The 72,089-nt window shown below is 36.7% G+C and overlaps 2 protein-coding genes and 1 long non-coding RNA gene across 3 annotated transcripts in view; 2 read left to right on the top strand and 1 right to left on the bottom strand.

Annotated features, from left to right (window-relative positions):
- The window catches only part of slitrk5b (SLIT and NTRK-like family, member 5b), an 8,307-nt gene extending 2,584 nt beyond the window's left edge, over window positions 1–5,723 (top strand). The window contains exon 3 of the mRNA XM_028024382.1: window positions 1–5,723. This exon is cut by the window's left edge and continues 1,493 nt beyond it. Within this exon, the coding sequence (XP_027880183.1) occupies window positions 1–1,163 (1,163 nt within the window). The 3' untranslated portion in view covers window positions 1,164–5,723.
- Window positions 5,724–30,028: 24,305 nt separating this feature from the next.
- On the bottom strand, window positions 30,029–34,635 carry fastkd5 (FAST kinase domains 5). Its single transcript, XM_028024413.1, has 2 exons — window positions 34,540–34,635; window positions 30,029–32,835 (listed from the first exon to the last, which is right to left on the bottom strand). Exon 2 carries the CDS (start codon window positions 32,821–32,823, stop codon window positions 30,400–30,402), a length of 2,424 nt encoding a protein of 807 aa, XP_027880214.1. The 5' UTR covers window positions 32,824–32,835; window positions 34,540–34,635; the 3' UTR covers window positions 30,029–30,399.
- A 2,250-nt stretch (window positions 34,636–36,885) lies between these two features.
- LOC114147685 (uncharacterized) lies at window positions 36,886–42,119 on the top strand. The gene is made up of 2 exons (XR_003596097.1): window positions 36,886–37,073; window positions 40,858–42,119. It is a non-coding gene; the product is annotated as an uncharacterized LOC114147685 (long non-coding RNA).
- The last annotated feature ends 29,970 nt before the right edge of the window (window positions 42,120–72,089 follow it).

The following is a 72,089-nucleotide window of genomic DNA, read 5'->3' on the forward strand; positions in this document are numbered from 1 at the left end:
TCCCAAAACTTCAGCTTCTTTTTTTAAACAATAATCTCTTGAAAACTTTGCCTGAGGGTACTTTTAATGGCTTGACATTAGCTAGACTAAATCTTCGTAACAACCACTTGCGGTATCTTCCTGTCAGGGGTGTACTTGATCAATTAAGAGCCCTTGTTCAAGTCGATTTATATGAGAATCCCTGGGATTGCTCTTGCAATATACTAGACCTGAAGATGTGGCTGGAGCTGCTCAGCATGGGCACAGTTGTAAACAATGTCATCTGTGGCTCCCCCAAGAAGCTGGCTGGGGAAGATATGAGATACATTAAGACAACTAATTTCTGCCCTAATAACTCTGATATACTTGCTTCTATGATTCCGCCCTCCGAGGAATCCTTTCCGGGAAGCACTATCACTATAGAAACATCTTTAGACTCCGACACTCAGCTCCACACTATTCCTTTATCTGTAATGATTCTTGCCCTTCTCCTCTTATTTATTGTGTCTGTGTTTGTGGCTGCAGGACTGTTTGTGGCTACAAAAAAGAAACGGCAGAAGAGTCAAAGTGAGCAGAATGAATCGATGAATGCTTGCATTAGCTCTCTCAACATGGAGTATGGCCTTTACAAAAAGGCATCTATTCCCAAAGTAAGAACATCAGCTGGGCATGTATATGAGTATATCCCACCTCCTACTGAAGCCACATGCAGAACTGCTGCACAAACCCCCATGGACAACAAATCAGTGGATGGATTTAGAGACTTTGACGAGTTAAGCAGCGCCTTTCTGGGTAACCTAGATGAAGAGGCAGCCAGTAATGTGATAAGCTCGGAGTACAGCGCCACCACTCCAGAGCCTCTTAACAAGCCATCCACCCCTTACCGAGACGATCCATGCTACTATAGAGATGTACTCGAACCTGACAAGAACAGATGCCACAGCAATACTTTACCTTGCAGACATGGTGTACACTCATCAAATCAGTATACCTCAGACTTTGATGCAAGCCATCAATATGTGCAACCAGAGAGAATACAACAGACAATATTGTATTGTACAACACCGAGTTCCGTTTATGTGGAACCCAACAGGAGCGAGTACTGGGAACTGAAAGCAAAGCTTCATCTTGATCCAGATTACCTCGAGGTTCTGGAAAAACGAACTACATTCACACAGTTTTAAAACACCTGTCCTCTCAATGATCAGTGTGGATGCAATTGTGTGGTACTTGAAATAAAAAAAGGACAATTTTCTCAACTCAGCAAACTGCAGTGCAAGACATTAAATGCTTTTCTGGGAATTATGCTTTACAGAGCGAGAGATACAAGAGGGCAATTATTCATTTTGAAGTGTCACTTAACACTTCAGTCCAGTGTGGTTTGCAGTTGAGTTTGAGTGTGCATATATGAACATAAAACTCCAATTCAGGGCTCTTATGACTCACCCTTTCACTGAATTCACCCTGAAGAGAATCACTGACAACAATTTGAGCCTGAGCTTTAACTCTGAAATTGGTTGCATTTCATGAGTATTAATGAGCTATGAAGACAATATATTCTTCACCTCTAAATAAGCTCATGTTATTGGACAGAGATACGCATATGGCAGCCTGTTCTGCCAATTTTCTTACTTTTTGTGTGAAACTCAAGCATTAAAGTTCACGTTAATTTTTATTGATTTATATACAATAAAATTGTAGAACAGTTATATGAAATACATTAATATTCTTCATTTTTACTACAAACATAAATTATGGATGCAGTGAATGTCTCCACTCCAGCAGATAAGTGGGAGAAATGTAATGATTGTCTGTAAGATGACAATATTACACTAGCCTCGTTTGTATACTTAGATCCCTCTGGTGATATCATCTCATTTCCCAACCAGCAAATGTTTTAGATTAAGTCAAAACTTGTTGCACTTGTGATTAGTAACCAAAACTTTGTATCAGTTCGGATGTCTTTATTTCTGTTTTCCACACTGCAAATTTGTACAAATGTAGTTTCTACAACTTTATTACACATAAATGTACATCCGTTTTAAAATTTCCTTGAGTCAACACCAAAGCAATCCAAGAACGAAAAGCATAAAAACATAAATATGCAACAAAAACGCTGTTAAATGTTTGATTTATACTACCTGTATTTCTTGTGCATCTGTGCAGCTTTGTTTCCATAACACCACATTTAATGCTTAGTGTAAAATAAAAGTTGAATCTGCTCAGTGTGACTAAGCATGAACTACAGCTGTTGACCCACAACAAGACCCCTTGTCAGTGTCAGGTTTGGCTTAATTTGGATGATGAAATTATATACGTTAGCTCAACCTCATCAAAGAAAGGACACCAGTATTTACTGTAATTACCGTAATAGAAAAAGTGGGTGGGTGAGTAAATTAATTTGAGTAAATTATCCGGACCAGCAGTTTAGTCTTTTTCAGAGTTAGAAAGAGCTGCAAAGAGATTTATTTATACGGATTTATTTAATGCCAGTTTTCAACCTATGGCACTGGGTAGAAAACTGGTTGAAACAAATTTGCATTTGCACGTTCATGTATAGAGCTGCACAGTGACCCAGTTGTCCATGGTGTTGCCTTGCAGCAAGAAATTCCTCGGTTTAAATCTCGGTCAGGACCTTACTGTGTGCTTTTTGCATCTTCTCCCTGTGCAGGTGAAGATATTCTCTTCCAAACACCAAAAATATTTGAATGGAATGAATTGGACAGTTTAAATTGCCCATCAATGTGCATGTGTATTCATGGTTGTTTGTCCTGAGTGATAATCTGCTAGATTGGTGATCTGGCCTGGTTGCACCCTGCCTCCTGAAAACCTGACACTGGTAGGCAGTTTGGAGTTGGGTCCGTTTCATGCTTTGTCTCAATATTCCTTTTATTTAGAGAACATTTATTGGCCTCAGGCATATGTGAGCATCTGTTAAACAACTATTTTTATATTATAAAAAAAAAACAACTCCTTTTTATATATATTTTATTTCCTTTTCTTTAGTAATAGAAGATGAGAAAATGCACTATTGACTCTACTGATCAATGATGATGTCACTTTTGTAAATTCACAAAAGAGAAACATGCATATAGCCACTGATTTGGTCTGATAAATGCAGACAGAAGGGTTACATTATGTTACAAATTATTTACTATGCATAGATATAGATGACACTCGGACAATCTGTTCATTTCTCAGTTGTCACCGAACCTTTATGACTATGATGCCATCTCTTCAAATGTGGCACCTTTACTTCAGTCATTTACGTCTTTATGGTGAGGGATATTATAGCCCACGTAACAACTAAGAGCTGTTTGATAGATAATCATAATAAATGACTGGTTAATCGGATAAAGTTATTTCTATGCATAAGAATTTCTTCAAAGGAACTAAGCACATCATCCAGTCTTAATCTAGTCTAATCAGGTCCTGGGGTAATAGAGTAAGCCAAGAAATATGACTTTCCCTGAGAGTTAAATACACAGTTATTTCTCAAATGCACTGAACTTGTCACCATGGCTCAGCCAATCAGAAGACATGCTGTTTCTACACTGTGTCTGCATGACAGCGAGTTTTTTATTGCAGCATGATGCTACGCAAAGAGGATGTCTTGATTTGTTGCCTTTCTTGTATCAACTTTGTCATGGATTTACTTTTTTTATGATTAGAGCAAGTGTGCTAAAATATTCACAGCTGATGCATGATATGTACCTGCACAGCTATATTTTTATGTTTGTTTGTTTTGTTTTTTTATTAGTATTCTGCTATAAAATGAAAGTGGTGAAAACAATACAAAATGCTATGTTTATTTGATTGTATCAGGTCTGAAGTTTGTTCAATTTGTGGTGTGTAATAACCTTCTTAGTTCAAAGCAGCAAAAAAAAAAAAAAAAAAATCGAGTTCAGGTAGTGTTGAGAGAAAGTCTCTTAAATTATATTAGGGATGTCCTGAGCTGATCCCAGGCCTACTGTCTCAGCAGTGCAGTCATTTGTTGCAAACTTGGTTTTGAGGTTTATAGCTTGACAAATAGAACAGCGCTTTATTGACCTGAAAAATCTTGATTTTCGAGTAGCCATGTAAAGCAGTCATCATATTCTTTCCTTGCCAGGTATGGTGGTGTATTGCAAACCCTATGTAATTCAGGCAAAAATATAACAAAATTAAGTGTATTTTTTGGAGCATCACATCCTTACACAACCTGAAAACATCTGTGGTGCTTTTGATCCAGTCTAATGTTGAGTGTGTATTAGAATTAAAGCTGTAGAATTCGCAATGTCCAGCTGCACCAGGACAAGGTACATTAGTTTTAATAGAATAGAATAGAATTACTTTATTCATCCCAGCAGGGAAATTATTTCGCAGTTACAGCAGCATAGAGACAAGACACACAACAACATTCGATATATGTGTGTGTATGGAAGGCATGTGAGAGCAATGGCATTTCCGTCCACACTGTTTTTATTATTAAAATTACATTTCTTTCTCTATCTCTCTGGATAGCATGTAACATCACCAATACTAGTTGACATGAGAGAAAAACTTGCCGATAGGGTAAAATTCCTGAAAATCTTCATTTTTCTGAGATATGTGGTGAATGCTAGTTTGCAACTTCTACTTCTTGTTCTTTACCGCTATGCGTAATGTCAACATTTGACAAATTAAACTTCACATAGCCTGGTTGGTTTTCTCCAAATGTGCAGATGGAAACATGCCTATTTCGCACTCTCTTTCTTTCTTTCTTTTTTTTAACTTTTTTGTGACATCTCAAAGGTTTGCTCAAAATTCACATGACAGTTTGTTGGAAACATAGCTTGTGTCATGTGACCTAGTCTGTGCAGTGCTCAAATATAATTATCTTAATGGCAAACAGCAGCTGAAACAGTTGTCATTAAATTTGAGACATTCAAAGCAAAGTTATTAGTTTATGAAGCAGGATAATTACTTTCGATGACAGCTGCCTGTGCCCACTGTTGGGTAGAATTACTATGAAACATATTTTTAGCCAAATCACATATTAAAGCAGAGTAAACATGCTAATATTAGCCTGGCACTTTTGTAAACTTCTCAGCATTAAAGTTTATTTAGCAAAGAAGAAGATATGAGTTTTTTTAAGACTATATTTGAATGTGCAGAGCCAAATATATCATTATAAACAAAAAAAATTTAATGATGCTTTATGAATGTCCAAACAGAAAGTTTGGACATCCCTAATTCTTGCTTATATTTGGGTTAATCTTATTTTCTACAATGCAACAGTGTAATAAAATGTGTTTACTGTATATACCAGAAATTTGTAAAGTTTTTTTTTTATTCACTACGTGGTTATTACTGACAATATGCAACTGTTTTTTGGTCCCTATTAAGACTATAAATACTACTAATCTAAACATGCTAGAATTAAATGTGACTGTTGTGTGAATATTTGCAAATGTTTAAATTACGAAGAGGAAACAGGGTCAGTCTCTGGTTCTTATTCCAACTTCTCTTGTTTGCCTGTGTTTGCTTTGTTTGATTTTCATACAAAACAGTGATTTTTCTGTGTCAGCCTCTGTAAATAGAACACATCATCAGCATTTTCATTGCAAACTTGCTTTGTCTTTGAAGGCAAAAAAAAAAAAACAACTCATGTCTCTTTATTTGGAAAAACAAAGTGCAACTAGGAATTTGTGGGATTAAAATATCTACAGTGTGCCATTTTATTTAGTAGTTAGCTAATGAATAAAAGATATGCATTCATTTGAGTTGCTGTTGTCTTCCTTAGCTCTGCAAACCATGTTGTGTGTCACACTGCATGGGAAGGACAGAATTTAATCGTTCAACAAGCCCTCTGGCGATTTCATGAACATTTCAGAGCTGAAATCCTATTAAAATATTCAAGACATTCTTTTTTCCATAGTTAAACAAAAAGAAATAATAAAACACTCTATGATGCATATTATTACTGAGATTGACTGAGAGCTTGAATAATCAATGAAGCTGTTTCACGAAGTTCAGAGAAAGGCTATTTGCAAAACTGGGTTTTATTTAATAAAGTCTCTATGGAAAAACAAGACAGAAAATTCTTAATGTAATGTACTCTGTGCTGTAATATTAAAACAATTGACCTCGTTGTAGTTGTGCAGTACAAAGACATTTGTGTGCTTACAGACACTTAAGGAAAACAAGATTTGTTTTGGGATTTTTTTTTCTGCAGATATAGCTTTCTGGAAGCTGAGTATCCATGGTAACATCCAATTATCTGACACATAAACAGAAAAAATCGTGTGCATGAGATACAATTGCCATACAGAGTTTGTAAACATTTGATACACAGACTTCTGTTATGTGTATTTTTTTTTAACTGTATTTCAGTATCTGTTGTCTGTGGTTTATCTCTCCTCATCTTCCGTTCAATTCTGACTAACACTGCTGTCCCCGGTGAAAAAAAGCATGAAAACAGTATGATGCTGCCACCAATATTTTTCAATGTGGCAGGGTGCAGTGCAGTGTTAGTTCTTCATCAGATGTAATCTTTTGTGGCGTTGCTCTCCTCTGACAAGAGCAACCTTCTTGCAGCTCTTGTAGAGATCTACTTGGTCTACTGGATGCTTCTCTGATTAACGCGCTTCATGGTACAGTCGGATCGCCGTTGTGCCATTATGATAGATTGGACAACACCATGTGAGATGTTCAAAGATTAGTATATTGTTTTCTTACCTAACCGTGGTTCAAATTTCTTAGCTTTATCACGGACTTGTTAGGCAATTGATTCCACTACATTTTATTTTAGTGTATCAGATAGGAAGTGAAGACAAACTCAAACCACCTTTTCAGACTTTTATTTTGTAAGACATTTTGAAAAGTATCTAGAATTTTACCCTTCACAATCTTGTTCTACTTTGTGATTGGAGTGAATATTAGTGAAAGGCCCCGTATACTCATTCAGGTTTTTTTTTTGGTTTTTTTCAGGTTGATAGTGTAATGTTGCTTTGATTCTTGAAGACCCCAGCTTTGCCAGGGAGAGGGAAAATTAGGGCAGATCAACATTACGTAAGCTTGAAGAGATGTGTCAGGCAGTGTGAAGACGGCATATGACTGCAAGCGCTAACCAAAGGACAAACACTAGCTTCCATTGGTCGGGCAACATGTTAGAAACACAGATGATTCAAACCTCCTTGACATTTTTGTCGTTGCGAAGAGTAGAGAAAAATCTTATCTGTAACAATCCGCGTGTGGTTTGCAGTTGTTAGTCTCAGACTCTGTCTGTCCCTGAAGATTTCTGAGTCTTCTGTTTCCCTGAGCTGTGTTTGCCGTGTTTCTCTCCCTCTCACTTTTATCTGTGTGTGTTTAAAAGTGTGTCTGAGTGCATAAATTATTGACTCAGTGTGTATTCATGCTTGCCTCAAGGACTTTGCCAAACAACATGGCATTACCTTCATCCTGTCTATTCGTCTTTCGACATTTTCTGATTTAAAAGCCCTCCCCAACTGAATGCTTTCAGTAATAATTGATGCGCTGCATTTCAGACATAAACTACCATTTATCTATGTCCAGTTTTCTTGTTAAATCATGTATGATGTTTGACGTCCACTGGATTAGGATGATTCTGGAAAAAAATCACACGTTTCTGGGCTGGGTCTTGAGGGATTCAGATTTGCAAAATTTTGTCAAGAGTATTGGCAACCACTGAAAACAGTATGTTCGAGGCAGACTAATATTTATGAAGGCTGATCCAAGCTTATGTCTGCCAACCTGAGAAAAGTGACAAAATCCCCCCATCATCCTCCCATTTATAGTACTCAAGCTGAACACAAGAGTGATATTTCACATCAAGAAGAAAAGAGAAAAGCTTAAGCAACAGGCACACTAAGATGCCATATTGTGAAGACAGTGAATTGATGTTTGTAAGAAGCTTTCCTAGCTCTGAGTAAGAATATCTGCTGGCTGTGCGCATAATAACGTCTGAGACTTGTTGCTGTTACCAAGATAAATGAATTCCTTTTATCCCAAACATTTGCCAGACATGAAAACATCCAAATCATGAGTCATTAGTTACCATTTGGAATAATCAAGAATATATATGTTTATGCATTTGTCAATACAGAGAAGTAGACGGAAGAAATGTGTTTCTACCAGTTGTATAATAGGATTTTGGTTCTTAAATGAAGATGCTGAAAGTTGCTTCTGTAGCAAAGGCACACGTGTGGTATATAATGTATATGAGGACTGTAAATTTTTTAACATGTTTTCATGGAAGCTTGATTAAATTGTATATGCTCACGTTTAAAATGCATAGTGAAGCAATGCACTTGATGTAGGTAAGGTCCTGGGTTCGATTCCCGGCCTGGGGTCTTTCTACATGGAATTTTCATGCAGACTCAATGTGTATCCATGCTTGCCTCAAGAACTTTGCCAAACAAAGCCTCAAGGACTTTGTACCGGAGAGAAGCCGGGTACTCCGGCTTCCTCCCGCAGTCCAAAAACATGACTGTCAGGTTAATTGGTTTCCCTAAATTCTCCTTAGGTGTGAGTGTGTGTGTGCATGGTTGTTTGTCTGTCTCTGTGTTGCCCTGCGACAGACTGGCAGCCTGTTCAGGGTGAACCCCTGCTTCTCGCCCGAAATGTCTCGCTGGAGATAGGCACCACCCTCCCAACCCTACTAGGGACAAGGGTGTAAGACGATGGATATTAGCCAATATATTTTGTAATTTGTTTTCACTGTAAGCATTGTTAAGCACAGGGATATTAAATGAGTAGCTGGGTTCAAATGTGATGGAAAACACAACAGATTAATCCTACTCTGTCAATCCAGAAAATATAATATAATGTAAACTGTGAGTCACCAACACAAAATAAATATTTTTGTATAATATTTAGCACCTTCCCTAGAGTTTCATCTATGTCTCAGAATCCATCCAAGAAGTTCTACTTCTTTTTTGTTGGGTCCATTGTAACCTGGCATTCTTAGATTAGCACTAGTTCCTCCTCTGGCAAAGACTGAGAGTCGAAAAACAACACTTGTTCTTGTAAAAGATTCTAGTAGTGGAGGCACATCTTTATTAAACATCTCTGAACTGGTCAGAAATTACTCTCAATATTTGCACACAGTTCAAAGTTTTATTTCATGATTTATTAAAAAAGGGATTAAAAATACTAAATAAATAGCTAAAGATACATAAACTGAAATTATTTTCCCTCAGGAAGGAATATCAGATTATTTTATTTGCTGAATGCCAGAATAATAAGTTGGATATGTTGTTTTTAACAGATGTTTTTTTTGTGTGTGTGTGTGTTAAATTAAGAAGTTTACATATTTTTTGTTCTTTACAATAGTTTGCTAGAATTCTCTTCCATTCCTCAAGATCTGAATTCAGAGACAACCTCGTAATAAACTTTGTAAAATTTATTTTATGTTGCAGTGAACTTTGAAGAACATCCACAGACTCAATTTTAATTGGAATTTTAGACACCCATTGCATCATTATATTTATGTTATTAATCTAGCATGTAGCAATTAAAATTGTTTTGCTTATCCAAACTGACCTAAAACAAAAACAAAAGGTTTGGTCTGATTAAATGTCAGAACAAAAGGTTATGTGTTTTATCAAACAGTGTAAATATGTGATTTCAGCTATAAATAAAACAGTGTTTACAGGCACTATTGTGAAAGGGTTAATAGCGCTCCCTGGTTCAAAGTAATCCGCTATGTTTTTCTCTACTCAATCGTTAGCATACTGGGCCATTCTCATGCTGCCCTGCAGAGTTGCTTATCTCATCTTAACCTCAGCCTTTCTTTCTTTTTTTATCAGCTCCTTCTTGTAGTTCTTCATCACATCAAGGGCACTGATGTGTCTTGGCCTGAAGTGTCACAAGAGTGGCTACCATTAAAAGGCAGGCTTACCGGGTATAAATTTGTTATAAAAAAAAAAAAAAGGAAGAAAAAAAACCGAGCAGGACCAGGATAGGCTAGATGGTGTGTTGCATTTGTTTAATAAAACTATTCTGGTTGTTTATGTTGTTTGCCTCAAGGTAGGTTTATTTAGAAATGCAGCACACCAGCATGAACAGTGTCTCCTGCTGATTTGAAAAAGATGTGACCTGAAAGGGCTCTGTGTTTGTTTCCTCATTCATTTAAGAGAGAGAAGAGCGGGATAGAGGAGAAAGACACAAAACCCAGAATGAAAAAGCAGCTGAGCCTTAACAATAATGCCAGACTAAAGATAAACTTTTAACTAAACAAATGTTATCACACAGCTTACGTAGAACTGTGGGTTAGTTTGGGAATTTAAGCATGAAAATACATATTATTTACAGTCAAAAACAAAACAGTACTGCTTTTTTTAAAATTTCATAATGTAAGGCTCCTTGATAAATCTGACTTGACTGTGAATGAAGTGCTCTGATGTGTGAGTGGACTGTTGCAGATTGCCCATGTGCTGTGGCAGACTGAATTTAAATGCAGCAACTGCTCGACTGTTTCCTTCTTCTCCTTCCAGACCATCTTACAAACTCAAACCGACACCTGGAACGCAGGTAGCTAATCGCTGGAGTATAAATATTCAAATGCGTGCTTTGTTCTCACGCATGTTACTAAATCAGATTTGATGCTTGTAATGATTATTCTCCTCAAATGCTTCCTTTTTTTCTGGCAAGAACAGATAAAACTTTGTTGCAAAGCAAATAGGTTTAATTACTTGAAGCTTATGTACTTCAATCCTGCATTTTGTGCAGTGGGCGAGCATTGAATCCATAATGAGACACTTAATGTGCACCACACAGTGGAATGTTTCACAGCAGATTAATGGTCTGTGGAAATAAAAAGTACTACATATACATAATTGCTGAAGTAATCATAAAGGTAAGGGACTGAAACATTTTAAGAAAATGTCATTAATAATTAATTTGCTTAGTTGTATACAGAAACATATACAATGGATTATAGTGTAATGGGGTTCCTGCTCCTTTTTAAACTGATTTTTGAACATCTTGTTTGATTGATTTTCTCTTTTGCTTGCTTTTAATTTTTCTTTTTTTATTTTGGTTTTACAAACCATTTCTATGTTAAAGGTATGTGTGATTGAATTGTAATGAAGAAAATACTTTTGTCTGATATTATTCTCTAAAATAATGAAACTAAATATTGGTAACACCAAGACTTTGTTTGATGATTTTAAAAAGTCTTTGTAAAAAAAAAAAAAAAAAACAGAACCTTTTGTTTACTAAAACGCAGTTGAAAGCAGTGTTACTCTTTGTTTTGTTGTAAATATTCAAGGTAAAACTGTCACTTTCTCTGCCTATTTTGTATATGTTATTGACAAATATTTGCTAAAATTGTTAACTACTCGTGTTTTGTTGTTGCCCGCTGTGTTATTTTCATTTAACAGCAGTGGTAAATTAATAAACCCTCAAAAATATAAAATCAGTGGACACAAAAACAAGTCGAAGGCATCTCAAAAAATTGTAAAGTTGAACTTGAAGAAAGTTTTCTAACAGATTTTAGTTCAAGGCATGGAAAGATCCCAAAGCTATCCTCAGCACTCATGACAGGCAACGGGTGTGCTGTGGTTCCTAAAAGCACTTTTCTGTTTTTCTGTCTTTCTTCCCTCTAAGTATCCTTGTGGGATTTCCAACAAGCTACAATGGATTCAGACAGATGGCAAGGTGGGGGTGCTGGGTAACGTCTTCTGGACCCGAGGGAGTCCTGCCATATTCAAGCTGTCAAACAAATGTCTTCACCCAGATTTTTATGTGTTTTAACATAATGAGATCCTGACTTTGACGGTAATGTTTCACAACTGGTCGAACATCCAAAACAACTTCAGATGCAGTTTTGCTCCCAATTTATTGGTTCTTGTTTGGAGGTTTATGAATATATTCCTGTATTAATTACATTGTTGTTCTGCTGTAGCAGCATCTCCACAGCCTTCATGGGCACCAAGGCCATTAGTAATTTCCATAATGTAAAGCAGCAAATAGGTCAGGAAAAACATTAGCATTCAAAAAGCACCACTTCAAAGAATGCTAAGCCAATGCCTCAGCATTAAATGCATTTGACCATACATATCTTTCTTCATTAACCACTGAGAAGCATTATTGGCTGAGGGTTGTGTACTGTGGGCCAGTGGCAAGCGCATCAAAAAACTCCTTTTAAGTTTCTCCTTGTGCTCTGGCTCGTTCTGCCACAACTCCTAACAAGCTAATGCCAGACAGCCTTCCACCCGAATGTGTCAGCTCCAGCATCATTAATGAAGCTCTTATTAATTTATGTAAAACAGCACTTCAGTTGTTCACTGCTGACTGGATAATTGACAAGCTATTATTGGCTGGCTGCCAAGATCTCTCCGATTTCCCATGATGTGTGTCAAACTTGTCCTGCAAGCCGCTGAAAAGCTTCAGCAATCTTGACAAGGATTGTCTGGTATTATGAAAACATAAAGCATGTCTTTAGAAAAGCTTGAGAGGTGTCATAATATAAACAACTGAACAAATAACATCCTTAAAAGGTGCCCGATTCTGTCATAAATTTTAACCTTTCTATGTTTTGACATGAGCTATGTTTGAATTATTGTTACTTATGCACATTCCTTATTGATAAAAACAAGCTTGCCAATTAGCATTACCCTCCTGATGAATGTTACTTTTGTGTCCTTAATAAGTACGTATTGGATTAATTACTTATTTCTGCATAAGTAGCATTGTGTCAGTTCTGAAATACATTAAAGTCAACAAAACATTTTGCAGAAACTGCAAATCTATTTGCTCCAACCATGAACAGTTTACAAAGATAGCTGTAGCTTATTTGATAATAATGTGGCAAAGTAAAAAAAAAAAGTCAATAGACCAGTTTTTGCCAAATGTTGCAGTGAAAAAGTACTTGTCTCTTTACAAAGTTCTCATTGCACTTAAACACCAGAATGTTGTAAAGAAAAAAAAAATATTATCAGACAAAGATTGCTTGAATTAATTCACATCAGCAGTTGTTAATTAGTTTTTTAATATTAATTTATTAATAAATGTTTACAATGCAGTTTTTTCCGTTAAAAAGTAGACAAAGAGGCAGGCCACAGCCAGGCGGCCTGGTGAAAAACAAGGAGTTTTTTTTCTACATAGATTAGGAGTGAAAAGAGGATGTTAATGCTGCTGTTTAGACATATGAGGAGATGCACAAGCCACAAAACTGGAAAGCTTGAGCTGCTTGAGCAGCCAAATAAACAGCAGACTTCTGGCAACCTAAACTGGTATGTAATTTTGGTTCTTGTGTGAAATTAGATGAGATTTATAATTAGCCTTTATTATTATTTTAATTGATCAGTTTTCCCTAAGTATGTTAATATGAACAAGCATTATATAATTGTATCACACAGATAAACAATGGCATTTAATCATGCTTCTACTCATCCCTTTAATAACTTTAAGACCTTAAAATAAAAAAGGAAATGGGGTGAGAATGTTTACTGTCCTTTGTCTTTTCTTAAATATGACTTATTAAAGGATTGGTGAACAGATCTACTCAATAAGAAACCCATTAGCTGGCCAGTTTAAAGTACAGTATCATTTTCTTATCCTGGTAATGTGGCTCTGTGTCATTCGCCCTGTTGTCCCTTCCTACTTAATGTTTGTTTGGTGGGTACAATGACAAATTATTTTCCCCTGCAAGTTTGTTTGAGGCATTTTTCATTTGCTTCACTTGGATTTGTGGTACATCTCGGAGCTAAAACCAGGCTCTTTTTATGAAGCGGAAGGAAGCTGCTCCAGGAGATGTAAGGATGGAGGCCACCAAAGATTTCTAATTGAAACACTTTCTGGAAATTGAACATATAAAATGTTTCCAGGTAAGATAACTGTCTGTCTGATATAAAAGTACAGACGAACAAAAACATCATTGCAAATTAAGCAAATGCTGTTTTATTAATTTTCACCCTATTTTTGTTAGGTTGCGCTGACTGAAAAAGGATCTATTCCAAATGTACTGTATGTGTTTAATACAAGATGCTCACTTTTGGTGCACCCCCTCTTACTTCTATGTCCAATAATATAACATAATATAACATTTTGAGGCTGGAGCTGTTTTAACATAATTAAAGTCCACAAAGGCCTGGGCCCCTGTAGGATGAGCTGTTAGCCCATCCTATAGTGTTCATCATGATAATCATAATATTTCATCTACTTTTAATGCATATACATGACCAGTATATATGCATGACCAATGAAACTGGTTTAATGTCATAGAGTAAAGAAGGCTCAAACTACATCTCACAAGCTGAAGAATAAAATATGTGGGATCTGGAAGATGTGAAAAAAAAAGGAGAGTGACGCAGATGTGTGGGATTAATAATGAACACAGGGCACCACTTCAAGTGATTCATAGAAGTGTGCAAGTTTCTGTTTGCTTCACACTCTCACCCCACAGTGAGGATAAAGGATTTCGTGCATTTAACCAATGCCTGGATGCGGTCCTTTAAGTGAACAGGTCTTTAAAAGACTTCTGTAGGAGTTGATGACAAGCCGTGGAGGTATTTCAGTCATTTATATCAAGTGTGTTGGCATTGTGTGACATTTAAAACATGCAGAAAAGGGGGCATGAGGGGACCACTTTACTGTTTTCAACATTTTTAAATTGTGTGACTTAAAGTCATTAGTGGAAGTGTCTTTTAGACAATGACTCAAAGTCTTTTGGAAATTGATGTAACTGAGGATGATTGCAGGGAAGGGTTAGGGTTAAGTTGCAGTTTTTCTCTAGCAGTCCAAGCTGTCCTTAATGAGAGCTTGTAAACCTGCCTGGTGAAAAATGACCATTGCAGAAGAGTTAGGTTGTGCCATTTATCATTTCTGTTCATTATCATTGTAGTGTTCATTACTACACAAAATCAGTCCTCTGTTTTGAAAAGTAACAACTCATGTTTACTGTTTAGCACTTTGATAGCATCAGTGTTGGTTCATTACGATTTTAACCCAAACTGAGTAACCCTAAAGACTAGTGCACAAGCAGTTTCCTAAAAACTAAATTGTGAATATGATTATTGAACATTATTATGGATAAATCTACCTCAGTAAGTTGTCATGGAGCCCAGTCAAATTTTCAGTAATGCATTTTAATTTTGCTTCTTTTTTTTAAAGTTGAATCCAGTTTTGTTTTGTTGTTGTTGTTTGTTTGTCAATTTAAATGGCCATTATAAAATCTGGAACTTGTTTCCCTTACATGCATACCTACAGTCACAGTGGAGTAACTGGATATGCAGCTTAATGGCACAGAAGGTGTTTTTAAGATGTTACTGTGGAGAGTATGTCCAAAGTATCCAGTTTCAGTGAGTTGTTTTAAAAAAAAATAATTTAGAGGAAGCACAGAGATTTCAGAGGCTGTTCAAAAGGAAACAATTTTCTGCATAAAATATGGAGTTCATTAATGCTGCAAGAGAGCAAGACTTTCAGCAGACAACAGGAAGGCTGAATGTAGGAAACCTTATCTGTTTCATTCACGCTTTAAATGTATGTTTTTGCTTTAACATGCCGGATCTGCAAAGCTTGACAGCCTTTTGGAAATCTCGCTGTTATCGTAATTTGAACGGTCTACATTCTGTGGGAGATACAAATGTAAAAAGAGAGTGCTGTTTTATAATTCTAGCAGTGTTAACCGCACTAATATACAATGCTAAAGTGACTGCTCTGTTGTTCCTACTCTAAATAATAAATCATTAATGACTGCTCACACCAAAAAGGTTTTGTTCTGGTTTAAAGCACCAAAATTTGACATTTCAGTGTTTCATACAGTAATGGTCAGAAGTAAATAGGGTTCTTTAGTCTTAACTACAGCAATCATTTAAAAAAAGGTCTGCATGACAATCTGTAAGATAAATGCATGAAAAAAATACCAATGACAAAGGCCATTAAGACACTTTCATATATATTTTAAACCACAGGAAAACTAGAAAAAAATGACAGCATAACCTATTAGCATACACAAGCAGCTGAGGAAACACAATCATGCCTCCAAACAAAGAAGAGAACATTCCCAATCCCTGATGAACGCTGGGCACAGCTGCATCTTAATCTGCACGATCAGCCAAAACTGCAGTAACGGCAACTGGCAAGCCTGGGTATGCTGAGAAATATCTCTCACATCGACAAGTTAATACACCATGATAGTTATGATGAAATCATATGGAATGGAACATGAAGTTATTTAATTGCTAATAAAAAATAAAATATTATAGTGAAAAGAGAGATGTTTACTCTCATGGAACATTTGTTACAGGTTTGTATAATTACTGTCTGAAATTAATGCTTCCAAACTGACCTCTGCATTGCCAAGATGGTGTAGTAGAGCATTGTCCTTTTGCACCAGACTTAAATGATCACTGAAAAGTTCCATTGAAATGTGAAGTGGAAGTGCTTCGGTAAGCCATATTCATGAAACATCGGGGTTTTCTGCTTTTAGTGTAAGGTAAGTTGAATACACTTTGAACCAGCAGAGTGTTAATAGAAAGCTTTGAGTCTGACTGCTAAACACCTTCTAATTTGAAAACACATTTTTATCCCGGTGCTAAAAATCTAATTTTATGTTGAAATGCATTTAGAAAAAACAAAACACAAACATTACTGACTACTTTAATTCAAAAACATAAAACTATGAAAACTTGTGGATGAATTATTCAAAGACACTATTTTAGATTTCACAATGTCTATTAATAATTCATCTGCTATCCTGAATATTTGAAAATACCTGAGCTTTTGTGGAGATTTAAGTGCATCCGTGATATATTTTGATCTAGAAATTCAACATTTCTGAGGGAAAAAGGTAGTTCCACTCAGAGGTATACAGACTTACAGACATTCATCAGTATAAATGTTACTTCAAGGTTAGGCTTACAGCTCTTTTTTCAAGGTAACATGCTTTATGCAACATTACATTATAATTTTTTCTAAAAGCGAGAATCATTTATATAAAAACCTGAATTGATTTAGCATTTTTTCCAATAATCAAATAATATTTCGAAAATTATTCCTTAGCAAGATGCAAGATGCAAAGGAAATATAATCATTAACCTTACCATTGACCATATTCTTGACAAGAGCTTGCTTAATTTGGTTGCTTTCTTGACACAAACCCTTCTCTGAAACACATTTCTTATTTTATAATAAAATAATGATAAAAAACAAAACAAAAAACAGAAAAACATAGTCCTTAAATTCTTCTCTGGGAGAGCTTGTAGCACTCCCAGAGGTTTGATGTTGCCTGATTTATCTTTTCAAAAACAACTTTTAATGGGATCATTGTCCTTGCTGGAAAACTCAATAGTGACCAAATTTCAGTCAGTTGCCTCAGTTGTGAACTTTAGATGAAGGAAAATTGGTAAGAATGATGAGGAATATTTTAGGAAACACTCAGACTCAAGCTTAGCATAAACTTGAATTTGCTATTTGAGTCTGTCTTTGTGGGAAGGCAGCATGAGAACCCCACTATGCCCTCCTATCCAGGTCCTCCACTGCTGCCTAGGATGTGAATATTTGCCTTGCAAATATAAGTTGGGGTGCATATTGATCATAATATTCAGCACTTTTTTATTTTTCCACAGGAAAAACGTCTGCTTTAATGTCTCCCTACCTCAGATACCAGATGCAGGTAAGGAATTTCCACACGAATAAAACAGTTAACTGGAAAAAAAAAAGCTTTTTGCTTAAGAGACATGCTGATGTATTATGATTAGAACAGTTGCATATAAATCGCCTTAATCAAGGTAATTCTTTGCTCATACAGCACCTGTTGTGAAAGTCACAGATGGCAGCAGCAGGTTTTGTACAAGCTCCAGTCTGCTGGCTTGTTATGAAAAAGACACCATTCAAATAGTGATGAAAGCCAGACTCTGTCAGTCAGAAAGGAAAAAAAGTAATATTTTGGAAAAAAGTAACATAAGAAAGAACAAGAAAATATAAACTTAATTTTTTTTGGGAAATGGTAAGAAGAAAACCTGGTTCACATTATAAAAATGAGTTTCAAATAAAGTGGAGTATTTGTCTTTTTTAACTTGTACAACAAAACAATGCTTCTTAAAAAAATACAACATTAAAGTGAGTCACTTGTATTTTGCAGGTCTGCAATAAACAGGAACATTTTCTATCTACACTGTGGAGAATAAATTAGATGCCATCTTGGAAAATAGCATTTTGAAAGCTGCAGCGCTTAAATGACGACAACAGGAGACGTGTGTATATAGGGTAAGAAAATTGCGTTTGTAAGTTAAAACTTTCATCTTTAAAACTTCAGCAGGCAACTTTATTAAAAAAATGGTTTTTGCATATTTCTTAAAACTCTCACTATGCTGTGGCAGCATAACATGAGACAATCCATGAAAAAAACTGAGCTCATTTGGCTGCTTCCTTGGCAGGTAACCTGTTGCTCTGAACGGTCACCTCTGTAAAATTTTGTATTCACTATAATGGTACAGCTTGGTTGATGTCTACATCACTGCCTCACTTTTGGTCATAAAACCATTTTAAGAGTCATGAGTTGGAATTTCAAGAGTAACAAACTTTGATTGTTAGCATTTCTTAACTCAAAACATCTGTGATTCATTTGCAGTGTGAAGTGGTGGAATGGGTCTCTGTTCTGCTCTGACTGCAGGTGGTTTTCTGCAGGACTGACTGCAGTGTAGTAGGAGCTCACGGCACCATTCGCTTCTCCCTCAGTCAGGACAGGTGGTGCAGAGTGATTGGTGCTTTAATTACTGTCACCAAAGTCTTCAGTAACACATCAAAAAAGAACTTGACTTATCACTAGTCTCTGTTTTGATAAACCGTCACTAGGGGTGTCTGAAAGGTGTCTAAGATGGCAATGGCACTTTCCCTTATCCTGAACGCAGCACTGCCTAACCCTAAAATCCTCCACTCATCCCCACACTTTGCCCCGCTCCACACTGTCTCTGGGCCCCACCCACTTTGATGGAACTTTTAAACATTTTCTGGGGTTGGGATTGTGCATTCACAGGCGATTTAGTTACACTTTAATGTTTCCAAACACCAGCATCAAATGGCTGGAGGTTTTCTCTGTTTTGTTTTGGTGTCACCTTTTAAAATGATGGTACAGGACACTGCATTGAGCTCTCTGTTCGACATGCAGACATTTTGCATGTGTTCAGGTATACAACATTGTGTTTGTTCTGTACACATTCATAGTGAACTGACAGACCTGTATCAAATATATTTGATGGAGTTTAACATGGACTGATTACATGGAGAAAGGTGAGACTTGCATAATCACTGCATGCCTTTGCAAATACAAATCACATTGGTGACATCTGTTTGGATACATTGGAGAGTTGATGCATGCAGGCGTCAGAGTAACAATGCTGATCACAACTGGAGCAAAGATTGCAACATCTAACCAGAATGCTTTCAAAATGTTTGTGTTTTGAATTGCAGCTTTTGTCACAAGCAATCATTCCCCACTGTGCTTAACAGCAGGCAGAGTGGGCTCAGCACAGAGGGCTTTTAAGATTCTCTGTAGTGTGCCGGTTTGAAGTTCAAGATTTTTCTGTAACTATTCCTATTTTTATCATTGGGAGACATTATGATATGGTATTTTAGGGAATCCAAAAGTCACATTATCACTCTTATTTCCATTTTGCTTGCTGTCTTTTCTTTCGCTTTTTTCAACAGGTTTCTCAATTTCAGACATGGAATTCTATATAATTTACACAGTTGAAAAGAATAAGTTGTGGAAACAGTGATGCATACTCCCTCTATTTGCTGGTGTTGACACACGGATGTTGATGTAATTATCATGTGGTGGAGTATTGTTTGAGTATTTTTCCGAAAAAGAAAAGAAGAAGCAGGAGAACAACTTCTGTCATGACAGATCCTCCATAAACATTATTACATTCCAAAATTTACTGAAACATTTGTGTATCATAGCGACAGTTGATGTGACTCATGTTCACCTGTTAGAGAACAGATCCTGAATACCAAATGTGTTAAAAGGAAAGCTTTAAAGGAAGCTAAAAGGAAGATCACACCTGCTGGGGTAATTTTTGAGATGCTAGAAACAGTAAATTTGCTGTTTCACAAAATTGGCCAAAATGCAAAGGCTGAGCAGACATCATATGAGTCTTCTTGCCAATTATGTGGTGAAACAGGAGAACAGGGAGCTGCTTTTGGGATCTTTTTCATCTTTTTTGGGTGCAAAATAATTGTCCCAGTTACAAACTTTGAAGTTTTTAGCTCTTATGGAAAACAGCATGCTTTGAAGAAACAAATCTGTGAACACTGAGACACATTTGTTTGTACATCAGCATACAGTGATACACAATTTTACAAAGCACCAATGCTTGTTGTCAATTTTTTATCACATTTGTTTGCTTGTCCTTGTCTCTTTTAGTCTTTCCTGTACTTTTGTATAACACTCTATTTTTTACACACCGTTTTTTTTCTAGGACTGAAACTAATTTCTTTGAAATCCTAACGAGGGACAATGTCTACAAATTCGTCCTGGATACACTGCAGCTCCCTTCAAACTGCAACAAAGCTTTCATGTATTCCTGGTAAACAAATGACAAATACAAATCCTGGCATTCTTACATGAATGTATTTCTGTTTAAAATGAAACAAATGTTTCACAAAAAATGTATGACAACAGTTTTTTTTAATATTATTTTAGTTTGCAGTTACACAGATGAAGTGTAGGTTTTGGAAAACAAATCTATAAAGGTAGTCCTTTGCAAAAATATTCACACCACTAACTTTTTTACATTTTTATACAATATAACTACATACATGTGTTTTTTGGGGGGTCACATATGATTAACACACAGACAAAATCAAATTAGTGAATAATTATTTTTGTGCAGGACAAAGTGGTAGTGCTAGCATGGTTAGTGCTCAGGGTCAGCAACTACCCATAAGTTCATCACCAAAAAAAAAAAAAAAAAAAAAAAAATATATATATATATATATATATATATATATATATATATATATATATATGTGGGGGGGGGGGGGGGGGGGGGTAGATGTTAGAGGGAATTGGGAAAAAGAGTGCCTCTGGAAGACAACATCTAGCGTATAATTAAGTAGTTCGGATTAAAGCAGGAACGCCGCCTAATCAGCAGCGGGATACGCTGATAAGCACTAAGCCACAAAGGCCGAAATTATTCAAAACCTCATCTGATCAGAAGGTCCCATAATGCATCAATCCTTCAGAACGAGGTCAACCGCTTTGGATTTTCATGCATACAGATCCATTAAATATGTGGTTTTACCAGCAACAGTCCCAGGCTTTTCTTGAAGCACCCACACAGAGCAGAAAGAACCATCCTTTATCCTTTAGTCTCCCAGTGAACATATGTGTGCAATATTGGACAGAGAGAAAATTGTGGTTTGAGATGGTGTTTTTTCTAGGAGCATGACATTTATTGGCAACTTAAAAAAGCTTCTATTTTTGCATCTCTCTAGAGTCTAAAGCATTTGCACTTTTGCACCTGACAGTTGTCTTTCCATCTTCAAAATGTCTCCACATTGCACACTTTAGCCATTTTCATAAATAACCTCTGATTTTACAGATCCTTTTCATGGTTTATGGACATGGTCTTTGTGTAAATCAGATTTAAATATTGCCAAAATATGGCTGTCATTCAAGAAGGATGCATTTTCTGCCAATATATTTTACAAAATTTTTGTCACTGTTCTTGTCATTGCTAAGCAAAAAAAAAAAGTGCTGCAGAGCACAATATTTAGCAATGTCAAGGCAATGTGAATGCACAGTAACATCCATTACTTATTCATTAAAAGACACTGGAACATTGGAAGGATTTTAAATTCCTCTCTCATCATCTGTCTCACCCTGCATGCTTCTAAGTGATAGGATATAGTTTGGAAGCAACTCTTGCAGCAGCAGCACAGGATATAGTGTTTTCAGACATGTTGGCGTGTGTGTGTGCATCTTTCTGCTGCTCTCTATAATTACCCCTCTTCCACATCTGAATACCTGATCCCTCACTGTTCAATGTGATATAATTAAACACAACACATTTGTTAACACATCTCTTCAAATTTGTCTGCTAGGGTTAGAGGGTATAATTACACATTGAAATATAAATTCCCATTAAGAGGAGGATGATTTGTGCAAGCTTAATCTTATGTGGACAGGTCTAATTTAGACTCTGTGCAGTAATCTGTGGCAGACAATTAAAGGATAACACTCCTCTTCATTTAATGAGGAAAAATTTAGGTTGTGCTGTTGAGGCTCTGATTCCCTATTTTACTGTATGTACAAGCTGAAGACTTAAGAACTGATGTGGTATAACATTGAATTCAGTTCAGTTCATTTGTAAAGCACCACTTCCCACAAAACATCAGATCCTATTTATATTCAGAAATATGCAGAGATTGTATTAACAAAAAATAATTTTCAATTACATACATACCGATTTATTTATTTATTTATTTTTTGCCAGGAAACTCCCATTGAGATTAAACATCTCTTTTGCAAGAGAATCCTGGCCACAGTTTTAGTACAATGCATTCAAATTCAGTTTGTATTGCCAACTGGTGAGAGATAGAGAATATTCTATCTCTATCCTGAGATAGAAGATTTCTATCTAAGGAAGTCCAGTCAACAACATCAAGCCACTGAAGTTGAAGCAATCCCTCCTCCTGAGCAAGCATGTGGTGACAGTGGAAAGGAACAACTCAATTTTAACAAGAAGGAACCTCCTGCAGAAACTAGCTCAGCATGACAATTTGTCAAGGCAGATCAGAACCTTAAGATCCAAACACAAATCCCTGTTTTACATCAGAAAATACAAATTACATGTTACTGTACTCATGAATTTATTTAAAAAGAATTACATTTAATGAGCATGACTTTTATTACGTTTTTGTTTACAATTGCCAGGAAAAATTGGAACAGTGAATCAAAATTTTTAAGTCTTATTTCAACCCTGCATTTCATTCATTATGTTTTTTTTACACATAAAACCTTTATTGAGTTATAAAAACAGATATGGAATTGGATTTTTTTGTAATTACAGCCTGTTTACTGAAAATTGCCATACAGTGATTTATGTTGGGTAGTTCAATTGCACTAGGAAATGCTGTGTGACCATAAGTAGTACCTTTGAGTAGCAGCTTAGAAGATCCAAATTAATTTAGTTGAATTCAAAAATATTTCACGAATCCAAAAGGAAAATTAAACGTTGTAATTCACACAATCTAATGTCTTGTTGCAGATGGTGATAGCTGTGGGCAGGAAGCATCTCCTGTTGTGATTAGTGTTACCGTGAATCACAAGAGGCCTTACTCTATACACACACATATATATATATATATATATATATATATATATATATATATATATATATATATATATTCCATTAAATGACAGCCACCCATTTGTCTTACATCAGCTTCACACATTACAGCTTAAATCTGCACTTTTCATTTGAGTCATGTGTGTGTGGGATGGAAATTTGAATTTCATAGCAAAGCAAATTCCATCTGTTCCCTTGCTATTGCCTTACCAGAGACAATGTTCCGAGATTTATGAGATTTAGCTGAGCATAAAAGACTTTACATTGTGCAGAGCTCTCTGTGCAACACACCCGAACTGACCTTGAAATCCCTTTCGATCTGCCCCGAGAATGTTCATGATTAGGCATTGTTGCAAAGGCATGACCCTTGTCTGAAAGCCACAGCAGAGTGCAGTGATAGTGCTGTTCAGTGTCATTTTGTTTCTCCATGTTCCATCAGTCCTATTCTGAGCTGTAATGATCTGTGGGACCAAGTGATGAGTGTACAGGGACAGCATTGTCGTTATGCAACACTCCCGCCTGCACAAGTGTCAATTTGAAAATATCTCACACAGAGAGGAGGACACATAATGCTAATTAGATTGGAAACACAGAGCTGTTGCTCTCAGTATGTTTGTCTATTAGCAGCTTGCTAAAAATAGTCCCTGTTGTGTGATTGAGGGGACATTCTAATTATGACAACATATGCTTTTGGTTATTGTGGCTCCCTCTTTGCAAAGGCAACTTCTGGTGAACTTTTAAACTAGATTGCAAAGCTGCTACTGTGGTTTTTTGATGCTCCTTCAAGTTGTAATGGATTTCTTCGTGGGTCAAAACTGCAGCTATCACAGAAGAGGATGCAGTTTCTCTAAAATAATTCACAGCCCTTGAGCTCTTTCATATTTTGTTGCATCCCAACCACAGAAGTTGATGTATTTTAAAAGCATTTTATATTAAAGGCCTGTATATAATTGCCCAATTGAAGTAAAATGATATCATATAATTACTACTAAAAGTATAATTACACTAAAAGTGTCTAACAATGTTGTTGAGTGGCTTTCTAGAACTACTGCAGTAAATGGGCCAAGTTTTGTGTGCTTTGTCTCGACTAGTTTGCAAATCCAGAAACTAAGACACTTGCAGATTTCTTGCAAAAACACTCAAGCTCAGTAAAATGGCGCGCGACCAATCCATATATGTCAGTTGCCAGCTCTTTCCACAGATCATCTACTACATTTAGGTCTAAACTTTGACTTGACCATTTTAATAATTGTATCTTCTTTGATCTAAATCATTAATATGTAGAAAAACAGGCCAGACCAGTGAGATGCAAGAGTAAAAGTGAATCTCTGCAACTCCTCCAGAGATGCCACAAGTCTCTTCCCTGCTTCTCTGACTAATCCTCTCATTGCTTGGCATGAGATCACGCTTGTACGGGGTGTGTTAGTAAATTTATAGTTTTCATTTACGCAAAGGTGGAATCGATTTACTTATTAGTTGAATTCTGAATGCTGCTGGCTGCCCTGGATTTAATTTAAGGGTATCAGAGTAAAGGGGACTGCATACTAATGAACACCTCAGATTTTTAAATAAAATTGAATTTGTCGTTTTCCTTCAACTTCCCAATTATTCTGTATTTTTTGTTGGCGTGTCACAAAAACAAATCCTGCAAAAATAAATTTTAATTTATGGCTTCAACATGATGATAAACCTCAAGGTGTGAAAGTATTTTTAAGTAGCTAAAATGTAGCTGGAGTAACGGTTGTTTTTTTTTGTGAGTGTGAACAGCAGTCAATAAAAATAACGTTCTCCTTTGTTTTTATTAGGACAAATGATACAGTAATAATCCGGTTCAGAACAAATCCACTGAGCTCCTGAGGCAAAGCGGTTTATCCCCTGACAAATGATAAACCAAGTACTAGAGCCTGAAGTTAAGTTTCCTTCAAGTCTATCAATACCAGCTAAAACAAGGGCTGAATGGGAAGGCTCCCTATCAGTCATTTCCCCCAGAGCAGTTGCTTAAGCTCTGTCTGTGTGGTTAGAATCTTAAAGGCGAGGATCCACACTCACACTGAATGCCGCTGGGTATTTTGGAAAGAAAGGGGCACTGAGAAAAGAAAAGCAAAACAAAAAAATACACAAGCTCAACATGTGGAAAATGTGAAATACCTCATAAGTCCACATCCAATCCCCTAATTTTGGGAGCATTAGCCAATTTACTTATTTCTTATTACTTTTTTTTTTCAGTGAAGCTGACAGGGACATGCACATTGGGATTTGTCTGTTTATCCAACACAGTAAATGAATAACACCGGACAGAAAGTAGAAGTCCTTACGTTGAGATGACTAAAGAACTGTTGATGTCGGCTTACAGGGGACATTCAGGCTGCGATGGATTAGCTTCAGGCCAGAGAAAAGCAGAAGAATTGAAATGCAAATAAGATGGGGATTACTGAGAGAGCATTCACTTCACAAGTGACTCCTGTATTAACCGGTAAATTACTGCTCATGATTGGGTGAAAAAAGGCTGATAATGAGTTCAATAATAATTCACCTTTTTTTAATGCTATTTACAGAAAGTTAAATATTTGCTTCTGTTTATCTTTGAAACAGAAGCAAATGTGAGAGTGTTTACCTTCTTGTTTATTATACAAGTTTGTATTCTTGTCTTTTTTTGTCTTTTCAGCATTAAGATTCTTTGTTTATGCCAACGGATTTAAGGTTCAAGAGAATCATTTTGGATTGTTTAGGTATGCATATGACATGGCTTTGATAGCTATGTGGCTAGGGATTATATAGGAAGGAAAATTATAAATGATTTAAAAATATATTTTACAAATTTTACTCTTTACTACAAGATCAAATCCATCCCAAAGAATGTGACAAACCCAGCAGGAAGCAGGAATAAAGTTGTGGAGATGTTTAGAGCAGCGTTAGGTCATAAAACAATATCACAGGCTTTTGAACATAAGTCATGTTAACATTGGAGGAGCTGCAGAAACCTAAAGCTCAAGTACAGCATGTGTACAGCACAAATGTTACTATTATAGAGAAGACAACTATTTGTATTGCACTGCACACATCGGATCTTTGTGAAAGATTGATGAGATTACTAAAAGAAAAACAGAAAAAGTTCCATTTGTGCTTTGGTACAAGCGACATATGGACTTTAAATATGGTGGAACTTGGAAACCTTATGATTTCCTGAGGTGATAATTGTAATAAAAAGTTTGAGAATTACTCTCTTACGAATTTTGCAAATTGTTGTTCTGCTACAGAAAGACTGTTTTCACTGAGTTTTGTCTGCAACATCAACCCGAAAACGCAAACATCTTTTTTTGACAGATAACACGTTCGACAATGCAATGAGTTGCAGTTGAATCCAAAGAATGATGATGCCAAATGAGAAATTAAATCTTCTCAACTTCAAAAGCATGCTTTCTGCAAAGCCAGAACTGTGAAATTTGTAGCTGCAGGGGAGGCACTGACTTGAAAGTGTTCAAATTTGACTTCTCTTTTGTAGTTCCTCAGATCTGTGAAGAATATCAGTTATTTACTGGCTTCCTTCAACCTTATCAAAATGCACCTCGTGCCCTTGAGTATGTTCCTGTTTTAACTTTGATTAGTGTTGCAATTAATCATAGTTGTAAACATATTTTTCACACAAAAATGTGTCCATTTTCTTTCAGTGTGTTATCCTAAAGCTAAAACTGAATAACAGCAGATAAGCTTCGTAGCAGTGGTGAACATGCTACAAAGCAAACTAATGTGAACTACACAAGCAATCATTAAGCTATAATATGAGACACAAGGTGACGTTCTCTAGGTAAACATCTCCCTCTGCTGGCAGCATTCGGTCATAGCACATCAAACTAACCAAGATTTCTGCTCTTTCATCCTGATTAGGTAGGAGGAATTGCGAAGCCTCTTTTGCTGCACCCCCTGGGGGTTATCAAGCTTTCCCACAAAATGAGGACAGATGGGGAGTTGATTTTCTTTTCTCCACTTCTAGTTTCTACTGCTCTTTTATGCACACAGACTGTAATATTCAAGAAAGATATGGACTATGATTAAAGATGCACATAATAAGGAAATAACTTATTTTTGCCACTTGACTGTAGATGAAGCCAGGAAAGAGGGCTCACATTAACCTTAAAGTGTTTTTAAGGTTAAGGGATTTTTAGAACTGATTTTAAGGAGCATTTAATGACCTGTTAAAGGTGTTAGTCCCACTTATTTATTATATCTCTCAAATCAACTACAAGAAATATATTTTGATAAGACTAAAAACATAAACCATATGGCTCACACATAAGCTCACACCACAATATTTCACTCAGACTTAATTGATTGTGACTAGTTTTTCCAAAACCAGAATTTTTGGGGGTCTTTTTAGAGTTACACTTGTTGGTGTACTTTGAATCGCTGTCCTAATCCAAATAGGGTTATGTACCAAGAGCCTGAGATATTTACTAAAGATTTTCTGCTATAGAGCAGAATTTGATTCCATAATTTGCAGCAAGATGTCTGAAACAAATCTCTTTTTCTGTCCACTAAATATTTACCTAAGTCTTTGGATCATGAGAATGTTTTTGTGCGGGGAAATGAGATGACCTTATTGGTGAATCATGAAGACTGACCTTATCTAAAGCAAGTTAACCTGACAGCGCTTTAGGTGTTGTTCTAGGTTCCTGTGTGACTTCCTGGATAAGTTATTGCTTGTGGTAAATTTGGTAGCATTTGAAAAGGTTTAATACTATTCAATCTTCATTTGTGGATAACGTATCTCTTTGTTGTTCAAAGGATAAATGACTTTGTAAACCTTTCAATGCTGACAGATATTAATGACTTTCAATGTGTGTTCTTGAATTTCTTTCGATAGGCACATGATGCCTATCCATAGGGCCAGGGTTTACTTGCATTGTATTTCTTGTTTTATTTTGCTGAATTTTTACTATTTGTGACATTATTTTAACACATACATCAGTATTTTAGAACACATCTCTCAGGATCTTTGTCTTTCAGTGTCTCATACTCATCTACACAATTGTTTAGATGATGAGTTAGCTAAACAAGGCTAACTCCTCAGCTTAGCCTTGTTTAGCTAATTTATTTGGTGTGCTTATTTGTTTGTATTTGTTCAAAGCACTTTTATGTGTTCTTGTGAAAAGTGCTTTATAAGACTTTCTGATTAGTTTGAAGAAAGAGACAATTCGACAATCAATTCCAGTGTGAGCAGCTCTAAGAAGGGGTTTTCGTTTCAGCTCAGGTGATTCCCTTTACCATTTCTAAAGAAACTAATTGTGCCTGACAGTAAATAATGTCAAAACGAATTCTTCCTGCTCATTGTTTTTATTTTTATTTTGGACATTTGTCTCTGACAGGAAACCTTGCTTTTGTTTTCCCACATTATAAAAACAGCCAACAAGCTGATCAAAGGCACCGCTGTCAGTGACACAAAGGGAAATGGAGAAGGTATAAAATTTAGGGAGACCACCATAACTATGTGCTCTTTATCTGAGATTCATCACAACTTCAAAATGAGGACAAAAACAAAACAGCACCTGCAAATCATTTCAGTTGTCACGTACACTCTGAAAATATACTCATAAATTCTGAATCAAGTGAATAATTACTCTTCATCATGGTTTCAAAGCACTTTCAGACTTGGCTATTTTTTCTATTAAAAAAAACAAACATCTTCTGAGTCACCTACAATTATTCAGCAATTGTAGCACTTAACTGCTATACAAATACAAAAGTCTTCATAAAGTTCAAGAAGAAATCTATGTCTGTATTTTCTTTCCATCTCAAAAACAATGCATGAGAAAGAATACTACAAAGTACTAAATTTCCATTTGGCAGAGTGGGAAAAGACAGACAGGCAGATGACCTCCAGATTAAAGTCATCTGCCAAAAGCTGAGGGAGGTCAATGCAGCGAAAGGATCAGTTCTTTTCTACTGTGAAAGAATGCATTTTCCAGGTTGAGTGGAGCTGTGACCAGACTGTCACTTAGTATGCAGAGACACTGTCAATGAGATTTTAAGCAATGCCCCGTTTGCATTGTATTGGTAAATCACGTTTTCTACCAGCAATTGAAGTTAACGGAATGTCAGAAATACTGACTTTGAGTCAAATAGAAAGCTAAAGCTCCTTCCACTATTTTTGGTGTCCCTGGTAAAGTTGTATGCAAAAACTTTAAATGTGCATATAAAATCTGTGTTAAATGTTTCTTTCCCTTGCTTTCATTTTTAAAGTTTCTCTTTAAAAATAAAAGTTTCTCTTTTATTCAACAAGGTCTCCCTTTTTTTCACTTTTTCTAGTTAAGTAGGGTGACCCTGAAGCATTTTGCATTGTTGTCTTCTTACTTCGGTAACACTTTATTTGACAGGTTGTGAATAAGACTGTCATGACACCGTCATAAACATGACATAACACCTTTCATGAACATGAGTAAATCTTCATGAATATTTATGAATGTTGTCATAAGTGTCATGACACTTTTAATACAAAGTTGCCATTATTCAAAATGTCTTCGTTGGAATGCAAATAATGACCCGGCCAGAACACGGTGCATTAAATAATAAAACATGACTGAACGGAGCTTGGAGGCAGATAAATTTTCCTCAAGAAATTTTGATAATCGAGGTACTTGAATCACTTGAGCTTCACTCAAGGAATCGTTTCAACCCTAATGGGGGGCCACCTAACGAGGACTGTTCACAAAAAGATGGATTCATAATCTAACTTTTGCAAAAGATTGCGATGAAAAAAAGAACGCATGCTGTTTTTGAATTAAAATGGGCATTACATTTTATTATCTTAAGGGTATCTGCCCTTAGGAAATCAGACAGCTCTTTTACTTTTAACATCTTTCCTCATTTTTTTCCTAAAGATTTATACAGGATTTATGTCACAGTAGAGGTATAAAAAGTTAATTGTTTTTAATGGTCCCAATGTATAATAATCAAACAACCTCCCATTCTAGATGTGAATACAGTTTGAAAATCCATTGCACATACAAAACAAACAGAACTAAATTATCTACTTAGTAGATGTTTCTGTATTTTGCACATACTCAAGATTTTAGGATGCAACAGGACCCTGGACATTTTTGCAACACTGTTCAACATGAATTTTCTAGAGGTTTCTGAAACCTTACAGACTGTCATAGATTTTGCAGTGTAGATATGCCAGTTTCTCTGCCCTGCTTTTCCTCAGCATTGAAGACCACTCCCAATGGCTCAGTTCTACCACCCTGTATCCCGCAATTTTCAAGTGTCGTCTCTTCATGGCATGAAGCCCCAGCAGCTGCTGTGACTGTATGCAGTAGTGGTTCCTGTTTGAAATCTGAACAGCAATTTTGACTGAGTCTTTAATGCCTTGGCGAACCGAGTCCTGGTGAGTACGGTCGCTGCGGCTGGGTTTGGTGAGGGCTTCTATCATGTCATTGGTCAAATCTAGAACTGAATCAAACACTCTCCCACCTTCGTCAGGTGGTAGCCTTTGGTGTGGTGTCTCTCCAACTGAGGAAGCTGCTATAGTTGTTGGAGGAAGTTCAGTTGAGTTTTTGCCTTTTATTAGTTGTGCTACAAGGTTGTCTGTGATCGTTACTCCTGAGTTTATTTTCTCCCAGCTTTGGGAAGAAGGAACCATTGTGGGATTCTGCTTAGGGCACAGTACATTCACAGGTATTGGTTGTCCTTCGGGGTCCAGATGTATTTCCAGATCGATGGAGCGAGTGTGCGGCATGATCATTCTTTTGCATACAAATTTGTCTCCACCGAGAAGATCCTGAAGAGCCGATTCTGCCTCCAAAACCTCTGGTTTTAGGCAAACGTCTGACTGTGCAAACTTCCACAGCATTTCCGCCACCTCTTCTCTGAGTTCGCCACTCAATCGTGGGCCTTTCCACTGAGGGAGCTCCAGAGTCACAGCTGCATCCAAGGTGAACAAATCTTTTTTCAGCTCTAGCTTGGAGTTTCTCAGTGTTAAGTGGACAAACTCAGGACTTAGAGCTAATGTAACAAGATCCTCTGGAAATTGAGAAACAAAAGCCAAACCTAGAAGACCAGTCAGCAGGTGTTCAGGGTATCGCTGGAACTCTGCCTTCCTCTGCCTCAGGGCATCTGTCAGGCTCGGATAAAAACTCTGACTCTGAGCTGGAAGGAACCCTAAGGTGGAAAAGGCCCACAGGAGTTTGCTTGAGTCTTTACTCCTGCAATGTGGCACAAGAGAGGGAACTCTCTCTGCAATAGAAGTCAGGATGCTATCATTACAATAATGAAGAGCTGAACAAGTTAAAGTCACATGCATCAGGCCCTGGACTCCCATCCGATGAGCCCGTTGAGGAACTTCCCTCCCCATGGCTTCCAACCATGACCTGTGAAAAAGATAGCTGAAACGCAGGTATTTCAACACATTGACCATTGCAAAGTCACCCATCTCAGTCACAACAGAGAGTGCCTTATCAACAATACGAGTCACTGCTCCCACTGGAAGAGAGGTTTGGGCTTTAAAGAGTCCCAGACAAACAGTGCCAACCTCCTCAGGATGCATTTGTGCTAAATGACGCATGAGAAGTTGCTTTATAGGACAGATTAAGTCTTTTGGACAGTGCCTACCTTCTCCTATTATGTAAAGGAGCTGCACCAGCTCAGGGACACCTACTTGTCCCAAATAAAGATGAACTGACTCAAAGAGACATTGCAAGAACTGTGGCACCTGTCTCCCAATACAGCGCCACAAGTCAGCAGCTAATAATAACTGATGTAGAGTCAACTGGTTGGCCCGACGGCTCAGTTCGGCTTCGTACACCTCGAGCATGGTGTGGGACGAGGGTATCTCCAACCACACAAACGACTGTAACACCTCCAGCAGCTGTAGCTCAGAGAAGAGACGGAGGTGCTCTACAGAATATCGGAGAAGCATGATAAACCGCTGGTCACTTTGGAGCAGAGGCATCTTGTCTGGGTGCAACTTGCTGAGCTCCAAGAGAAACTGCAACACGTCAGGTGGCTTCATCCTGGCCCTTAAAACAGACACTTTTTGAAGTCGTGGCAACAATTCTACCCATTCTACTGGTTGTGGTCGCTGGGTGCGGTCAAGGGACAGGAAAGCGTACTCTGGTCTGCATTTAAGGAAGGCTCGTGTGTCAACTTTAACATCTGGTGTGACTGGCTTCCTGTTGTAGGATGACACAGATGGTGCTTCGGTTTCAGATGCTCTGTTTAGAGCTAAATCAAGAAGTGTGTTTTTGGAGCTTGAGAGGTGCCGTGAGCAACTCACGCTGTAGTGGTTGCTCTGCTGCCAAAAGGAAGCACTGAAAAACTGCTCCTCTTCAGAGCTATCCATCTGACTGCGAGAATTAGCAGAGGTCCTTGTAACATGATATGACGAAGGATTGTAATACAGTTTGTATCCACGTTGGAAGGAAACATCCAGGTGATCCGTCACATTCTTGTTTTCCTCCTGTTCACTTATCTCTTCCCTTGTTTTGGTGTGATTGTGTTGACCTTGGGTGAGACTTCTTCTCCAGCCAGGGAGGGAGCAGACCCGCCGACACAGCACACGGGTGGCCATCAGTGTGCCACGCTGAAACAATTTGAACACATGAAAATCCAGTCAACTTGAGATTATAATGTTAAAAAAGCACAGAAAGCATTCAAACTGGAGCGGTTTGCAGTACCTTACATAAGTATTTGCACCCCTTGAACTTTGTTGAGTTTAATAATAACCACCACAATTTGCAATACATTTTATTAGGATTTCCCATGATATACTAATACAAGGTAGTGCATTATTGTGAAATGGAAGAAAATTTCTGGGGGTGTTTTTTTGTTTGTTTTAGCAAAGCAAAATCTGAAAAAGGCTGTATTTTTATTCAAAAACTTTTACTCTGACACACCTAAATAAAATTATATGCAACCAATTACTTTCAGAATGAGTGGAGGCCAAACTGCAACACTAAAGGAAGGTCTAGTGAATCAATATGAACTATTTTCATATCAATTAGCTAATCTAACCATCTAATTGTTTATTAGATTTTAAAAATCTCATTAAAAAAAATCTAATAAACCATAAATCAACAATTAACTGTAAGTTGATTAATTGTTTGCATCCTTATACATGATGTTATACATAATGGAAAACTAACACTGCACATCGTCCTGAAAACACAATCTCACCAGCGAAACCAGCTAGTGGGAGCATCAAGCTAGGATGCGTTCATGCTTTCCGCAGTAAATGGGACAGTGCTCAGAATTGATGGTAAAATGGATGGAACAAATGAAAGGGGGAAAATTGGAAGAAAACCAATAAGTGGCAACAAAACACTTGCACTTGCAGAGAAGGATGAACTTCCAGCAAGACAATAAACCAAAACTTACAGCCAAAAGTAGAATAGATTGGTAGATTAAACTGTATTACTACTCAAAGTTTTAAATTGAACTTAAAATCTGAATTCTTAAAAATCTATATTCACAGGTGATTTCTATATTACCTGTATGAGCTTCAGCTTTTTTACAATGAAGAATTTAGCCTCTAGCTGTGCAAATCTGGTAAAGAAATACTCCAAAAGAACTGAAGTTGCAGCTGATGTCGATGTATTCAGTCCTGACTGAATACAAATTCATGTCACATTCCTCAGATTTGTGTTCACAAAATAGTTTTTAATCCACCTCACAAATAAGTAATACCTTGGTTTGAGCTGTCACAGAAGATCCCAACAATACATAAAAACTTAAAGATGTAAAAGGACAAAAGGTGAAAAGTAAGATGGTAAAAAATACTTCCACTGGACAGTATATATTGTTGCCCAAACACAAAACAAGCTAAAAAATCAGTCTGATAAAAAACACCACAAATTTACTGAAGTTAATTTTACAGCATAATACAGAGATTTTGAGGAAAACTACATTACACAGCTAGGCAGTGTCATAAATAATCATTTTATTTTGACTAAACATATTAAAGCTGTAACGACAAACTCAGCAAAAGAAATTAATGCCCGTGGCATAATTTATATTGCTTTACTTGCCACTATCGACAAAAAGCCGTTTTAGTGACAATTGAGTTACGCTAAAAAGGTATGTTAACACAAATAAATGCTCACACATTTACTTTGTTTTTTTAAGTGTGTAAGGTTCTCCGTTTCCCTATACTAACCGATTTTTACACAGAAGCTGTGTTTCGGGGACCAAAGTTCATTTTGACTCTGTTTTAACGGAGTTGTTTTGAGTCCAACATTCTCAATCTTTAAATGATCTAATTTTGTAATAAGGGCTTTTCTTAACTCACCCTCTACTCTTCAATGCAGCTGTGAAAGACACCGTAAAACCTCATGGAACTGTGCACAGAAGACACATTTTACCATTTCAGAAGAGTTACAGTCAAACCGGAAATCGGGGGATTTCATTTCCAAAATAAAAGAAGACAAGCTGTTGTAAATCACACGATGGGCATCAATAATGTTTTAGATCTAAGTAGATCAATTTATTTGTCACATAGTCATCGGCTAAATGTATTTCTAAAAGTGAAATAGTTGTAGTGAACTTCTTCCTGTGTCGATGTTCTTTTATTGTGAAAGAAAACACTTCATGGGACGGGGAGAGCTTCTGCTTTTCAACTGAACAGCGTTTGACCTATGGCAACCGGTTAGGCTCAAACAACAGAAAACAGAAATTCAATTTCGGAAATGTGAATTAAAAATATTGATATTGAGTTTATTAGCTTTTTGAAACGTAAAAATTGTAAAAATCTATTGAACTTAAATTAATATTTTTTTTTATGGGGAATGCTTTTATTTTCAGTTTGTTGCTCCTTTTAGAATACAAGTCTAAATGCTGCTAAACTGCTTTGGTCAATATAAAGTAAAAGTCATCATATGTTAAATTTATTTTTTTTTAAATTTATTTATTAAAAGCAGTATGTTGTATTCTTTAGTAGTTCTTTATGTGCATATGGTGTTCTTTTGATGTGGCACATTGATGATGTGCTAAACACATATGAATTATGGTTGTTTGGATTCATCACATCTCCCAAGGGGTTTTAAAATACATTACAATTGTAACATCTCTAACACAGCCCGTAATTACAGAAAGCCCTGCTATTTTTAATTTTTGCTGTTGGCTTTGTGGCAGCCTCCATGACTGGTTTTTATCATTTTTAAGGGAAACATCCAATTTCAGTGTGGTTTTTGATGCCCCATAAATTTCCCCCAATACTGATGCCTTTTATAACTGTACATTGTGTGGATAATTTGCTTTGTACCCTTTTCCTGTCTGGAATATTTGTACGATAAAATGATTTTGATCCACATTACTATGCCTTTAATGAAAAGATGCCAATGATGAGACAATCCTGCCATCAGCTGTGATTCATTTCAAGTTAATCAAACTAACTTTTATAGTTGATAGATGTAAACACAAGATGACTAAATGTCAATGGCTTGTTTTAAATCACAGGAAAGCATTGCAGCAGGAGTGTGTACACTTTTGAGATCAATACATTTTATATTGTTTTCTGTTGACTTTATAATTTAAAATTCTGTCATTGTTTTTCTATCTCAACCTCTTAAACTTCAATCATTGTCGGAAACCTGGTGACAGCTGCAAAAATATTCAAGACAATAATCATCAGTGCCGTAAAAGTCCCTTTGAGTTTCAATCTGTAGTTCTCAGAGTCAAAGTACAAATATTGCTCCTACTTAGTTGCACTTTTAAATAAAAGTACAAGTAACTATACTAAGTGTACTAAGTAAATAAGTATACTCGAAACAGTATTGGGGATTATGCACATTCTTGTCACAACTTTCTTTTATGATGATTGAAGTACTTTACTGAAACAAAATTAATCTTTAAAAAACTGACCTGATGATTGTTAAAATAAAAAGTTATTATAAAAGTAGAACAATCAGTATAACAAACATTTTAGATAACTAGATACAAAAAAAAAATAATGCTTATTCTAAAAAAAATGTATTTTGAATTTGACTCAGCTCTCCTTTAACAAAATGTTAACAAAACCATGATCCTGACCTGTTTCAAAACAATGTTTCTATTTTATTCATAAGATTCATCTGAGAAATTAAATCTTTAACTTTGAGCTTGTTTCACAATGCAACATGAAGATGAAGCATTCGTTTTTAATGCAAATGTACTTAAAGAAAAGCTGGACAAACTGTAATTAAATATTGTTGTTTTGTAAAGAAAATTCATTTAAAAACTAAGTGTGACAAGGTTTTGCTTGCAAATTGAGCTTGGAGTACAAGCTAAAACTCATGATGCAAAATTTGATGGTGAATTTCAATAATAAAAAAAGTATTTTATTCCAAAATAAAATAATAAAAAAAAATAAAAATGAAAAATATGTCTCATTAAGTTATGTTTTATGGTTTTATTTATTTTTTGAAAAATCAAAAAATACATCCGTTATAAAAAAATAAATAAAATCAAACACATTTCCAATTAAATAAAGTTATTCAAAACATTAGATGCAAACTTTAATTCAATTAAATTGGTTTTCTTTTCTCGTAATGAAAAGGAATAAGATTCACCTGAAGACGCACGGGCAGAAGCGGACAAACTTGGCAGAGGAAGTAGCAGATTTATGTTAATGAAGTGAGTTGGGGTCCGGGCTGGGAGCCGCCCTTCATTCACCACATGGTTAAACCCAGACTCTACTCGCGCCACTTTCGCAATCTTACTACGACTCTCAAACTCTCAGCAAATCAAAATAGTAGCACATGGTTGCGGACTTTTACTTCCCCCCCCCCTCTAAGTCTTCGTTGAACGCGAGATTTCTTCTCAGTTTTGCAAGAAACAGAGTAAATGGTAAGTCAGAATAAGTCAGTGAAGATGGTGGATTTTTTTTTTTTAGAAGCTGATGTCTAATACCACGCGTGTTATTGGCAGGAAACCTGTTGTTAGCCTATTTTTGGGGGGAGATGCTTGAAGAAAGTGAAATACTTAACGCGACGCGGAGCCCACATGCGCGTTTAAAGTAATGACGTGTTTTAATCTGGATGTATCGCATGTGAAAATAATGTTGTGGAAGCTCCTGCCAACCTCTCCACCATGATAGTAGAATGAGGGAGATTTGAAACGCATGTGTCGCTGCGGCTGCACCTCAAGCACGATACCTCGGGAAAGTGGCTCTCTCCAGTTAATAAACAAAACTCTGCACTTTATAGCTGCAGTTTCGTCATTTAAACTCTTGTACTCGTGCTACAGACCGACATGTGGCTAAGACGCGATGTTTTCGAGCAGTTTCTGGACAGTGCTGTGCATTTAAAAGTGCCTCCAGAACAAAGCAGTAGCACATGGGACTGCAAGCAGGCCGCAGCTATCCTGTTAGCCGCTAATGCAAACTCGGGCTCGCACGTACAAACTGTGGCTGTTTACATGAGTCATTATCGGCTGCAGTGGTGGAGTGTGTAACCGGAAGAACGCGTAGTCGTATTTGCAGTTGTTAAATTTCCCCAATTAGGTTATATTTAAACTATAAACGAGAAGCGGAGCTTGCTAACACTAGATAAGTACTGAGAGAAGACGAAGTGTGGCTGTGCCCACTGCAAGAATACTTTTTGTGTACGAAACTACTACCGCAGGTGTTCAGTTGCGTGGGGGAAAAAACTGTGTCGGACATGATTATTTTCTAAAACTAGTCGAAGTAGCGCATTTATTCCATCTTTTTTGAAGAAGCCTGTGTGTGGACCCCTAGCTTGTTGTGTGTTGGGACTACTGCTTAAGTTTGCTGTGCGTGGTGCGTTAAGTCGTTACGTGTAGTCACGACTCCCACGCATCGGGTTCGCTTTTGCGCTTAAACGTTTTAGCGTTGCAGTTTTATTTCTGTTATGATTCCAGAGAACAACACGGGTAGATATATCAAACGCGTGAAAGTACGGACTTCTGGGCGCCATGTTAGTGCGTGGGGGAGGGGCACAGAAATAATGCTGGAGCGCCAATGTTGGTGTCCTCAAGCAGTCCAGGTTCAAATTGAGGTCCCGCATTCAACTTTGATGTAGAAAACATTACTATAGTAGCTTTAGGCCAATCCTGTTAGCTACCTAAGTACTTTAAATAAATATACACAATCCAATAATTATCTCTGCAATCATTTATTCTGCTGGTTAAATAAGAACATTTAATTGTAGACCTCACCTACACTACTCCCTCTGTTTTTTACTTTAAATTAAATAAGCTTTGATTTAAGGGACTTCAGTTAGAGACTGCAATACATATGCAGTTATTGGCAAAGTCATAATTAACTGCATTAACAGTCAAACAAAAAGACAAACTCTGACCTATAAATGATTGTAGTAGGTAATGTTGTGCTTAACATATTTTGCTCTTTTCCAACAGGCGAACTTCCTCAATTTGCATTTAGAGTTTAAAACAAGGAGAGCCAATAGGTGAAGAAAATATTAAAATGCCTTTACTGTTTTTATTTTATTTAGTAAAGAAAGCACAATTGATCATGTGAAAAGTTAGCCCCTAGGTCTTGGTTATTAAAAATCTCCAGATTTTCTCTCCACACCTCACTTTGTAGCTCATTAAAAGGTTGTTTTTTTTTTTCTCTGTAGAAAAGAAGCGGTCTGACAGTGTGAAATATCAAGCAGAGCCTGAAAGGTTAGAAATGCATCAGTCAGTTAGCCTCACATAGCAAGTAGCCAGTTTTTCCTTTACCGACTTTGGTGATTTACCGGTTGGATGCTGAATTTTTTGTTTTATTTATTCTTTATTCAGAAGTGTCCAAGTCCAGTACTCAGGACCTACTATCATGTAACTTTTAAATGCACCACTTTTCCAAAATGCCTGAGCACATGGCTCAATTCTCTCAACATGTCAATAAGCTCTGCAGAAGCCTGGTAATGAATCAGTCATTCGGTTTAGGTGCATTAATAGCAGAAATGCATCTAAAAGTTGTTGAATAAATAACTTCTATGCATATTTTTTAATGCATAACTTTTTTTTTGTTCATAATTGGGGATATTTTAGTAATTCATTTATAATCTGTTGTATTAAAGTACTATCTCATTAAATAACTTGAAACACTTGAGGAAAACTACCTAAATTTAATTGTAGTTTTAAAGTGCTTGCTTATAAGAAATAATGATAGGGTAACATATGTATGACAAGCTGATCTTTATTAGTTGAGTAGTCAAGTTGGCACATTTGAAATCCATTTTTATTTCCCAAACTGATTTCATTTTTCCCTTATCAGGCTATTTGCCTAGGTTGCCAGCTGGCAGTGGATTGTCTATGAGGCAAGAAAATAATGATTTATTCCAATCAGTTTAGTTTGTCTTTCTTGTAGATGAATTAATCTCACATTAGAATTATTGCTGAATATACCCAGAATAAGACAGTGGTATTGCAGTAAAGGCAATTTTGTAACTTGATTATAAATCCTTAATGTATTAAAAATCCCAACATAACTTATCCTTAAGAATCTGTGCTGTCACATTGGTCATGAATGTACAGTTGGTGGATGAAACTGTTGCAACACATTCACTTGCACCACAGTCACAATTCCTCTTTAAAATTGTTGTATAAAATGTATGATTTGACATCTTCTACTCAGATATTTGTACATTTGTTTTGTATACAAGGCCTAACTTTGACACCATTTTTTTAATAAGCTGCTTTTGACCACAATCGTCAGTCTTTACATACTAAGTTGTAAAACTGGTTATATCTTTTATAGTTTCTGGCACAAAAACGTTTGGTAGGCATGGAGATGAAAGCCATCAGTTTGAATAATCTCCAGATATCCATTCTGTATGAACGCTTGATAAATGTTGTTTGTACAACCTTGGAAAATTGTTTTGCAGACATTTGTTTTGCAAAATATTTGTGCTAATCTGGACCTGACCATTTTTGAATGTTGATTGCTAGCCCAGGCAACAAATGTTTTCAGGACAAAACTAATACCGATTATACCATTGAAATCCGTATTTCCTTTTAAACAAATAGAACCAGATGAAAATGGTAAATTTAATTCAAATCCAACCTTGACTTCCCTTAATCAAAAATGTTTTAATGGTATTAATATGCTTGGTTTTTCAGTTGAATGTTATAATTTTGAAAAGGTCAAACGTATCTAATCCTTAAATAGTGGTACGTGTTGCTCTTGTTAAAAAAATAAAATCGGATGGTGAATGAGAAGCAGTTTGTTTAAAAGTGACTGGGATCTACACAAATATTGATTTGCCACTTGTGCATCTCTATCCGGTTCAATACAGTGCTTCTTGGTAGCTTTTATATAATGATGCCTACCAACAAAAAAAACATGTGGTTGATTTATATACTTCCTCCTCAGCTGTGTTGGAGGAATGATTATAATGGAACCATTAATTGTCTGGAACTCACTGATTTCAGCTCTTTTATTACCCAGATGTTTTTGCTCCCGTTATTCACAAAATTAAATTGAATCTCTTTGGGTACTTTCACCACCTGGCCTCAGCATGTTGATGGATGTGAACTTTCTGCACGTCTTTTGCTTTTTGTAGCTTGCATAATGCATTGTGAATGTATGGTAATGCCGGGAGGGACAATGTGCTCACTTCTGAATTTAAGTTGCTGACCTGCTCTTAATACTTATTTACTGTTGCAGGAACCCCGCATGCATCTTCACCTGCTGGCCAGCACCCATCTTATTTTAAAGAAGTCGTCGTCTGGCCTCAAAGGAAATGCCACATGAACATTTTAAAATCACTGTAGTGTCAAAGTGCTTACAGTGCAGGTAGTTTTCTAAAAATCTACTGCAGTGAAGGCACTTTCAGCACTGTGCTGATAATGTGAACTAAAGGAGTGGGTCTATTCACCAAGCCCAGCTGGGTTGTGACTGCACTGAATGGACTGAATGCGACTGCTCTTGTTGACGCACATCTGCAGGATCTCGCCTTCTTGCTGTAAAAGGTTACTGTGGGCTTTATGGAGCCAAGAATCAATATTTGAAGAAAACATGCAGAATTTGTAAGATATTTTATCTAGCATTAGCCATGAAACAATCTTTCTTCTAGCTGAATTTCATGCCCATTTGTATCACAACATTTGCTTTTGTTTTGTCTTCTAGTGCTTATGCTAAGGTGCATCTAGTGCAGATAGTGAAATAGACTAGCACCTACTGCCCTAAGTGCTCCTTCTGGCATAAGGAGCTGGGATTCTCATCTGCCTCGTTCTACAAGTGTTCATCTATAAACAAACGGTATTGTCAGTTCTCTGTTAGTTTTGCATAGTTGCGCTGCAAGAAGAAATGAGTTGTGCAAATCTATGCAAAACTGACGGGGCCCTGTGTTTCCATCCGAATCCTACCAATAATTTAAATTCTTCCCATATGGCGGTCAATCGGGTTTCCTCCTCTGCTCCGTTTAAAAAGGCAAATGCAGGTTTCAGTAGTATTAAAGTGCTTATAGTGCAGGTAGTTATGTGGATTTCTACTGCAGTGTGAGCACTTGAAGTACTTCTAGACTTGATCCTCATGAGGAAAAGCTGCGGGGGTATCTTGCACACGTGGGTCTCTGGTTAGTTTTGCTGGTTTGCTTTCAGCTTTTTAAGGTAGTGCTGTGCAAATCCATGCAAAACTGATCATAGAACTGAAATGAGTCTTGTCAGAAAGGATCCCTTTCTGTGCAGGTTGGGAGAGGTGGCAGTGCTCTATGCTTAAGTGGTATTGCACTTGTCCCGGCCTGTTGAGGACAGGGAACAGTTCTGCATCCGTCAAGAATTTATCGTCCTGGTTGTATCAATTTCCTGTACATGTTCTAGACATTCATGCTGTTCGGTCAATTTTTGGGTTTGCTAATGTTTGTACATTTTTTATGCTCTCTTAAGGAACTGTAAAATTAAATTTGAAATATAACATGTTTAAAATTATTACTTTTTTGTGTTATGTTTTTAAATAAAAAAAAGCTCTTTCCACATCAGGATACCTTTTCTTCTTTTTAATAGTTATATATTATGGAACAAATTTAGACTATTTTTTTCCTTCAATGTTTTATTTTAGTCATTTTCAAATAAAGTAAATTCATAGTGCAATAGTCTTTACAATGTTTATGTGTTTGAAAGGTACTTTTTTTGAAATCTCAATATTTGCCCCAATTATCCTAAATTTGTGCTGATTTAAAATGATAGAACTCATGTCTCAAATTTGTACATCTGTTGCCATTTCTGTTTTCTTAATCATGTATCGACTGAAGGAATATCAATTATAAAATGCACTAATTGCTTTGTGTTGGTCGAGCTAATAATTTAGTTGAGCTGTGTCAAATTCAAATCTCATGAGGCAGCCTAATAAGATGAATGGGTTTGTGCAACGTTGGAGCTTTTTAATCAGTCATCCCTTGTACGTAATGGCAAAGATGAACTTTATGCAGTAGGTAGTGATATGACTGGGGTTGAGTGTTCAAAAATATGTGCTGTTCTTATTGAAAATGAGTAATTAATGCTGTGGTGATCTGTGGATGTCTCATAAGAAAATGCTACAATGAACAGTCAATTCTACAGTTGATTCAAAATTAGTGATCAGCTGTTTTAATGCAAGATGTTGCAGTTGAAGGTGGTTCTTCAGTTGAGTCTCCTAATCTGTAAAAATGTAATTAGTTTAACAATATTTTTCCTTTATCTCAATTTTAATCACACCTATTTTTATGGATCCCTGTCGAACCTTAAAGGAAATTTTGATTATAAATCCTTCCATTGCACACCTAATTGTTCCTCAGAAAATAAATCATTAAGAATCTTGAAACAAACCACTTTCAGTTACTAACATTTGCTATTAAACACTTAAGAAATGTTGAGTGAATTTAATGTTTAAAAAAAAATAAAAAATACATTCTATAAAAGCTGTGGATTTGCTCTGCAGTGGAAATGTTACAAGTTCACAAAGGATGATACATAGTGCTTCGCAAAATAATTTTACACCATTGAACCTTTGAATTTTGTCACAGTTTGTCAGTAACAAACTATGACTGACAAACCTAAAATAGAGCAGGTCTATAAAGTGAAAGGAAAAGAAGCATATCCTTACCATAACTTTGTCTCTACCCTGTGCTATTATGAGATTTGGGAGTTCATTAAACGTTTGTGGTTGCAAAATGAGATCGAAGAGTTTCTGCAAGGTACTGTTTTGTGAAGGTATTTGCATTGAAGATCCAGTAACGGGGATGCAATCCGACCTTCGTCCAGCAGAGGGCGATAGCTGCCAATAAATATTTTAAGCAATAGAAGCAGCATGTTAAACCAGTAGAATATGAGATAAGACCTTAGTTTAATTGAAAAATACATTGACCTGAGAGTTATTTAAGAATTTGGTATATTTCGAGTTGTGTTTATATATTTAAGGGAGAAAAGGTCAGATTTTTGACTAACTTGTATGATTTTCTACTAGATGAAGAAATGTCATGTCTTTGAGATCATAGCCCATTTTTAAATATTTTATTTATTTATTTTAGTTTTTAATTTTATGATCGTTATAATGTGCTACATCAACAAGTTCAGCGCTCCAACTACACCACGCACAAGTTGCCACACACAGATCCAATAAATGCCCTGCAGACCTGTGGTCAATGAGCAGACTTTCCATTATTTGGCATTGTATGGTAGGCTGGCAGAGGGAGCCACTCACTGGAGTGTTCACCTTTCATTACACATCCTCTTTACTTGACAGACAAGATAAATGGGAAACATTCAGAGGGGACCTGAACTCCGAGATGCATTTCTGCTTTTCAGGCCATGCCTTCGTGCTCTAACAACCTCTATTTACGCTGATGTCGAGGTATCCCATTTCTTTATGAGACATAGATTGCAGCATGATTGTGGGTTGTCAGGGCGATGGCACCTGGTGACTTCAAGTCATAGCGTTTAATGTGACCTGCCTGACAGAAATCCACTTGCACTGCATATTTTTGATTCTCAGATACAGAATATTAAAATATAATACTTTGGATAAACATATACTTTATAATCCAGTTTTCTTCTTGAAACTCCTTGATGGATTATCATAGAGTTTCAGACATTAATGGTTCCCAGAGGATGAATCTTAATTATTTTGTTGATCTACTGACTTCCGGTGGTGTCGTGAGGTTAATATTCATGAGATTGAGTGAAAAGTCAGAACTGAAATTCGGCACGCTTTTTATCTTGTTAGTGACCCTGGAATTCGTGACTTCAAACGCCATCGAGCCACTTACCAGTAAAACTGTGTCGGTGCCCTGACTCTGTCCTCTGTTAAATTCACTTATAATTAGAAAACTTGGATGGGATGAAAGAAATAATAAACATCACAACTGCCTAATCAATTTTATCAAACCTTATTTATATATCACTTGTCATGCAAAGTGTTATACAGACACCAAACATTCTCCATCTGTACCCCTACCCTGTCTTAAAAAAAAAACAATTACCCAGTAGATATAAGCATAAGAATGGTCAAAGATGCCTAGTCCTAGTACTGGAAAATTAATGTTGTAAGTGTATTTTATTTTATTTGTTGTGTTTTTCTGTATTCATCTGCTTCTCTCTCCATTCATGAGCACTCCTGATGAGCAAAAACAAACCCAAGTTTACTGTAAATCTCCAACTCTCTTTAATTAGAAATAATTTATTTACAGGGTATAAACATCCTATGCTAATGAATAATTGCATTCCACAAAATCACTAGGGTCAAAATTATAAGCATTCTTATCAATTTCTGTAATATAGATGTTAGTAAACACTTTGTGATATTTCAATTTCAAGGGTCTAAGAACTTTGCTCAAGGGCTTTCCATCAACTCTTTGAGTTCACCAAAACATTTAAACAAAAATATGGTGTCATCTACCAGAAAATTGGACATTTATCTTTGGGTTTCTCAGCTGGATAAAAATCTCAGCCAAGTCAACAAAGAACTAATTTACAAAAGATAGAAATCATCTTCCTTGGCCAAATTAGTCTAATTAGTTAAATAAACTTAAAAATGTGAATTTATTTACTAGTTGAATTTTTCTCAACCACAAGAGGAGCAACAAAAATACTTTTCTTATTTCTGAAAATGCAAAAATCCTGTGTAAAAGCAGTCTGACTTGATTTGTTTCATTCATGTAACAATAAAGTGCTAATCATCTGATAGCAGATTAGGGCAATTAAGGGTTAGAAGGTTTTATTTATCCATCTTGCATTTTTCCAGTAGGAACATGGTGTGCCAACATTAGGTGACTTTAAAAAATGTTTTCATCATTGGCACCAGGACATTTTGCTTTCTGATTTTACAATTTTACAAAAGTAAAGTTGCAGAGGCAAAAACGTTGGGCAGTCAGGCTAAAGCTGCTCCACTCCTTGTACACTGTGATAAAGCATTTTTAGATTTAGTTTTGCCTCTAGGCAACAGTTTAAAAAATGTACGAGACCTATAGACATTTTGCAATGTTTTTCTTTTATTTTACTTTGAAGAAGACTGTAAGAACTTTATTTTACTCACATTTTTTCAGGAAGTCTATGTGAGACGGTGTACTTCAAAGGACTAGTTTAAAATAACTTCAAAGCATGACTAAACAACTACTTTGTAAAATACTTACACAAAGGTACTTTTATCATATCTTAAAATTTTGTGTAAGACAATGAATAAACACCATGTCTTAGGGGAAAAAAAGCAAAAGTTTCATTAACTCGTGTGAGATTGTATTGTGCATTTTGACCACTGTAAACCTTTCATTCCAATGTGCCTGTATGTATTCTACTTGTTCATAAATGTTCACTTTTATTTTTGGCTTTGTGAGATAGAGTCCACTATAGTTCTCCTGGTTCATCATGTTGGGTGTTCGGCTTTCTGCATGGTTATGTTTAATCTTGTTCTTTCCTAATCTGCATTCAGAGCTCAGCTCCACACTATTGCCTTTCCTCCTTCCATTTGTGGAAAGAAATAATAGAGATATTTACATACATCTTAACCCCCAAATGGTACCTGTTATTTAGCCCTGGCTTTATGCAAGACTGACCTTTGATTGTGAGACAGTCAGTGCCTTCACTGTCTCCTGGATTAACTGAATTTATTGACAGAACTGCCAAGGCATTCCCTCCTGCTGCATCTGGATGCAACATGCTCCCCTTTCCTTTGAGTAACTACTAAAATCATACTTTGACACCTGCACACACGCACAAAAATCAATATGGCATGATACCTTGAGGATCAAACTGATGGGAGACTGTTTGTACATACTTCAATTATTTAGGTTCCCTTGTAAATTATTGTTGTGAATTTGTCATGGATGGTTGAGAAAAAAAGACTTGTGAGATCAATATCAGCAAATTTTCATGAAGAGCTGTTGGTTAAATCAGCTTCTGAAGGTCTAGCTCTCTATATACATTCTCAAACTTCTAATCAACATGGGCTCTGATAGCAATCACTCAACAGGACTTGTATCTGGTGATACTCACCACACTGTTAATTCATAAGTTGAGATATAATGTGTGTCACGGAAGGCTAAATCAAGAGAAACCTGGTTAGCTTATTGTAGTCCTTGTAGGGTTGATTAAATATTCAGAGAAGACCTTGTGTGTTGATGTTATGTCTCTGGGGATTGCTTAATTCTGCTAACAGACACAAAAAATCCCAGTGTCATGCACACTGCTGAGGCTGCAGTTCACTGCTGGCATTCACTCTGATAAGGTTGGTTCCTTCAGCTGACCTCTGAGAGTTAAATATTCCTCTGTCTCTAGGTTTTATGCCCGACCAGAGAATGAACTCATGCCTTAAGTATGCACACGGCACGATCCACCTGTCAATTTATGCTAATGACACTTTTGAATTAGCCATGAAAAACAATTAATTCTGTATACAGGTTGGTGAGTACTTCTACAGGGAGCAAGAACACATGCTGCCTAGGTGGTAAGGCAGGAGATACTCAAGTCACAGTAAAACAAATACAATAGAACATTAACAATTCTTTGATAATGTATTCTTATATTATTGTGCCCATCATATTACTTGAAAATAGCCTCAATACAAGAATATTATTATTTACCACAATAACTTCTGGGACAATTTATTGTCCAGGCCTAACCATGATAGGATTCAACCAAGGCAATAGATACAGTCATCAAATTTTAAGACTATTAAATATTTCTTTGTCAACTGTTGTAGCACTATAATTAAGTAAAAGTGAAAGGAGATTACTCCAAGTAAGCTATATGGTGTTTGGCCACACAAATGCAAAACAAAGGGTCAGCAGTAAAACTCACCAACTTTCTGCAGAGTCAGAAGCTACAGACCTTCATGTGGCCTTTATCTGAGATCATAAACAGTGTTTAGAGAATTTCATAGAAGGTTTTTCCATGGCTGAGCAACTGGATCCTAGTCTTGCATCATCAGGTGCAATGCAAAGCATCTGAGGCATTGTGTGTAAAGCAACCCCCCACTGGACACAGTGGAAATGTGTTTTTTGGAGTGACAAAGCTCTGAGTTGGAATCCAATTGGCGAGTGAGGGTTTTGCAGTTGACAGTAGAACAGCATGTGTCTGATTGCATTGCGTTAACTATAAGGTTTGATGCAGCTGGGATTAGAGAGTGGCGTTGTTATTGAGAATTTGGACTCAGTCCCTTAGATCGGAGAAATTAACTTTCAATGGTGCAGCAAACCAACACATTTTGAAAAATTTCATGCCTCCATCCTAGTGAACACAGTTTGGGGATGGTTCGTTCTTGTTCCTGTGTCTGTTTATGGGGCCCAAAGCTTGGACCCCATAAAAAGAAGTGCTGTGTTTGGGTTAGGATGGTTAGTGTTAGGGAAAATATCTGAGTTAGTCATAAATGCAGTTACTAAAATGAAAGGAAGTCAGTACAAAGTCCTCAGTTTGTATAGAAGTACAAAGTATGTTTGTGGCCTGGCATTTTGATACAGTGTATCCAATATATACCACAACTGCTCCTTATGGGACCCAAAGCTCTGGCCCCATAAGAAGTGGTGCTGTTTTTGGGTTAGGGGACTGAGGTGTGAATTGAGCTCAGGTTAGGTTTAGGATAAGCGTCAGGGTCAGGCTAAAGGGACGCAACAACCATGCATCCCTTTGTGGTACACCCATTACATGCAAAAGCTGTTGCGGTAAAATGTTTTGTTGGGTTTTTCTAGAAATCAATGAAAAATGAATAGAAGTCAATTCAAAGTCCCTGTGATGATATAGAGAAATATTATTTATGTGGGTGTGTGTGTGTGTTTTTATGTGACTGAACACATTACATTTAGCTAAAATACTTTAAGCAAAAAGAAAGACATAATGAAACCATTGAGTAACATTTGCTGAAAGCAGACACTATTTGTTTTTCAGCTTAGAATCTCAAGACACCAATTTCATTCATATTTTTAAATTAAAATAAGTTTGCGTTTTACTATATATGACAAAGTTTTGCATGAAGTGGAGAACCCCAAAGGCTCTGCTACATTTACATGCACACTAACTCAATCACACAGTATGTCTTTAACCACAGTACCTCACCTCTATCCAATCCATGTCCTATTTTTACTCACTCTTTCACCTGTCTTTTTTTCCCTCCCCTTATGGAATGAAACTTCCCTTTGGCTCCAAACTTTGTGCGACCCTATTCTTGCCTGCCCGGCTAATTTTCAGTGGGTCAGGCAGTCACATGAGCTGGCAAAGTTTCCATCTCTGCCAATGTTGGAAAATCAGCTGCTTTAGTTATCTCCCTTGTAATTAGAATTTTCTTTTTGTGATTGAGAACCTTACTACAAGCTTGCAATCACAGATATATCATCTGATATATCAGATGATACATCAGATGATGTGATCTTGTGAATAGAGGATTGCCACTGATTAGGCATATAAACAGTAGAGTAGCAGCTGTCTGTGAGGGTTGTCTACTCAAATTACAGAATGAGGGAGCATAATGTATTTTTATGGATTGAGCAAAGCCAGAGGACAATTACGTTCAATGCATGTTCATGGACTAGGGCAAAATAGGCCTTCATGGCAAACTACAGTGAAACATCTGTGTGTGTTCCATTACTTTTATAGGATGTGAACAGTCCGAAATGTACCATCTGCACCACTTTTCTGATGTTCCCCAAACATCATTCACATATACACTCAATTTCCATAACATTATTATGTCATACTTAGAGTAGTTTATTGGAGTCTCTTGCTCAGTCATGCACTGCAGGGGACAGTTCTGTAAGGTGCAGTGGGTTTATTGCATAGTTAGCAGCTGCTGGAAACAAGTTAAGAAGAGCACTGAAACTGTACTATTAGGATAAAGAGGTGCTCCACTAATGAAAATGAGTGTTTTTTAATCATCCTAAAGGATAATGATTTTTTAAATATCTTTAAATGTCATTTTGAGGAACTTTAAAATAACAGCCATCACATCCTAAATGTCTCAAAAGGTATTTTCATTTGTGGGATACCCTTAATGTTGTTTTAAAAATAAATTCTGAGCATGAGTATTCCTTAGAGATTCACAAAAAAATAAATAAAGAGAGCAACAACCATGCATCCCTTTGTGGTACAGCCATTACATGCAAAAGCCATTGTGGTAAAATGCTTTGTTGGAGGTTTTTTTGCAGTCTTTTTTCCCAAAGACTGAGGTGAAAATATTAATAAAAACCAAAAATGGAAACATCTTGAATGAAAACTGATTTTACACGTATTGGCCCTTCCAAATCTATTCCATCCTTGATAAATACATGTAAAAAGCCTGATAAATTAAATGTTTATTTTACAAAAGTAGTACAATTTCTCCCTGAAATAAATGATGAAAGTTCAAACTGCATTTAGGTATATTCAGATGGGAAAACTCACACTAAGAAATATAAACATGTAAATTTTATTTGTCTTAAAAAAATACATAATAAAAGAAAAGAAATGGCTGAATCACACCTATTTCATGGTTGTCATGAGTGATGAAAAATGTGTCACCAATGATTTTAGGGATTTTTGAGCACTCATTGTTTCTCCTCTACGAAGAAAAATATCAGGGTAAGATTATACTGCTGATACTGCTATAATTAGGAGTAGAAGTAGCCCAATAATATAAAAAATGCCTACCTTGTATCCATTGCTTGAAAACAGTTACTCCAGAGAGTGTTTCTTTTTCAAACCAAAAAGATTCATAGTGTTTTCTTTACTGAAAGCGTATTAAAATATATTGATCTTGGACATTTTGACAACTGTCTACCAAATATTTTAAGATATAATTACATATTTTTCTACTAATTCATCCTTCACTTATATTAAGCCTACCAGTATCATGTACTACAAAATATAAACCATGATGTTCTCACCTCCGAACTTGACGACTCGTTCGGTGTTTGTCATGTGAATTGTCATTATTTCTACTAATTCGGTGTGTTCAATGAAATTCAGAGGATGCAACTTCAGTTAAACTCACCAGACTGTATTCTCCAGTCATATTCAATATATTTTAATCTGACAAATGTAGAATGCTTTTGAGAATAACCTCTAAGCAGGTATTAAATAAAATTCACAGTAAGCATTTCTGTATTAAAATGTTTTTTGTTCTTTTTCTAGTGATTTGATGTAATTTTCTATTACTATTCATTAAAGCTCCACACTTCAATGCATTCTCCTTCAGACAGGTATGAGCATTTACAATAATTGTCTTACTTCACTTGCAGAGGAAACATGTGCTTACAGTTCCACTGTGGCCAATGAATCATATAATTTGTCATCAGAGTGCAATTCCCCTCTGAGCTGCGATTAGATTACAATGTCTCCTAATTACTCATTTTGAATTTGCATAATTTTTCAGCTCCACCCTTGAATGTTTACGGTGTAAAGCTTCAAGCAATTATCTGTCACCATCTTCAGTCGGGAGAATTGACTATTTGACCCTGCTCATCTAAAAATCACTCTTGACACTTGTACTCCTGCTGGCAATGTCAAACCAGACAGCTGGGGCCAGCTCTGGATGACACACATCACTGAGTTCTGCTAAAGATGTTCCATTTGTCAAAAATAAACTAATATTTCCTTTGAGCAATTGCTCTCTGTTCCACTACATTTCATATTTGCTGCAAGGCTGCTCTGAGTGTGTGCAAGGTAAAACATCTCCTGCGGTATTCACACACATAATATGGCACGAGCGAGACCACTGTCCTAGATGCACAATCCCCTCTATCTACACCACGGTTCATAGAGAGTGGTCGAGATGTTCTGGCTGTAGACAGTTTTGACAAGAAATTGGCAGCGTTGCCAGACTGAGTTCTAAAAGGCTTCAAGTAGCTTGGCCACCAGAGAGATGGCCATCACAGTGTATTGGGCCAGAGTTTGTAAAGACTTTGAGATAATTCATAGTGCTCTCTCTATTCCTGGCAGAGTACCGAGCTCTATTCACAGCACAGTTGAAGATGCAGTATATTACACTCTTTCTACAATGGATTTGCCCCTGTAGAGATTTGATTTCCTTTGTGGGTGCATTATATCATAAAAGAACAGAGGAAATCAAAGAAGAAATGTGTGGGATTACATAAAGGAGGCTTGCTGAGTTTATTGATGAACCTGTGGGCGGATTGTGGGCTCGTTTGAACATGCAAGTATGCATGTAAAATAGGTTTTCATGACAAAAGGCTCATTGTAGATTACAAGGTATTATTTAATATTACATTTTACCAACTAAGCACCACAAGTGCAAGTACTTCAGTGGAATATTTTATTGAAAAAGATGTGGTTCTCCAAATGACGAGCTCCTGTCCGCCAACATCATGGCAGAACATTTGGTGAACTGACTTCAAATTCAAGTCTTTGAATTACTGAGCTGTAACCTGTGTTGTACTTTATGTCACTGCAACTGAAATTAAAACTGAACTAAAAAGAACAAAACTAGGAAAAAAATCAGCAAAACTGATTTAGCGAATACATGAAATTCTGAGGACTTTTAAAATGAGAAGAGTTTATTTTTCTATAATTGCTTCTGCTTAAAGTATTTTCTCTGTGAGAGTTACTGCACTTTGGAACTCACTCTCTGTCAATTACAGCCAGTTGTTGACCAGACACACCATGTTTAAAAAAATAAACTGGCAGTGTCAAAGACAACATTGTAATCATGTTCAAGATGTTTTATTGCTAAGTTTTCATCACTGCTTATATTTGTATCAAGTCAATTCTTTCACAATTTCCTGTGGCATTCTAGATATACTGTTCATAGAAGCCTAGTCATTGCCTTTTGATGTACGGTAATTCCATTCAATCGATGCAGTTTGACTATGTCCAAACCAGTAATGTATATCAATGGAGAAATCCTATAACCGCTAAAATCTGACGCCTCTCCATTTTTGTTTACATTTAGTGACGAAGGAAGTTGCGCTAATCTTCTTTGGAGATTTTGTGTTGATGCCCTGCAGTAGTTCTTGGTGCAGCACCACCACAGGTGAGGGGCGAGGGACAGACAGGTTTTTCAATTAGTTTGGATTGTTTCACATAGAGCAGTATGAAAATGAACTGCATCAGCTGAAAATATAAATGTTGCAATTTTGGTCCCCAATCAAACTGAGTCTACCGGACTATCAGGAGTGAAAACACTCTAAGAGAGGGTGTTCAAGGGCTGCCATCCTGCAACTTTCAGATGAATCCCTGCATCAACACACCTGAAGCAAGTGAATGCCTCATTACCAAGTATGAATAACTGCTGGTAAGGGTATTGAGCCATTTGATTCAGGTCGGTTGGAGGAGGGATGTAGTTAAAGTTGTGGGCGACTGTGGCTCTTTGGTAGAGTAGTCGTCTTGCTATCGGAAAGTTGTAGGTACGATTCCAGCTTCCACATGTCGATGTGCCTCTGGGCAAGGCACTTAACCCCAAATTGCCTACCGATCGGTGTATAAATGTGTTTGTGAGTGCGACTGGGTGAATGTGACTCTAGTGTAAAGCACTTTGACTGGTCAAAGTGACTGGAAAAGAGCTATATAAGTTCATTTTAAAAGTTGCATGACAGTAGCTCTCAAGGACTGGACTTGAAAAGAGTCCAGTCCAGAAAAGAGTTCAATCTTTTGCTGAAGCCTACCATTTTACATAGTGCTGTTTTTATGTAGACATGTACACTTATTTTCATAAAACCCATTGAAATTACATTTGTCAAACATGCATCATAAAAGTCAAGTGATAGTTACCTTCTTTAGGGTGTAGTACCAACATGCAATCCATTTCTTGGAGATGGGGAAAGATTTTCTTCAAATCATTCCTTTTAGACAGTACTGAAAGTATTAAAACATTGTGTCTTTCCACAAAGAAAGGAAAAATATTGTATTTTCAACCAAATGTGTTTGATTTAGAAAGTTCACGAGGCCTGCTGGACACTATTGTGTCACCTTAAATGGAAATGTGATTGTCATTTATATTAAAATTCCATAATGTCTGAACTTATACTGCTTCAGATAACCTGAGCAACACCTCGCTTTCTACATTTATCTGCTTTAACAGAAATAACAGGTGTTGTAGTAGTGACGTGGCAGATTTGCGGGAAATATTTATGGGACTTAAAGTCCTCTTAAGTCAATCAAGGGTGATACAAAAACAGCTAAGATTTGTAACATCTTATTCCAGTTTAGTTGTGTATGTTATAGTGACAAACATCCTCAAATGCTGTTTTGCATGGCTTCAAATCAAAGTCACTTTTGCATTTGGAGGTTAGACTGAAAAGCGAGTTGGTCTTTTGACTCTAAGAGTGAATGTTTCTGGTGAACCACATACCGCCAGTTGGATAAAAAAAAAAAAAAAAAAGAAGTAAAAAAAGTACTGGTAACTACAAAGATGTTTAGTCACAATTAATAGGTTTGACATTTTTAAAAATCCAGCTGAAGGAACATGATGCACAGATTTTTGCCCTAAAGGGGAATCTTATGTTTGGTAACTTACCTGTGCATTCCTTGTTTTTCTTTGCAGCTTGAAGCTTTATATAACCCTCTTTAGCTAAAGGCATCAGCAGATTTTCAGCTTTAAAAATACAACAGCACATGTTGACAGCAAGGCTTTTGAGCTCAATCTCAGCTTGGTGCCTAAAAATTCAAATGAAGAAAGAGAATACTATACAGTATAAGTCACAGCTTTTCTTTGTAAGATTGAACAAGTGCAAGCAAACCTCAATTTTATTTCAATTTTGGCTTGAGCTCAGGACACTGAAGCCGTTGATGTTTCAACCTTGTCAAGAATCAGTGATTCCTTAAGGTTCCCCCCACACACATCCATCTTTCATTCATTCATTCAAAGACATTTTCATTTTTGTTGCGGGCATCTTGATGTTTGAAATTGAATGTATTCTTGATGAGGGAAGCTGGGAATTGGCTGGCTGTCAGATCAGTACTATTATCTGCCTTTTAGGTTTGAAGCAAATTAGACTCTGAGTCCCCAAGGTGCTTGGACCCTTTGCATGTTGGCAATGTAGATTTCTCAGAGGGTGTCACTCTTCTGATGGAAATTCATTTTAATCAGAAGAAGATTCCCAGCCCCTCTGGACTTGTCTATTCCTTTTAGGTTTGTTTTCTGAGTGTGCCGGAAAGTGTATTTTTGTCCCGTAACCTAAGATAGGATCAATTAAACTCCAACAAGCCTCCTTTCAAATGTGTCGGACACTCTTATGAGGTAGAAACACTTTGAAGTTCTTGCATGAACCAGTAAGACAAAATACTCCAAGATCAAATACAGAGAAGTGTTGAACATAGACTGTGTTTGACAATCCAACATAGGTGGAATTAAGAGTATAAACATGTAGCACTTAAAATATTTTTGCTTAAAGGTGTTTTTCTTGAACTATTTCCCACAAAAGTGTTTAGGGTGATGATTTGAGTAGAGCTAAATTCCACTCTAAAACAATCTGTGAGAAAAACAATCAAGTCTTCTGCACTGTTCTTTGTTGATGCACAGAGAAGCAGGTTTTTTTTTATTTATTTATTGTTCTGTTTCTGACATCTCATATCGGATAGGGATGTGCTGTCATCTCAGAAAATGCAGAGAGCAAGTTCTTGTTGAGTCTGGTTTGACAATATCAAGATGTTTCTGGAACTGAAATATTTCTGATGCAAGAATATAACAGAGACAAAGCAAAACCTTCAGGGGTTCAGTTCAACACCTGGATGAGAAGTCTGCATTCATGTATAATTAAACCAGGATAGCTTTAGATTCACGCTAAATAGCTGAATTCCATTCTGTCAATTCTTTACTCCTAACAATAAACATCAGACTGATGAATAAGATTTGTTCCTACATTGCTACCAACAGTTTTACTGTTTTCACTGTTAAGGCAACTTCACCCATATCTTTTATTGTTGTAATTAAAGAGTTGTATTGCTTAATAGAATTGTTGGTAGCTCAATTGTTGACATATCCAAACAATGACTTTTTAATGTTTACCACTGAATCATATATATATATATATATATATATATATATATATATATATATATATATATATATATATATATATATATATAATATAACCCCAGTTTCACAAATATATTTACACTGCCACCAAACATAGTAAGCAGGATGATGAATGAGGGTAAAAATCTCCAAAATTTAGTGTTAGAGGTACGGAAGAGGATTAGGGCCACTGGAAAAAAAAATAAAACAGTTCTGACTTTAATCTCAGAATTCTGACTTTAGAATTCTGAGATTAAAGAGCAGTAGATTGAAATAGTTTCATGACTTGGTCTTTGTGGGGTAAGATAAAGAGACAAAAACCTTCAAGAGAGGACCCAGGACTTTGGAGGAGGTATACAGATTGTACAAAGGAGAATGGTCAAAGACTCCTCTCTCTGTGTGTTCTATCTCTTTAAAATGTTATAGGATAACATTTAGTGTCCTGCTGGCAAAAAGGTTAACAGCTTAACGGAAGAAACTTGAGCGGGGCCCGATATGGTCCCTCCAATTACCAGATTATGGGCAAGAATACATTTATTTCAAAATAGGCATATTTGCAAAAAAAAGGGCCTAATTTTAAAGTTACAATAAACCTTTTTTGTAATTTTTTTCTTTTTAATTGTTCGTTTTAGATTTGCTCAGGAACCCACTGACATCACTTCTGTCTGTGAATTCATTAAGCTGCTGGAGTAAAGTATAAAATACTCAGTGCACTAGAGACAGAGAAAGGAAAACACATAGCCTCAATCTGTCCCTCCACTCTGGGTCAGGCAACCGCTCCATCACTTTGATATAATGCAACGATACCCCAGCCGTCAGCTGAGGAACACACCTCAAATCGCAGGTACTGCCAACTCTCAGTTTTCTCTCCCTTCTCTGGTGTTACCTAAAGACTACAGGTCAACCTCCTTTCCCTTGTTCTCTGGTCTAACAATGCTGATAAACTCAGCTGTTTCTTTCAGAGACGTGTATCTTTGCTTGTGGAAGTCCTTAAAATAGGTAAAGTAGTTAAAATATGGAGGTTGGTAAACATTAATGGTTACAGTGTTTGGCAACTTGCTCTGCATTTACTTTTGTATACATCCCCACTCCTGCACCTACACAAGGTTTATGACCGGAGGTGAGTGGCTGTGAATGAAATGAATAAAATGTAGAACCTCACCTGATCAGGAAAGATTCACCCTATGACATTTTGAGCTCAAATCTAAACAGGTCACACAACCAGAAGTCTAACATATGAATGATCTGGACTGTAGCAAGTATAGAAAACTACAATTTCCACAATTCAATTAAGTAAAAAGTAATAATTTAAACATGACCTATTATGCAACATGTTAGGATATGTCTGTGGACTATACAAATCCTGTTCATTACATGTTTATTGCAAAATCATTCTTAAATAATGAGATTTTAATCTGTTCAGTTCTGCCCATTTTGAGCTTCTTTCAGGATCAGTTTTGAGATCTCTTGCCACTTTAAATACACATTTCTTTGTATTGCTGGATAAAAGTTCAAGTTGTTATACCTACTGTGTTTTGTGCAAAGGTCAAATTTTTCTTCTGGAAAATTACCTTCCTTCATTGGCTAAAAAGACGGAGATAATAATTTAGTCTTTGTTTTCCAAAGACAATTATTTCAGATCTTAGATCTTAGCTTAGAGGATATTTAGTTATAGTTTCCCCCTCTTCAAAAGGACAGGCAATTAACAGCCATGCCTCTCTCTTTATGAGTCTGAAAAATTACAGCTTGTACATTATGGCAAAAAAACAATTGCTTGATCCATGCAAAATATCTTACACCTCCTGTTAAAACTATACACATAAACAAGCAGTTTCTCTGCTCATTCCCTGAAGCAAAATGCTAATCACACACCCAATGCCTTACAAAACTTTTAATATTTTCACTGTATTGCAATATAATGCAATGCTGGTAAATTTATACACCACTTTTCTACACATACTGACCACTCAAAGTGCTATACACTAGCGCCACTTTTACTCAGTCACACTTTCAAATGTGCTCACATATTCATATGATATGCAGATCAGACTCAGCAATTTGGCATTACAAAGGTGGAATCTAACCCACAACTTTCTAATTGCCCAATGATTATAGAAGGTAAAAGATTAATGAAGATAAATACAGGCATCCTGAAGGAAACCTTTCTAGAGGCAACAAAATATTTGAGGTTGTGGTTGAGATTTGTCTAAAGCAGGACTACAACACTAACCAATAAGCAGAGCCAGAGTTAAAATGTTTAGACCATATCACATCCATGTGTTAAAATGGCTCAGTCAATGTCCAGTTGCAAAGGCAGATTGATTAATTGCAGCAAAATATGGTTGATTTGGGAAAGCTTAATCCTTATACACATCACAGTCTTTTTATTTGTAAAAAGTAAAAAGAATAAATAAAACAACAAAAAAACCCATATTTTTCTCTCATTCCTCTAAACCTGAGAGCAATGGTGATCTCCGGGCAATTCTTAGAGACATGAACCCATACTAAACTTTTCACGTTTTAGATCTGTTTTCCACAGTTAATTTTCAGTGAGACTTGGGAAAAAATGTCCAACTTGTTCTGTTCCATGCTCCTGTCACATTCTTAACCTCTTCAGTCAAGATGACTGAATAAGACTTATTTCTGTCATTCAGCCTCCACATCTCCCAGCTTCCTGAAAGGAATAGATGGTAAAATCCCAGCTGAGAAATTTTCTCACACAAACAAATAAAATGACCATGAACACTTTATTGCAGTGTGGCATTTGAAACCATCATCCCACAGCTACATTCTTCAGTTTATTACTTCTCAGCTGGTATTTGGCTGAGCTTAACCTCCTGAAACTGCATGATTAGATCATTCATTTAGCCAGCGTGATTATGGAAATGTATTTCAGTTACACAAATGTATTACTTTTGTGCAAAATTTGTAGCTTTTAAGTACAGTTCAGTGATTCATTGAGCTGTTCTCTTGAAACTTCCTGGCAACAATCAACCCCAGTTTCACAAATAAGCACCTTCACATAATAATGTGCACCCTTGCTGTTTTTCCACTTTTCTGTTTTTGCTACAAAGCAAGCACTTTTCTGGGTGCCAACTTGGATGTTTTATTAAAAGTGCAGTTTGGAGCTCGGTCATTATTCTTTGTTTTCTTCAGTGTTGTCTTATCTGCCTTTAAAAACCATCAGGTGTGTTGTGGCGTGTTAATTCCCACAGCCAATTTAATGTTCAAAATATTTTCAGAGCATCTTCCAGGTGCCCAGCACAGTCCAAATCATTCTGGTTTCTGGCAGATAGAGTTAGTGAGGGATTAAACCAGAGAGGAGCCAAATGAGTGCCATGGGTTGGGTTTGTTTTTACCCTGGTGTGCATTTACATACCCCTGCGTTTCAGTCTATCAACAGACAGCACAAAAACACAGCAGAGAGGTGTTGGACTCCAAGAGTTTTGTCGAACTTATCTCCACTCAAACAGAGCTCTGGTGTGTTTGCCTGGGGAGTGTAATTGACGACTATCCTTAGATTGAAATTGATTGCATAAAGTTTTTAACAATGAAAGACCATTGGTATTCCTGCAGTGACGACCGAGGAGCGCCTAAAGATGAGATGGAGCTGTCACAAGAACAACAGGGCTTTTTGTTGGTGCATTGTACTGTAGTCGGATTCAGAAGATCAGAGTAAGCCTTTGACTTGAGCGATGCTGAGGTTCTAATTTGGCTGTATTGATCCGTTCAGCTTCTGTTCATGAAGGCAGTCTTCATCAATGTCAGTCTGCCATGCTAAGTAAAAAAATCAAGTATCCAGCGTTGCCTAGAGCTCAGCTTGATTGCTTGGGTAATGTATAGTGTCAGGGGATTTTTTGAAAGAAAGAAAAAACATCAATATGCCGCTACTTCAACGATTTGGGTAACACTTGTTGCGAGATTCATTGTTCAGCAACTGCAAGACAATGCACATTGTTGCACTTCTTTTTTTTTTTTGGGGGGGGGGGGGGGGGGGGGTCGGCATTTGCTGACACGGCTGTCAAATATAGGGAGGTTGCTGTGACATGGCAACCCCAAGAAGGTGTCAAAAAGATAATAACAATAACACAATTCTTCTAAAATGAACCAGACAATTTTTATGTACTCTTAATTTAAAAAAAAAAGAGATTATTTCTGAATTTATTATTTAAAAAAAGCTAGTAACCCGAAAGTTTGTATTTGTCTACTTGCAACTTTGGCATAACTTAACTTGAAAACGTACAAAATCGCTGTGAGGAAGAGGAAAACTGCCAGATTTACAAAACCGATTAGCTGGAAGCCATGACATTGTTTAGCAGTTCCACAGCGAATGCTGTGATGTAATAGACAAGGAAATTTAACAGAAAATAGAGAACAAACTGAAAAATATAACCCAAAAAGAATGTCAATATATCTATGGAGCACCACTCCTAGACACTTAAAGTTCATCAAAGATGTATTCAGAGTCTAAAAAGTGGATTGCTCATAATATGTCCCCTTTTAAATACATTTTCAATCACATTGTTTATTATGGAGCATGTGCTTTTAAAAACTAGAGGCATTCATCGGCGATTGTCATTTTCGATTAGAAAAAGTCCCAGCAATGTTCAAATAGAGCTTCAAACATCTGAAGATTGTAAAAGACATTAGTTCTTAGTTCTAAGAGTTTTGCTCACTGACATCTCCTTGTGACATACATTAGCATAACAGTTTTTGCTATTAAACAATGTGAAAATAAATGTGTGAAAAATCAATCAAATATAGACAATAAGGTAATGTGAAAACAGTAATGTAGACAGCACAGATTGGACAGATGATGAAGTTCTGGATATAAACAAGTTTTGAAAGGTTTTCCTTAACAACTTCTTCATTATAATTACAGAAATAGTCTCCCTATCTTTTGTTCTTGGCCTCGGCTCCCTTGAAGTCTTGCACTTCTGACCTTAGTATCATTTGGTCTTCTCTCTGTCTCAGCTTAAATGTCCTTACCTACAGCATTGAAGACATGCAATGACATCAGCTTGAGTGAATGAGGGTGAACAAAAACATAAGGATAAATGAATTCCTAACCAGTACAATCAGTTACTTTTTGATTACATGGCCAGTTTATTATTCCTACCTTCATTAGGAACTAAAGATGCACATTTATTCCAACTCCTTTGGGTAACTCTAAACAAAAGACCAGCCTAATGAAAGTCTTCAAATTTCTTCTGACATTTAGAGCAAAAAGCCCTGCATTACACACACGCATGACAGGTTTTGGATTATTTATGAAGTTTTTTTTCCCAGATCCATACCATCGACGTTGACACAGGGCTTCATCTGAAAGCGTCTGCAACTGATTCATTATGCTGCATTAAATGCCCCTAGAGAAGGAAAGGGGCAAAGCTTGATGTATTGCACAGCATATTAAGTCTGTCTAGCAGCACATCAGTAGAATGAAGAAATCCAATGATGTTGCAAATGCAAACCTGAAAAAAAAAACAAAATAAAAATCCCTGCTTCAAAACACATGATGGTAATTCAAATGCGAACTTTGGATAGTGGGGAGAGAAAAATATATTCCAGGCTTAATTTAAAATTTAAGCAAGGAAGTGCATTTTTTTGTAACAAAAATAAAAAATGAGTAATAAGAGATGAGTTGCCATTTATTCAGGAATAAAATTTCTAACAAATATTCTCCTGTTGGATGATCTACAATGACGTGATGAAAGAGTCTCTTGCCAAGCTCCAATTTTGTAAGACTGCTTAAGTTTGAATAAATGTGCTTCAGTATAATATGTGTGAATTTTTAACTGATGATCAATGCTCAATACTAAGTCCAAGCCAATGTCCCTAGAAATATCCATTGCTGATGCAGTGAACAATTGTTGAGGCGATGAGGAATGAGTAATGAAACAATGTTCAAAGTGTTTCCGCCCCCCAGGCTTGTCAACATCATGTGGGAGCGTATGGCCATACATTATGAAAGCCTCAGCGGTGAACCACAACAGGAAAAGATTCATAATGCCTGGCTTGTATCTATTCAGTGTTGCAGATGAAATTTAATAAGTGTCAACAGAAGTCGGAAGGATTGACTCCAAAGGAATAAATCAATATCCTCACATTGAAACATGATTGAATTGTGAACTTAGCCATATGAAGCGAACAGCTCAACACGCTTCAAAAGTAGAATGAAGTATTGAAAAAATATATACACTGCTCAAAAAAATAAAGGGAACACTCAAATAACACATCCTAGATCTGAATGAAAGAAATATTCTCATTGAATACTTTGTTCTGTACAAAATTGAATGTGCTGACAACAAAATCACACAAAAATCATCAATGGAAATCAAATGTATTAACCAATGGAGGCCTGGATTTGGAGCCACACACAAAATTAAAGTGAAATAACACTACACTACACTACAAATAACACTACATCCAACTTTAATGTAATGTCTTTAAAACAAGTCAAAATGAGGCTCAGTATTGTGTGTGGCCTCCACGTGCCTGTATGACCTCCCTACAACGCCTGGGCATGCTCCTGATGAGGTGGCGGATGGTCTCCTGAGGGATCTCCTCCCAGACCTGGACTAAAGCATCCGCCAACTCCTGGACAGTCTGTGGTGCAACGTGACATTGGTGGATGGAGCGAGACATGATGTCCCAGATGTCCTCAATCGGATTCAGGTCTGGGGAACGGGCTGGCCAGTCCATAGCTTCAATGCCTTCATCTTGCAGGAACTGCTGACACACTCCAGCCACATGAGGTCTAGCATTGTCCTGCATTAGGAGGAACCCAGGGCCAACCGCACCAGCATATGGTCTCACAAGGGGTCTGAGGATCTCATCTCGGTACCTAATGGCAGTCAGGCTGCCTCTGGCGAGCACATGGAGGGCTGTGCGGCCCTCCAAAGAAATGCCACCCCACACCATTACTGACCCACTGCCAAACCGGTCATGCTGAAGGATGTTGCAGGCAGCAGACCGCTCTCCACGGCGTCTCCAGACTCTGTCACGTCTGTCACATGTGCTTAGTGTGAACCTGCTTTCATCTGTGAAGAGCACAAGGCGCCAGTGGCAAATTTGCCAATCCTGGTGTTCTCTGGCAAATGCCAAGCATCCTGCACGGTGTTGGGCTGTGAGCACAACCCCCATCTGTGGACGTCGGGCCCTCATACCATCTTCATGGAGTCGGTTTCTAACCGTTTGTGCAGACACATGCACATTTGTTGCCTACTGGAGGTCATTTTGCAGGGCTCTGGCAGTGCTCCTTCTGTTCCTTCTTGCACAAAGGCGGAGGTAGCGGTCCTGCTGCTGGGTTGTTGCCCTCCTACGGCCTCCTCCACGTCTCCTGGTGTACTGGCCTGTCTCCTGGTAGCGCCTCCAGCCTCTGGACACTACGCTGACAGACACAGCAAACCTTCTTGCCACAGCTCGCATTGATGTGCCATCCTGGATGAGCTGCACTACCTGAGCCACTTGTGTGGGTTGTGGAGTCCGTCTCATGCTACCATGAGTGTGAAAGCACCACCAACATTCAAAACTGACCAAAACATCAGCCAGACAGCATAGGTACTGAGAAGTGATCTGTGGTCCCAACTGCAGAACCACTCCTTTATTGAGTGTGTCTTGCTAATTGCCAATAATTTCCACCTGTTGTCTATTCCATTTGCACAACAGGAGGTGAAATTGATTGTCAATCAGTGTTGCTTCCTAAGTGGACAGTTTGATTTCACAGAAGTTTGATTTACTTGGAGTTATATAGTGCTGTTTAAGTGTTCCCTTTATTTGTTTGAGCAGTGTATATTCCAGCCATGATAGAATTAAAAAGACCAACACAGGTTGATGAAATTAGATCATAATCCATAAAAAATGAGTCTCTGACGTCTCTTTATTCTGAGCAATGAATGAGGGTAGTGTTATCAGTGGAACTGCTCCCTCATCACTGGATCATATGACTTTGGCTTTTATTTTCAAAGGCAGATTGTGCAAGGAACAAATACTAACACACTAGATTTAACTGTACTAACTGGATGTGTTGTCAGGATGTCTTCATCCTGAAACTGAAAAACTGTTTTTGATACAAAAGAAAACATTCTTTCTTTGGATTAGGGAGTATGAAATATGGACCTTTTTTTATACCACATTGTCAAAAGTGGTTATACGTGGGATAATTTGTTTGAAAAAAAAGAAGCATAGAATTAATATGAAAGCAATGCCCTTGATGAGAAATTTTAAGTCAAACCCTGTCCTGTCGTTTTTTCACTGCAATGGCAGCAACTCTTGTTTTTTTTTTTTCTCATAATAATGTACTTCTAAAAATTGCTGTTTGTGTGGCTGCATTCTATGTTTGGATTTTTCTAGCCCCACCAAAGTCTACAGAAACACTGAAAGTAAACGGAAATTGGAGATAGAGTTTTTTTTAATTTTTTTTATTTTTTATTTTGTCTATTTTTCTTTACATTTTTGATAGAGTTTAAATTACTAAAATTATCTTGGTTGACTGGTTAAAATATTAAGATCAATCAGTAAAAAACAAACAAAAAAAACATTTTATCACATAAATTACAAAAGTCTACATGGCAAATAATATAATAGATACCCATATCCTATCAATTCTATCGGTGTCAACATTCAGATGGATACATGTATTGTGATAATATGTGATTGAAGTCAAGCAAAAGGTTCAGGGTTCCTTTATGTAGCAATACCATATTGTTAATTCCTCTTTCAACCAAACAACCAGTTGACAGAATGAATATAAAGATAACCTGAAACAAATATAAATGATTGTATTTCTCCAATGGGAGACAAATGAAAAAACCCCAAAAGTTGGATTTCAACAATAGTCAGATATTCAGATGAATATATTGCATATGTGCCATAGATACATTGAGCAACATCTCATTATGTAGTGTTTCGGATTTATTTTTGAGATACAAATGCAAAATTGAAGAAAAATGAATAAATAATTTTAGTAGCAGAACTCAAGAGACAGGGACTGACTGGTGACAGCATTTTGGAGACAACAAAGGATCTGACATGAGCCAAGGAGCATATATTCACTAGAGCCTGATTTCTGAGCACAACACAGGTGAATAAATGAACAGATGAGGAACAGATGTGGTTGTGTATGAAACCAACACACTGAGGGAAAGAATTAAGTAAACCAGAGAACACAGAAAAACAGAGCACCAGAATAACTAGAAATGCAATAAAGGAAATTCACTCCAAACATTACATAAACCAAAATTACTAAATAAAACTCTAAGTCCAGTAGACTGGGATGGGTTCTTTAACATTTTCTTTTTTTTTATGTTTTAGTCTCTCCTACTGTTGGACATGCTGTGTCACTGTAACAGTTTCTGAATAGATTGGAGACATTTTTATCCTAGTGTCCACACTTTTACATTGCAGATGAGCCAGGAAACTTGCCATCCCCACTGATGATGGACAACATCAAGTGTTGTTAATAACATTTCTATATAGCAATAGAGATAGTTAACATTTTCTTCACTGGTATACATTACATTGTTTTTACCAGGTTTAGTGTTTGGTGTTTGGAAAAGTAGTTTTTCCCCATCCTTTAGACTTAATGACCTGCTAATTTCTTTTCAGAAACTCGGTTCTGGGCCGACTGTTTCCTGTGGGATTTTAAAGAAACTACAAGCATAAACTAAAGGTGACAGAAGCAGCCAGTGCCCGACCAGTGGTGAGACAACAGGAAACCCTGCAGGATAATGAGGATGACAAAGCCAAGGTTATTTTGTTTCTGTTGTCATAAGTTGCAGCTACTCTTTATTATATCTCTCAAAAAAACACACATGTATACACAGATTCTAGAACAGCCATGCTTGTTTCCAATATACCTAACAAATGAAAAGGAAGATGAGAGGAACACTATCGGAGTCCTGTATGTACCCTTAGTTCTAAACCCAATTGTGAAATATACCTAAATGTTTGGGATATGAAGATACAATGAACAGGGATATGTGAGCTGGGCCTCCCTTCTGAAGCTGCTACCCCCGCGACCCGACCTCGGATAAGCGGAAGAAGATGGATGGATGGATGGATGGATGGATGGATGGATGTTCTGCTAGACCCTAAAGCTACTGGTTCCCTGTTTGAATAATAGTTAGTGTGATGGCCAAATCCATGGCCACACTCTGTCGGTAACTCTTTTTATGCACAGTTTATTTTTCATACAAACACAACAACACTTTAGTTTCAATAAAAACATTTATTAGTTGATTTGAATGCATTTGTTCTATTTGTTAGCGTGCACATTTAGTTAACATATGTATTTATATCAACTTAAAATTTATTTTGTTTGCTTAAGATTAATTCTGTTTGTTTTTCCCACCGGTACTTACCTGCCTTGGAGTTACCAGACAAAGGATGGGGGCCAGTCCAATCAGCAGGCTTACATGCTGATTGGACTGAACCACTAGTTCCTGCTGGCAGGAGGAATTTGTAGTTTCTTTCTTTAGATAAGTTTTGTATTTAAGTAAATATTAGTATTTAAAGTTTAATATTTTTGATTTTCAGTTTTGGGTCTTTAATTTAGCCAAACTTAGCTGTACTGTTATTTGTTTTGTGTTATTTGTAATTGTATTCTGTTTAGTTACCCCTATTGTGTCTTAATTGGTCTGATCAGCCAGTATATAACCCCTGTGTGTCATTTCTTTGTTAGGTCAGTTATGTTTGTTTGTGCAGCCAGTTTGTTTACATTTTTTGCCTGAGTTCAGTTTTGTTTCTTTGACCTCTTTTATGAGCTCAGTTTATCTTTTGTTATTTATAATCTTTGGGTTAAAATAAAAACCCTATTTTTCTAATATGTCCTGTGACTCCTCCTGTTTTTAACTCGGTCCATCACAGTTAGGTTGTATTTGTTTTGTAAGGTTGCTCTTTGTAATTTTGAGGGATTTTTTTCAAGCTTGCAAAGCTTTTTGCAATAGAAAAACAGTCTAAAATGAGCAGGAGTGTTGCTTGATTTTCCTCATTAAATGGATGTGCTCAGCTATACTCCCTGCTTGATTAATGCCAATGAAATAATTATTTTTTTAATTAATCTGAGAAATCTTGCTACCCCCATTTCAGGATTGTACTCAAGAAAGACACCCTCAGTCAATTAGTTGTTTGAAATAATTTAATTATAATGACTTGAATTTATTTCAAGGGAAGAAAAATGGACTTGAATCCTAATTAATATGTCCACATTCATGCATATAGCTTCATATTTGTGCTGAATATTGCCATGCCTACAGAAATATCCGAGCTCATGCTGAAGCTAATTAATAAATAATTCTCAGCTAATATTTTGTTTTTGTATTAAATCACTACAGACGCTTGACACTTAGACGCTTATTGACAATTTAAAGATAAATGAAGTTTAACACATTCTTTGTACAGTTGTGCTATTTTGGAGTATGACCTATTAATCTTTTTTTTATTTTCATAAACTATATTTTATTTAGCACTTTTACTGATTCACTTGTTTGAAATTGCCCTGCTAAATATATTATAAGTCGGTGCAGAAGGATAATTTGTCTTTCAGCTATAGTTACAGTTTGAGTTAAATGGTTAAAACTTAGTCAAACATGATTCTTCCAGCAGCCTAATGATACATCAAAACCAGTCTGGGTATGGAGTGGAAAAAGCAGGCTAAAATGAAGCTGTTGGAATGACCCAAACTTCAACTGAATTGGAAATTTTTGCCGTTTGCTTTGTTGGATCCATGCCATGAAACCACCCACCTTATTTAAATTACCTCAACCAATATAGCCAAGAAGAGTGGACAGATATCCTACCAGAATTATGCTAGTCAAGGGTGAAGGTGCATCTATGAAAAGCACATTTAAATGATAATTAATGGTAGCATATGAATGTATATGAAGCTTCATGTATAATGTTGACACTTGGTGTTACAAAAACTCCACCGGACATTTAAACAAAGGCACCAGATTCTAGTTTTACAAATCAATGAAGATGAATTTCAGTCTGGACAAAGAGCAATTCAATGCATTTCAAAGGCCCAAGTTAATATTGCATTTATGCCCTCATTGAGTGTGCCACCATTTCTCATCCCCGTTGTGGATATTGGCTGTGCAGACAAAAGTTTTTGTGCAAGTAGTTTGATTTGCTTGGAATGAGGAGTTTTTGTGCCTCAAAGACCTTTCAGTAACCATTACCTTCATTCTGCAGTGAGGATCTTTGCAGTGAAATAGTCTCAGTTGGAGCTCAATGCAGGGAATTTGGGAGCTCCACAAGTGAATTGATGAACCTGAGTCACCTTATCTGGAGGGTTGCCCACTTCCAATGCACAATCCACAGTGGTGCACTGAGCGACGATAGCAGAACAGTGTAATTATCTTGATTGTTAATTTAGCAATGAAGAAGGCAGGATTTGTTTATCCTTGTCTCAGTGGGTTTCTTGCCTCTCTGCTCTGATGAAACGCAGCAGCTTGTTTCTCTGGGAGCCGATTAGAAGTTGCTGTCCTCTGAGCAGCTGTTCAGTGCAGCAGGAGATGTTTTTACTCCTCCATCTACTGATAACTCATGCAAAAAGCATGTCTTCAAGTCAGAGAGAAATCTGAATGAGGACACAGCACCTGAAAACAATAAACTGACTGAGAATGTTTATCCAGAACAAAAAACATATACAGATTTTTTTTAATTTATTTATAGTATCAGAAGATATGACTAAAGAAATAGACCACGCAAACTTCTGAGTTTCTCTTCAGCCTGTTTATGATGAATGTTCTGGATTCCTATGAGAATAGTGGAGTGGTTTGGCAGGTTGAGAAGTTCACTGCATAAAATATTTGAAAGATGGTGTTTAGCTTTAACTTTAGCCTTCCCCAAGGAAGCTTCAGTTTAAAGAAAGATACTTTCTGTTTTTCCTTGCTACTTTAAAGTGAGAAAAAAAATTGATTATCATTTTAAAGGAAAGAAAATGTTTCAAATTTCCTATTTGTCTTTTCCCAGAGGGAGGGTTCGGAGGTTTTTTGCAGTGCATTGTAAGTTGCTGAATTATTTAAGTGTATGTTTATTACAAGCTTGAGTTCATCACAAATTACTTATTTATCTTAAAATAAGAAGGGCAACTTGCAATGAAATGATTTCCTTGTAAGTTTTCTCTTCTTAAAGACAAAGCCTGTTCTGTGGAAAAATCCACCAGAAATACCTTGTTTGAAGGGTATTCATGTGGAGTCAAACCAGACATCCTCAGGCCAAAAGGCTGAGAGGCACAAGGAAGGAGTCTGGAAAAAAAAAGGATGTTTGATGATGATAGATCAACACAAAGTAGTGAATAATTATAAATGAAGCAAAATATATAATTTTGTATATTTTGTGTTTTTTTTTTCAGTGAAACACTTTGAATTACTCTGTGTATGATTAGGGCTGTGACTTGCCTCGTCTTGGTTTTTACATTTCTACTCATCTGCCCTGAGTTGATACTTTGTAAAACTAACTTTCATTGCAGTTACAGTTGCAAGTCTTTGGGGGATATGTCTCTATCAGAATCGAATTTTTGCTCACTCTTCTGTGCAAAATAGTCCAAGCTTTGTTAGATGCAAATCAGAGCACCCGAATGATCAAGTTAAATTACCAAATTAGTGCTTTGATTTAAACCACCTCGTTGTAACGCTGGTGATATGTTTACAGTCGCTGTCCTGCTGGTAGTGAACCACTGCCCAGATTTCCTTCCAGGATCGTTACATTCATCTTCCCACCAACTCCTATCAGCTTCCCTGCCTCTGCTGAAACAAATCATCTCCACAGCATGATGTAGCCATAACAGTGTTTCATGGTAGGAATTGTGTATTCAGGGTTAGTTGTCTGCCACATGTCAGAAACTTCACATTTGGTTTTATAGTCTCCATATTTGGCGTTGACAACGTATTTGCTGAATATCCATATGCATTTCTTTTAACAATGATTTTCTTCTAGTCACTCTTCCATAAAAGTCAGATTTGTGGTGTGCCCAAGTAACTTTTGGCCTGTCAATAGATTAGCTAACCTGAGTCTTGGATCTATGGGTCTCCATGGGCCCCTTGGCTTCTTGTCTGATTAATGCTCTCCTAACCAAACCTGTCAGTTTGGATGGATGACAAATTCTTTGTAGGTCACTGTTTTTATATGATGAACTGAACATTGCTTTGTGAGATTCTCAAAGTATTGTATATTGTTTTATAACTTAACCCTGCCTTAAACCTCTCCACAACTTTAGTCCTGACCTCTCTGGTGTTTTTTCTTGGTCTTTGTGTTCCCGTTTGTTTAATGTTCTCTAAAAACCAACTGAGGCCTTCAGAGAACAGTTGGATTTAGCCTGAAGTCAAAGTATACATAGGTCCGCTATATTTACTCAACACAAATCAGTCCGCTCATTTTTTTTATTTAAGGGCATCAGACTGAAGACTGAATGCAAAAACATTACACTTATCAGAATTCTGCTAAAAAACAAAATCTAAAAACAACATTGTTTTCCTTTCACTTCATGAAAAATATATTTTGTAGAAAATGTAGTCCTGATGGAGTTCAGGCACTACTTTGGGTTGTTCTATCACATGAACTCACAACAATATACATTGAATTTATTAATATAAAGTATATCCTATATCAATTTAAAGAAAGAAAACACATTGACCATAAATTGATCAAAATGCTCCATTTGACGCAATGATTATTTGTACTCAGGCAATCTCTGAACATTAATTTATTCTGCAGATATTACAAATATGTGTAATCTGATTCATAAATGCACATGATAACAGTGTTCAAACCACAAATGTAACTATAAAGATCCAAGAATAAAGATCTTGGGCCTTTCTTCTGTCAATAACTCTGCAATGTAAGGGAAACTGAGCTGTAATCTGATCATAGTTTTAGGATTATGTTGTGACTGTATGGTTAAAAATTAGTTCAGCTTTGTTTTCACAATTTATCTTAACATTGTGCATCTGTTTGACTTTTAAGAAAGTAAAATCCATTGTTTACTTATTTGCCTTTATTAAATGTCCAGTGTATGTTTTTGCTTCACCCTTAACTTAGTTGACCACCAATCCTAATTAACTGCTTGTGATTTATTTAGTTCTTTCTTGGCCGGGACAAGCACCACAACCCACAACCCACAAATATTTTTGTCTGACTGGTGAAATCACTCTAATAGCCAGTTAAGTACTGTTGTTTTCATGTCGGTTCTCACCCTTTTTAAAATTTCTTGGACACACTCTTTGTTGAAGTCTATTTTCAAAATGCTATGCACATAAACTTTATCATCACCCATTTTTGTGCAAAGTCCAAGTACATGGATTTCAGACTGAATAAGCACAACTTAAAATCCTCTTTGGATTTGGTATATTGTTCTGCTGATATAAAATGGGGAGCAGTGCATTGTCCTTGATCCCCCAGGAAAACAGATAGCAGTGGGCCACAGAACATTAACTAAGAAACAGGACTCCAAGCTGGACGAAATAAATTTCTCTGACCATACAATAGTTTCATCATTTTGGATGTCAAAGGTGTGGCACAAAAGCACGCCTCAGAAGGTAAAATAAATAAGCAAAACACCTTTAATGTTCCAATTCACTACTTGTAGAAAGTCCCTTATTCCTGATTCCCTGAGGCAATAAAAATGATAATTTAATAAATGAGAGAACGATTTAACAATTTGATCTTTACAACATGTACATTTTCAACCTCAAAACAATAGCAACATGACATGTTAGAGTGTCATAACCTATTTAGGACAAACTACAAGGTGAGAAAAAAAACCTAAAAAACAAAAAGAACATTTGTATTAAGCAGCTTTTGGAACCAGCATGAACAGCCTTGGTTTTAACTAATCAGTCCTTGTATTCGGTTCAGCTGAGTTCATTTAATCAATTGTGCCAATTCACAAAATAACTTTAGCCCTAAAAGTCCCAAACAAGCAAAGTGTAAAAAGTTGGTGACTTATTTACAATCAACTAATTAAGTGTGACAATTTAAAGGGCACCTTGCTGCTGCCTACCCTCCTAATCTCAGTGGAAGCAGCTCAAGGTGTACTAAATCTTTCACATTCAGCTCTGGATTTTGGCTCAGGTTTGTGAAATGAATACTGATGCATTGTAATATGCCATATGTTGCTATCCTTATTAGCATTGGTGTGGGAAATCACAGGCTATCATGACTGCAGTCCCACGATGCCTAGTAATGTATTTAGCCTGTGACTCCCCACAGTTTATCTAAACACCTATAAATCTATAGGTGTAAAAAAAATGTGTAAAAAACAAAAATTAAGAGACCACTTCACTGAACCCCATTGAAAACCTCATGGTTATGTCACCAAATACTGTTCTGAAAGAGTGAAGGGAAGGGACCTCAAAGAAAAGTGATTAATAAATGATGTACATATCAATTTAATGAAGTGTGGGGACGCATGAACAGATGCACTGAGGAAGAAAGATTAGAAATTACACCATGACTACGTGAACACTGCAAAGGAACGCAGGATAATA

Source organism: Xiphophorus couchianus, chromosome 7 (assembly GCF_001444195.1).
Source record: "Xiphophorus couchianus chromosome 7, X_couchianus-1.0, whole genome shotgun sequence".
NCBI lineage: Eukaryota > Metazoa > Chordata > Actinopteri > Cyprinodontiformes > Poeciliidae > Xiphophorus > Xiphophorus couchianus.

What these genes read in the sequence shown, in the direction of transcription:
- fastkd5 (XM_028024413.1), bottom strand. Translation starts at nt 32,823, where the DNA reads ATGGCCACCCGTGTGCTGTGTCGGCGGGTCTGCTCCCTCCCTGGCTGG.